We start from the raw sequence: 72,089 nt of genomic DNA, 5'->3' as shown, positions 1-72,089 counted from the left end.
CAGTTTTTATTGGATTTTTTTTGTCACTAGATTTTTTTGTCACTATATTTATATTGGTGATTTGATCTATCATCTCTTGCTACGAGACTATATTTGTCATTTATAGAGTGACACCTGTTTTTGTCTTGCACGTGGTTTATATTCCACTATTATTTGTGCACGTTAACATTTGCTTGATAATTTCATGGTTAGTACTTCATGTTGCTATCTGTTTGCCCTCAGTTGTTATGATATATGCACTTTGTGGCACTCCTGCACTTTATCACATGATTTATTTGTGATGTCACATAATTTGCTGTTTTAGATGTGTATATATTTTAAGTGAGTTTTATATCATATTTATCTATTTAATTGCTTATCATAAGGGTTTTAATTGAGCGCCGATTTTTCATGGTTTTTATCTTCTTATAGCCTAGGCCACCTTTATGTAGAGCAACAATTCTTTTTTTCAGATTCTCAGAGAGTTCTTTGCCATTTGGTGCCATGTTGATCTTTCAGTGACCAGTATGAGAGGGTGAGAGTGATAACACCAAATGTATCACACCTGCTCCCTATTCACACCTGAGGCCTTTTATCACTAACAAGTCAGAAGACATCGGAGAGGAAAAATGGATAATTGGGCCCAATTTGGACATTTTCACTTAGGGGTGTTCTCATTTTTGTTGCCAGCTGTTTAGACATCAATGGCTGTGTGTTGAGTTATTTTGAGGGGGCAGCAAATTTACACCATTATACAAGCTGTACACTCACTACTTTACATTGTAGCAAAGTGTCATTTCTTCAGTGTTGTCACACGAAAAGATATAATAAAATATTTACAAAAATGTGAGGGGTGTACTCACTTTTGTGAGATACTGTATATATGTGTGTGTTCTTAATTAAAATAAAAAGAATCAATAATAAAGTCCAAAAGAAAGTCCAAAATAAAAATCCACCCAGTTTGTGCTAATGAAATCCACCAAAGTGTTTCTACTGTTTAAATAACAGTGATTGGATCTTCCCTGGTTTTGATATCCTTAAATGAAAGCACCTCTTCACATGCACAGGTGATCCCTCTCCCCAACAGAAAAGAACTCACCAAATTCTTATGTCTCCCATTCTCATGGTTGGCAAAAGTGCTCTATTTTTCAATGCACTGACTCTTGCCTCATATGGGTGTTATTATATGCCTTTACAAGGTTGACGAATGGCCAGATATCATATAGGAGAATCTAGATACTTCCAATAGTACAGTAACCACGCCAAACTATTTATTTAAAAGTTGGAAAACCACTCACATATTAAAAACAATCAATGTGCTTTGTTATAAATGTAGCATCAGGTACTGTATCGTGTTCAGGGATAGACAGAATCATCTCACTACCTCTGGATACAGCTTTTTCTGATCCTGACGTCTTTTATGGTCGCCATGTAGCCACGCTCTAATGCGTTTCGTCACTTCCGACTTCATCATAGCGGTTGGCTGCATGGCGCGGCAGCTATACTTTAATATCCTCCCCCTTGCTGCAGGTTAAAACTGTGGCTGCCATTCATGTGCTCGGCACACGTCGAGTTATCACATTACTATTCAAATGCTTTAATGCAGCTCCTCATCCATCTATCCCATTAACCCTTGGGGTGCCAAATTAAAACTATGATCGCACGTAAATGTTGCAAACCCGCTGTGCAGTGTATTCATTATACAAAAACCACTTCTATCACCCCATGTCTTATATCTTGAGGGAGGATATTTACCACTATACATAATTAGCATGGATTTTGCACATTATTCTCACAATAGCAAAAATGTCATAAAATTACAAAACAGTAAATACATAAAAAAATCATATTTATAAACTCATATTTATATATATATATATATATATATATATATATATATTTCACAGCGCTACTTTATACTTTGAGATCCCGCACATTTTTGTAAATATTTCATTATACCTTTTCATGTGACAACACTGAAGAAATTACACTTTGCTACAATGTAAAGTAGTGAGTGTACAGCTTGTAGAACAGTGTAAATTTGCTGTCCCCTCAAAATAACTCAACACACAGCCATTAATGTCTAAACCACTGGCAACAAAAGTGAGTACACCCCTAAGTTAAAATGTCCAAACTGTGCCCAAAGTGTCAATACTTTGTGTGGACATCCTTTTTTTCCAGCACTGCCTTAACCCTCTTGGGCATGGAGTTCACCAGAGCTTCACAGGTTGCCACTGACGCCATCTTCCACTCTTGCATGACGACATCACGGAGCTGGTGGATGTTAGAGACCTTGAGCTCCTCCACCTTCCGTTTGAGGAAGCCCCACAGATGCTGAATAGGGTTTAGGTCTGGAGACATGCTTGGTCAGTCCATCACCTTTACCCTCAGCTTCTTTAGCAAGGCAGTGGTCGTCTTGGAGGTGTGTTTAGGGTCGTTATGTTGGAATACTGCCCTGCCACCCAGTCTCCAAAGGGAGGGGATCATGCTCTGCTTCAGTATGTCACAGTACATGTTGGCATTCATGGTTCCCTCAATGAACTGTAGCTCCCCAGTGCCAGCAGCACTTATGCAGCCCCAGACCATGACACTCCCACTGCCATGCTTCACTGTAGGTAAGACACACTTGTCTTTTTACTCCTCACCTTGTTGCTGCCACACACGCTTAACACCATCTGAACCAAATAGGTTTGTCTTGGTCTCTTTAGATCACAGGACATGATTCCAGTAATCCATGTCCTTAGTCTGCTTGTTTTCAGCAAACTGTTTGCAGGCTTTCTTGTGCATCTTTAGAAAAGGCTTCCTTCTGGGATGACAGCCATGACCAATTTGATGCAGTGTGCGGCATATGTTCTGAGCACTGACAGACTGACCCCCCCCCCACCCCTTCAGCTTCTGCAGCAATGCTGGCACCACTCAAACGTCTATTTCCCAAAGACAACCTCTCGATATGATGCTGAGCGCGTGCACTCAACTTCTTTGGTCGACCGAAGGGAAGCCTGTTCTGAGTGGAATCTGCCCTGTTAAACCACTGTATGGTCTTGGTCACTGTGCTACAGCTCAGTTTCAGGGTCTAGGCAATCTTCTTATACCTTAGGCCATCTTTATATAGAGCAACAATTCTTTTTTTCAGATCCTCAGAGAGTTCTTTGCTATGAGGTGCCATGTTGAACTTCCAGTGACCAGTATGAGAGAGTGAGAGTAATAAAATCAAATTTAACATACCTGCTCCCAATTCACACCAGAGACCTTGTAACATTAACAAGTCACATGACACTGTGGAAAATGGCTAATTGGCCCAATTTGCAGATTTTCACTTAGAGGTGTACTCACTTTTGTTGCTAGGGGTTTAGACATTAATGGCTGTGTGTTGAGTTATTTTGAGTGGACAGCAAATTTACACTGTTACACAAGGGGTTGTCATGTTGTCATATGAAAAGATAGAATAAAATATTTACAAAAATGTGGAGGGTTACTCACTTTTTTGAGATACTGTGTCGGTCTTATACTGATTATACATTTCTTGAGATATTATTACTAGTAAGGGTCACTTAGTGCTGCCCATTCTGTAGGTAACTTCTGAGTTGTTTTCTAGAAACATGTCAGCTGCTATTTAAGTTTTATTTGTTTAATATGTTTGGATTTAATTACTGTAAGTTCTAGTATATATATATATATATATATATATATATATATATATATATATATATATATATATATATATATATATATATATACACACACACACACACACACACACACTGCTTTTTTTCTCAGGAAAAAGGTGCAGGAACTCAACCACGACCCCCCCCCCCCCCCACACACACACACACACCTTCCAAATCACAATCAAAAAGTGGGTGTGGTCAAATTTCACTAACAGTGGGAGGATCTCAAACGGGCACTAAATACCAGAAGTGCATTAGGAATCAAGTGCAGAGTTTGGGTGGGGGCAGTGGGGGTTATACACAGAGTGCAGAGTTCAGGGGTGTGCTGCATACAGAGTGCAGAGTTCAGCCCTCCTTTACAGCTGCTTACCCCTGCATCGCCCATCCACGTCTCACTTTCACCCCTCTGCATGAAATTCCACCTCCAGTGTCCCTATCATCCCCCCTCCCCCCTTTAAAAACCCCACCACCTTCCACATGTCTTACTTTTGTTGCTTTATCAAGCTTTATTAAGCACCCAGCCAGCTCTAGTACCGCAATGTAAATTGTAGGTGGCTCCGTCTCTCCTACTTGCAGTGAGATCATCCAGTAGGGGTTTAGGCATTGCCACTGCACCCTGGGCACCTGCATCTTTCTTGTTCCCATCCTGCACTCAGTTGGAGCCACTCAGGAGATCAGATCTGTCGGTGTCGTTGTGAGACGAGCTGTGATAGTGGTGAGCAGAAGGCCTGAGTCAGAGGTTTACAAGTAATAGTGGTGAGCAGAAGGCCTGAGTCAGAGGTTTACAAGTAATAGTGGTGAGCAGAAGGCCTGAGTCAGAGGTGGTGGAACTGAGTTTTAAATATATATATATATATATATATATATATATATATATATATATATATATATATATATATATAGTGCAAAGGGATCTCGATGGAAATATTTATCATGATGCTATGCCACAACAGACAATAATGTTATACGCACATCTGACCTTGCTGTTGTCCATCCAGGGTCATTTTGTGATTGGCAACACCATACTTTTATAGCAGACAGAGGGGTAGATTTACTTAAACTGTTGCACACAGAATATGGTGCAGCTGTGCATAGTAACCCATCAGCTTCTAGGTTTTAGCCTAGGTTCACAATGAATGCAGGTTTGAAATCATGTGAGTTTGGCTTCGGGGGCGATTTGAGAGACATCTGTGCGGGTTCATCCATAAATGTCTATTGAAATCACCCCCAAAGTCACCAAAAGTAGTGCAGCAGCTACTTTTGGGAATTGCCGTTGCACCGTTTCAGATAGGGCTGTTGCCGGCAATAGGCTGCAATTTGGCATGTGATTTGACGTGTCAAATTGCATGTCAAATTGGCTTGATGTAAATGGGGGCTTATTGTCAAAGCTTAATTGAACACGCTGAAGTTAAAAGCTGATTGGTTACTACTATGCCCAGCTGCAGCAAATTCTGTGTGCACCAGTTTTAGTAAATCTACCCCACAGAGTCTCACTTACTGTATAATAGCTCCTTATTTGCCGCTGCAGGTAACCTTAATAGCATAACAGGATAAAACATACATGTATGGAGAGAATTAAGTGAACATACAAATAATGTTTCATCAGTCCCTGGGACATAAGAGCATGCATCAATGTTTGTTTTGCAACAGGGGACTTCTGGATCCGCACTCATATGGAAGGATTAGTTGAGCTCATGGAGGATACCACAGACATCCACAGTGCTGAAGACTACTGTGTAAGCAAGTATCTATCCCAGTCTTTCTGCATGGACCAGCCGACTGCTGATCTTAAAGCACTGTTCTCATACCTGGACCTCAGGGCTCCAGGGTCTTGGAACAGAACCTGACTTTTTACTTATGTCACCTATCACAACAACACAACTGTACATACTTCTTCATTCCACCTCTATACTAAGATTCACCTGGAGCCCAACTGGACCATCAGGTAGATGTGAGAAACACCCAGCAAAGTCCTTCCTTACCATTCACATATACATTATACTGTAAATAATCATACAAATCACAATTTTCAATACAGTAGTATACTTTTCATTTATGAGGAAACAACATTTTTCTTTTAAATAGATGAACTAATTATTACTTACAAAGTTATTAAGTTACAGGCTTACAAAGTATTAGTTACAGAGTACACCTTACATTAATAAATGACCTTTGCCATGAATAGATATAAAAACACATTGTGATAAAATGTTTGATAAGCAGTTTCTTAGGAAATGGCCAATTGCCATGATGCTGTAAATACCGGCCTCTTGATGGTGTAAAAAAAGTTATGTGATGCGTCATAGGTGGATTATGTTCTATGCCTTTTCACAACCTTTTTACAATCAGCAGCGTCCTACATACTCCCATCACTTTGTAGGGGGCCATGAAAACATGACTCACTGGCTTCTTCCATGCTCCTCAATATCAACATCATTAAGTTTGTTTCTGTAAATGGCATAGAATGAAAAAACATAAAATACTATTTCTACAAGTAACAACTCTACAATTCTTTCAAACACAGTAAAATGACATTAAAAATGTGGTAATAGAGATCATCACTAATCGTAGAATATCAACAATATTCAGTAAAGAAAAGTAGGAGTTTACAGCTCTCTGAGTGTGGGACCTGGTAACAATATGATAGAGTAAAGTGAGTTCTACATCAATAATTCAGGTGATAGATAAAACGGGGCTGGTGGTTCGCGCGATAGTTTTGTTTTCAGGGAAAGGCTAACTCTTGCCAGAACTTTATATTTGGTTCTGAATGGAGAGAGGAATAGTGTAAACTTCTTTCAGGTTTTTATTGTCGCCTTATTGTGCAAAGTTCTCCCCACTTCTTTTGTCTTTTATGGGCATCACAGGGGCTGGAAATGAAGATACGTTTCCCTAATAGGAGTCACACACATAACATAATCAAGCTTTGGTGCCGCTGGCCAATTTCTTTCCCAACTTTACCAGATGGCTGAAACTCAAATTTTTAGGAAGATACCTCCTTGGGCTTTGCTACTCTGCATTAAGGCCCATCAAACAACAAAACACAACACAAAGCATTCCACTGCCAAAAAAGTGATGCCACAATGTTGCAGATGTTGTTCCTGAAAAATACAGTAGTTTTGTAACAACCCATACAGCCGTAAAGTTGAATGTAACCCCATTCCTTAAAGCAAAACTCAACTTTTGTTGAGAAAAACCATTCCCCTCTGGGTCATCTCTGTACATTGCAAAGGCTATAACAACCTTTGTTGCAGATTCCTACCTTTTGTTATTCTGAAGAAATCACTGTTTGTTCCTCTGTGCTGAGTAGGTCTAATGGGAGTGGTTACAAAATGATCAAGCAGCTGAGCAACTGCAGAGCACTAATAAGGAAAGCTGCTGGGCCTGCATCCCTTTAGATGTGCTCCTATTGGGAGTATCTCACCAAAAATGACATTTTTGTTGTAGGGGATGCCTGAAATTTGACTTGCATCTTAGGCAGATCTCTGGGAAAATTGGTGAGCCAATCACACAAGCAGGAAATGATGTTTCTGGGGTGTGGTCAGTATTCATTCAGTGTACAGAACAGCTCCAGGTAGCCATATTGCATTGCCTTTTCAGAAAATTACAGCAGCTGAAGATTGAAAAGGAAAGGTACTTTTTAATAACATTCAATTACAATATGACTTGTGTCGCAATTGTATATATGCTATATTATTTTTTCTTTATTAGCTATTTTTCTTCCCCACAAAAGTGGAATTACCCTTTAAACATGCTAATAACATTTGAAAAAAAAAATCCTGTTTTTATTTTATACCTTATTTTTAACCCACTGATGTCATCACAGGTCTCTGTGTTTCTCTGTGCAATGCATGCAGATCAGAAGAGGGGAGAACAGGAGGATATTGGTAAATACTACTGTTAAATAATGGAAAAAATAATACTGAGCTCGAACTTGTCTACATAAAGGAAACCTGTCATGAGCAAAATATGTAGGCTGTCATTGTTGACCTCTCTCTAAAAATGATAGTCCCCTCTTGCCTGGCTGTGATGCTTGTACACTGAATTCCTTACTTTTTAAATTGCTGACCCAGATCAGGAATGTAGCTAATGAAAAGAATCTCTTTTGCGTTTAAAATGTCTGAACAAGTCATCTTTATAATAGTTATAAAAAAGGCAAACGTATTGTCTGAAACTTTTTATTGGCTATCTGAAAACATTTTTTTTTTTGGATGCCTTAAAGGTGCTTACCCCATTTCATTAACAATATAGCTAGCTCTAATTATCATCAACCACTACTATTGCCTCTACCCAGGTACAAGGGGTGGGCGGAAGGGATAGATTCCCAGGAGCAGAACAATTTATTGTAGGAAGGGGGGGGGGCGGAGCAGGTGAGGTGCTAACAATGTGCTAATATTTTTTTGCACAACAAGCGACTACCGCTAGTCGTGCTACAACACTGCAGAGCTGTAAGGATGTGCCGAGTGCACTCCTGCACTTGGCACAAGCCTAGGACCCAGCCTTCACTTCCCTGTCAGGCAGAGCCGCAGGGTAATCCCTGCCTGACAGATGCTTATGAGTCCCGGCGAGCAGAGATGTATAGTAACTAAGTAGAACTACATCACTGCTGTACTTAAGTACCGAAAGGCGGTATCTGTACTTTTTCTAGAGTAGAATTTTTTTCTCCTACTTCCACTTTTACTTCACTACATTTTTTCGATGATTTCAATACTTCTACTCCGATATATTTTTTTTTTGTGATGCATAGTTACTCGTTACTATTATAAAAATTACCACTGCCAGAACAGTAGATGGCAGGTTTCATGAAGCTCAAAACATGTGTATTATCAGCGCATACGAAAATAAATGCTACTATATGTATAAATAAAAGCTGCATTTCTGTTTTATTCTGCATATGATGTTCAAACTTTTGACTTCTTTCTTTAATAACTACATAACACAGTACTTGTACTTTTACTTTCAGTACTTGAGTAGCAATTTTTTTTCAAAACTACTGGTACTTTTACTTTCAGTACTTGAGTACTTGAGTAGCAAAATTAAAAAAAAACTACTTGCAATACTTAAGTACAAAAAATGTTGAATACTTTAGTACTTCTACTCAAGTCACTTTTTGATCGAGCACTTCCACTTCTACTCAAGTCACTTTTTGATTGAGCACTTGTACTTTTACTCAAGTATGGGTTTCGAGTACTTTATACAACTCTGCCGGCGACGCGCGACGTAACTGAGAGGCCGGCCAGGAGGCGGGATCGGAGAGGACCATAGAGAGCCGCCTGGAAGGAATCAGCCAGCCAGCACATCCAAAAAGTAAGCAGATTTGCACCTACAGTTGAATTGGCTTACTCTGGGGAGGGGGGGGGGGGCACAGGTTATTTAATTACCAATGGTAATATGCAGCATGAAGGGGGTTAATGTATTGCCACTGCTCACTAATGCATCAGTATCAGTGTTCATTAACCCCTTTATGCTGCAGCATGTAGGGGTTAATAAACACTGCCACTACTGCCACTAATGCAGCACAAAGGGGTTCATTTTCCGACACTGGTCACTAATGCATTAGTGAGCAGTGGCAATACATTAACCCCCTTTATTCTGCATATTACAAATACCATTGGTAATTAACCACTTATCCACCTGCCGCAGTACATATACTGCAACAGGGCTGTAATTACAGGCACTGCTGTGTACCCATACATCGCTGCCTGTTTCAGGCACATGCCCTCACCTGTCAACTCCCCTGGGAGGGATCTGTACAAAGGGAATGGTTGCTTTGTTTCTTCTCCCTACTAAGCAGGGAAAATAAACAAATCATTCTGCGTTAAAAATCAGCACACAATACATACATTGCACATTGTTAGGCACACAATTAACCCCTTGATTGCCCCTAGATGTTAACCCATTCCCAGACAGTGTCATTAGTACAGTGACAGTGTATAGCATTATCACTAATCACTGTATAAGTGTCACTGGTGAGGTCAGTGGCAGTTAGTCAGTTCCCACAAAGTGTCAGTTAGTGCCACTATCACAATCCCACTATAAGTCGTTGATCGCTCCCATTGCTAGTATATAAAACAAATTCCAGTATATATTCCATCATTTAGTAGACACTATATCTTTCACGCAAACCACTTAATATACGCTTAATACCACTTAATATATAATCAGACATATTGCCATCAAAGCTGGGGGTTATTACATAAGATAGCACTATTGCTGGGGATTATTGTTGCAGAAACTGATACGAATGCTGTGGGCTATTACTGCGTAAATTGGCTGCTGTTTCTTAAACTGGCATCAATGCTGGGGATCGAATAGTAGAAACTGGCACTGATGCTGGGGTTTACTATTGCTGCTGCTGACACCAATGCTGTGGGTTGTTATTTTGTAAATTTGCACTGATGCTGGTGGTTATTATTATGGAAACTACCATTTATACTGAGAGTTGTTATTTTCTAAACTGGTACCGATGCTGGGGGATATCATTTCAGAAACTGGGATTGATGCTGGTGGTCATTATTATCCACTTGCCGACCGTATCACATGTACGGTGGCTCTGCTACACTGGATCATGCACTAGGTACGTAATCCGGCACTCCTAGGTAGGGGGCACACACGCGTGCCACCGGCTACCTAGCTCTGCTGTGTTAATACACAGCAGATGCGGATCAGTGGGTGCCGGCCAATGGATGACCACTGGCACCCACTGATCATTGGGAAAACACACAGGACAGACCTCTGTCTATGTAAACAAAGCAGAGCTCTGTCCTGTCAGCGGGGAAGTAAAGCTGTATTATTATTTCAAAGCACTTTAAGTATCTGTAATAAAATACATATATTTAAAATGTGTGAGCGAACAATGTTACTATCGAATTAAACCTAATTTAATTTGTATTGTTTTAGGTATTTCCTTGTTTTGAAATGGCACTGACTCTTTCTTTAAACTTAAACAAAAAGGCTTTCATTTAGCACATAAAACAAAATAAGGCTTCCAGCAGCACACCAGCACAAAAATACAAAATAAAGTCCGCTTATCTTCAGCACAAAGGAAAAGTAAAGCACATACGGTTTGTAGATGAACCTTCGCCCCAAGGTTTAACAGTCCTTAATTAAGTCCTGTTTTCTACAGCCTCGAGCCAAGCTCACAACAGGTGCATACACCAACTCCTCCTTACCATCCCACCTATTACTACTTCCTGTCTTTTAGGAGCTGCTTCCTGGAGGTTCTTAACCCTGTGTGTACTGGAATCCTCGTAGTCAGAGGTGGAGACCCCTTCCCACCCGAATATCATTTCAGGGTCTCCGAAATCCCGGGTCCCAAATATCTCTCTATTAACCCAGAGAGAACTGCGAGTCAGTCCTCTCCTGTTTCAGGCTATTCCCGGGAATTCCTCAACCGTCCTGGGTGACCCCCTGAGTACTGCCACATTTCCTTTAAAGGGACCATAAGCCAAATATCGGGGCTATATAGCACCCGTCCAGGACCCAACCTTGGCATCCTGTACACCGTACGTTGCTTCACAGGAGCGCTCGTGCATGCCCATTTGCCAGAGGGGAAGCGGATCTGCAGGGCCGGCGGCCATGATTGCCGCCGGGCACCCGCAATCGCTCCCTGTGGAGACAGAATGATGGTCTGCCGTTGTAAACACAGCAGATCAATGTTCTGTCAGCAATGAACACAGGACTCCTGTGTTCCTCCTATTTGGGAACACAGGTTCTATGTTCATTCCATAAGTGAATCCCCCACACAGTTAGAAAGCACCTCCTAGGGACACGTTCTGCAGCCCCCCTGGAGATGTATGAACTGGCTCCATTGAGAGCCAGGCACACTCTCCTGTCATGCGAATTGTATGCAGGGAAACCCTCATCCAATCCGCATCAGTGTGAACCAGCCTGAAGGTCCAGCTCCCTTCTAGTCCATTCACATTGTTTTCAATCAAGCCCTGATAAAGGGAGTGTTTTTGACACCCAAAATGCGCTGACTACTATTTGGACTCTACAAAAAAAATGATAAATTAAATGGCAATAAATCGTAATATGAAAAGCAGTTCGCACACAATGTTGACATCCGATAAGGTATAAATTGTCAACAAAAAGTGCTGCATTATCCCTTTAAGCAAACAGATTGTAAATCAATATACCAAGAAAGAAAAAGATGGGGTTTTTTAGGCCAGTAGGGAGGATCACAATTATGACACACTGTATATTATTCTAAAAGAAACATGTTTATTAATCCAAAATAGATAAAATTACAACACGCACATACAATATAAAACATATGTAGATATATACTCCCATTGTGAGTGCCGATACATCTATACCAGTTGGTGACAATGGTCTATGTAACAGCGCGGTCTAGAGGTCCCCAGTAAATCAATTAAACTATACAATACAAATAAATACTAAAACAGGGTGTGATCCCAAACTGATTTAATCTGCAACAGCTGTGCAGTGCTGTAGATTAGTTAAAATGTTACTAAACCCACAACAGTAAAATCAGTCTGTATATGCAGTAAAGCATGCTTGTTATACTCACTGTGAAACCTAAGGGGTTAATTCTCTGCATTGCTTAAAAAGGCTGTTTGATCCTGTATGCACAGATCCTCCTCTTCTTGCATTGTCCCCATAACATGTTTGGATAAGACAGAGTTAGTGGAGTCAGGCTGCACATGCTCAGTTTGGTGTGTATTGCTGGAGAGTTGTTTTTTTTCTTGGTAGAGTGCATGTGATCAGCACAGGGCCAATCAGTACTGTCCGGACAGAGGGTCAGGGGTCCTGTATCCTGATAGGACAGCTCAGTGTAGTATAAAAACTCCTCCTACAAGCTTAACCAGACACTGACAGAAGTCACAAGACTGCTATATACTGCTGATGAGAGAAGGCATTTATCAGTTTATATTTACTAAAATAATTGCATTTCCATGTTCTGTGTACTGTGGAAGACCAGATATAGTGAATGCAGGGTCCTGGGTTTAGTAACACTTTATGTTTGGGATAACACCCTGTTTTATTATCTATTTGTACTGTACAGTTAGATTGCTTTGCGCATTATTTATGGTATGTGTTTGCTAAAGGGATAGTGCAGCACTTTTTGTTGACATACTCTTTGGATTGTCCCCAGGAGCCATAGGCTCCTGCTACTGTCGGTCAAATCATGTGAGCAGAAAGCAGGAGGCAGGGCCGAGTCGCACTGTGTGTGTCTATCGTCCAACACAGCCCATTTCGCACACGGCTTGCTAAAGCGGCACTAGGAGGAAGAAGGAGTGCCAATGGAATCTAGAGGAGAAGGTAAGGGGCTGCTTTGTGCAAAATCCTTGCACAGCACAGGTAAATATAATATCTTTATTTTAACAAAAGGAACATAAAATAATTACCTTTAAACTTTTAAAGAGTAACTCCACTTTCATGGGAAAAATAGCAAATAACAAAACAATTAATCTAGCATATAAAACTGCTACAAGTCATATTATAATTAAATTTTATTAAAAAGTTACCTTTCATTTTCAATCTACAGCCGCTGTAATTTTCTGTAAAATGCAATGCAATACGGCTACCTGGAGGTGTTCTGTTCACAGGTGTTGTACAGAGTGCCCCCTAGACATGTCATTTCCTGCTTGTGTGATTGGCCTACTGATTTTCCCAAAAGTCTGGTACAATTCAGATTTTGGGTATCCCCTGCATCAAAAAAATGTCATTTTTGGTGAGATATTCTCAAGGGAAAATCACGCCTACAGGGACGCAGACCAGCCACTTTCCTCATTAGAACCCTGCCACTGCAGCAGCTGATTCCTAATTGAGAAATCAATCCCCCTAGATTATTTTTCCACATGGACACAGAGACACAAACAGTTATTTCTTCAAGATAGCAAAAGGTAGAAATATGCAACGAAGTTCCTTAAAATTCTTTCAATGCACATTGATCACCCAGAGGGAAAAGTTTTTTTACAAAAGTGTAGTTACTCTTTAATATAATTTTAAAGTCCCAGTTTCTTTTTGCTGCCTTTCAAAATAAGTGGATGATGGATGGCAGCAGAGCTTCACGTTATTCACTAAGCTCTAGGTAAAATACCCTTGCAAAGTGAACAGTTTATTTGCCTTTAGTAAAACAACTCTCAGAGTTCCCTCTGGCAGCTAATTTGTTTATTGCAAATTTAGCAATATGCAAAGTGTGGAAGAATAAAAATGTAAAAGATCAAAATCCTATTCAAAATGTATTCTCGTAAACTTCAAAATAGGTGAAAATACTCTATAGTTTCTGTTTAAGTAGCAGATAACATGAATATATTTCTGATTCACCTAGCCTCTGCCCTCGTTAAGTACCTTTACATATGAATCATGCTGTCCATTCACTAAAATGTATTTACTCAAGCTACACTGCACAGCGCCACATGATTGGATATTGTTCAGCTATTTTCCTGCTGGATTGTCATTAGGAAAAAAAATGACATGCTCCTGGAATATAGAAACTGCACATTAATTAATCTTTGTATAAGCCAGTAGGATTCATGTAATGTAACCTTTATCTAATCACTAGACCTTTCTCTTCTTGTATTCTATCATTAAAATAACATGCTTCATGGGAAAAATTGGTGAGATCATAATTAGCCCCCAAGAAAGAATGAAAGCACAGTGACTAACAAGACTAACAAGCAAATATTTGCTGTTCATTACTAGCAAAGTTATACAGTTTATAGGGTCCTGTAATGTGAGTGAACAGTGCCACCATGTGGTGTATTGAGATCATGACTGTCTGTGAAGACTTCCATTGTGTCAGCCATATTCCTATCCTATTTATACCATTTTTTGACAGGCCAAATCTATATATATATTTTTAATTTGTAGACTCTTTCATTAGGTTTGACGATTGAAATGATATTTTCCTGTGCAAGCTAGAGATGGATTGTCAAACAAAATGTAATTCCCCTACCTTTAATTGCAGCACTCCATTAAAGTGCAAACATCCTTAGAGCAGGCGGTGTTCTCCCACTCCTCTTTTCAATATGATGCAGCAATCCACATCCACTAAAGGGTTCATCTCCAGGTGCTATGCAAGGAAAAGCGGGCTAAAGAATTAGCGCCCGCAGACATGGGGAAGGGGATGCGGCTAGCAATTCAGTTTAAAAAAAAGAAATTATAATAGGAAGGGTTAAATTTGCGTTTAAGAATTTGGGACGCTGCCCCTTTAAGAGATTAGCACACCTTTACAGGGCTCCACACTGCCGACTAATGTGGCTGAGTTACAACAGGGTAATATTTTAATTAATTTAATTGATTCTGGTGCGGTGTCCACTGAAGGGATGGTTTTCGTTCCACCCAGAGCTCTGAAGCGGAGAGCCAGGTAGCGCCACAGCTGTCCCAAGAAGCGAGGAGGAAGCAAGTGAGGCAGACACAGAGGAGCCAGCCTCCGGAGCGGCCGGCGCGTCACTCACAGCACAGCCACACATTAGGGGAAGAACCGGCAGAAGAAGGCGAGAAGCCGAGGCAGAGCCGAAGATGCACGAAGAGGAGGCGAGTCTCTTCTCCATCACCACCACCTAGTGGTGAAAGGCGGGAACGCTCCCGGCCACTCAATAGAAGAGCAGGGAAACCTGCACGAGTTCAGGTTGGTATACAACCTGAAACAGTCACCAACACTTCATTTCAAATTATGAATGAACCTGTTCAACCTGAGGTCCAAAGTACAACACCTTTACAGGGCTCCACACTGCCGACTAATGTGGCTGAGTTACAACAGGGTAATATTTTAATTAATTTAATTGATTCTTTATCAAAAATTGCAAATTCTTTGAATGTTACTAACAATTCTATTTCTAGTGGTGTTCCTTTACAATCTCCTTCCCCTGTCAGTGTGTGGTCCCCAATTCACACTCAAACAGCTGCGGTGGTAAGTAATGCCTCTCCTGTTATGCCTAGTGTACTGAATGTGGAAGGGTCTCATAGAACCAGTTCTATTCCTGAGACCTGTTTAAAAGAGGTCTTACCCTGTGATGTTTTGCCTTTGGGATATCATCTCGCACAATCGGTAAAAGAAAACATTTGGAGGGGCGAATTCATTGATTTATTGTCCCTATTGCCATCCTCAAAAGAATTTCTTTTTAAAAGTGATAAAAAACCGGATGAAGCCGGAGATGATAATCGTAGGCATCCTATTTACAGGTCTTTCCATAATTGGCTGCAGGCATACTGCATTTTTTCAACAGTGATGGGTGAAAAATGCCCAGAAAAATGCAGCGGCCTCTTTCAACACCTTGAGCATATTTTAGAGGCTTATAAAAGCTTTGGAGGTCTGGGATGGTACCATTACGACGAATCGTTTCGTCAGAAGCTAGCTGTCTCCAAATTTAAGATGGGGAATGAAGGATGTGGGCCTATGGCTCAATTTGATCATCCCTCAGAAATATACCCCTAACAAACAACCGATAGCTACTAGTAGTGTTAATGTGGCTTATCGTAAAGGAGTATGCTACGCTTTTAACGAAACGCAGTGTAAATGGGTGGCAGCTTGTAAATATAAGCATGAGTGCTCGTTTTGTGCCGGCACTCATCCAGCAGCAAAATGTTTTAGAAGAACGAATCAACAGACTCAGCCAACAAGGGATATTTTTATGAAAAGCCTGCACACCAGTGAGGCTGGAAAGAATGTTCCATTGGCTGGAGTTGCATCCAGACAGGGAGAAAGCTCTGCTGTTAATTGAGGGGTTCTCGGAAGGTTTTAAATTGCCAGTTTTTCAGGGGACGGGTTGTAAGATTGAAAAGAACCTATCCTCGTTAGATCAGCATATACATATAGCCAGAGAGAAGATCTTTAAGGAAGTTGAAGCAGGTAGAGTAGCTGGTCCCTTTTTCTCTCCACCTTTTGTTAATTTTCGTATTTCACCATTGGGCTTGGTTCCCAAAAAAGAACCTAACACTTTTCGTGTTATTCATCATTTCTCATTTCCACACGGGGATTCTTTGAACAACGAAATAGACCCGTCGTTGTCATTAGTATCTTATACAACTTTTGACGATGCAATCTGTCTCATTAGAAGTTTCGGCCCAGGAGCCCTGCTAGCGAAAGCGGATATCCAATCCACTTTCAGACCGATTTCTCCTGATTCATTTAATTACCTAGGTTTTTATTTTGAAGGTTTTTATTTTTTCGATCGTTGTTTACCTATGGGATGTTCCCTGTCATGTTCTTATTTTGAGACTTTCGCTACCTTTTTGCAGTGGGTCATGACACACGAATCAGGTTACAGGGGCATTCTACACTATTTAGATGACTTTCTTTTCGTTGGTCCTCAGGATTCTAACCTTTGTTCTTTAGTTTTAGATTTAATTTTTTTTAATTTGTAAATATTTAGGTATCCCGCTGGCTGATGACAAGACAGTCTTTCCTTGCACTTCCATTGTTTTTCTAGGTATTTCTATCAATACCGTTTTGAATGAATTTCAGCTGCCAGTTGACAAAATAGTTAAAGTTCAGGCTTTGATCAGTAGTTTTTTGAGAAGGAAAAAAGTTCTCTTAAAGGAGCTTCAATCCTTGCTGGGCTTATTGGCTTTTGCGTCACGGATCATGCCTATGGGCAGAGTTTTTTCAAGACATTTAGCCTTGGTCATGTCGGGTTTGAAGTCTCCTCACTCTCATATTAGGATAAATTCGGATTTAAAGGAAGATTTATTAGTGTGGTATCGTTTTTTAACAGATTACAACGGACGTTCCTTTTTTCAAAGCGACTGGATATCATCAGCTGACTTAGAGCTTTTTACAGATTCGGCAGGAGCTTTTGGTTTCGGTGCAGTATGGAATACCCACTGATGTTGTGGTTCTTGGCCAACATCGTGGGTGGAAAAAAAATTAACAAAAAACATAGTTTTATTGGAATTATTCCCAATTTTGGTCGCTTTGGAACTTTGGGGTTCCAGCTTCAGGGACAGAAAGATCTTGGTGCATTCGGACAATAAAGGTGTTCTTTATGCAGTAAATTGTTTATGTGTAATACGTCTTTTGCGCTACTTGGTCCTTCTGTGCCTGAGGCTTAATATTTGGTTGAAAGTGGTACATCAAATGGTATTGCTGACTCTTTATCTAGTTTCCAGATCAGTCAATTCAGAGAACTTCTCCCGAAAGCAGATTTGGAAGGATCTCTTTGTCCAGACCACTTATGGAATCTGATTTAGAGATGGTTTTTTCTTCAATAAAATTGTTGGTGGCCCCGCAGACATGGGCTGATTACTCAGCTGCATGGCATAAATGGGTTCTGTTCTGCCAAGGGCTAGGTTTACCCCCAACGCCACCTTCTGAACAAGTTGTGTTGGCGTTTATGGGATCTTTAATGAGAGCTAAGTTGTCCTATAATCATATTAATAAAATGTTAGCAGGGATTTCATTTTTTCAGAAAATTAATAACAGTTATAGTTGCAATAGTTTTTTCACAGTAAGACAGGCCCTGAAAGGTTATAAGAAGCTTACTTTTTCTAAGGACCCTCGGAGACCGATTTCATTTGAGTTGTTAAGGAAACTATGTCTGGCCACACAAATGGTTTGTTTTTCAGATTTTGAGTCTAGTCTTTTTTCTGTAGCATTCGTTACATGTTTTTTTGGGGCATTACGGATATCTGAACTGGTAGCCAGCAGTAGTACTAGTGATACGGGCCTTCTGATTAATGAAGTCATTTTGGATTCTAATAAGGTGTCTATCTTTATTAGGTGTTCAAAAACGGATCAATTGGGGAAAGGGCGTTGGTTACATCTGGCTGCTTGCGGGGATCCTGTGATATGCCCATGCATAGGGGTTTCTAGATATTTAGCCATTAGGCCTAGTGGTCAAGGAAAATTGTTAGTTCATCAGGACATGCATCCGTTGACGAAATTTAAATTTTCAGTGGTTTTAGACCGTTGTTTGAATCATTTAGGCCTTAGTCATCTAAACATTACTACCCATTCACTAAGGATAGGTGCGGCCTCGGAAGCAGCCAGATTAGGTCTTGAAGAAGCCATGATTAAGCGTTTATGTAGGTGGGAGAGTCAAAAAGATTCATCTCTTACATCAGGCCTAATCTATTTGTCTAATTTCAGGTTCCAAGGCCACAGTATGGATGGTCGGACATTCTTTTGTTTATTGGGCTCGTAAGAGAGCATCGCAGAGATGTAATTCAGAAAATTTATCGTTACCCGAGGAGCAATTTCATATTTTGTGGAAAGGAATTTGTGGTTTGCGATGGTCAAATTTGCCTTATTTTATTCACAGGTTATCGGATGCTTGGCCAACACCATCCATATTGATTGTACATCTGGGTGGGAATGATGTTGGAGTGTTAAAATCTTTAGAGCTATTATTTAGAATTAGTGTTGAGCGAACACGGACTGTATTATTCGTGTTCGTACCGAATAATTGGATTTTTGTTACCCGAACACGGACCCGAAAACTTTACTGTATGTTCGGGTTTAAAATCCGTGTTCGGTCATTTTACTTCCTGTTTTGTATGTAATCGCGAGCTTTTAATGGCGGGCTTTCAACAGCCAATCAACAAGCGTTAAACTGGTGTGCCTTAAGCCATCCCAGCCATGCCTACTTATGTATTAGTAGCTGTGATTGGCCATCTGAAGCATGTGACCATGTCTTTATAAGTTCGAGACCCAGCGCGCTGCGTCATTCTTCTGTAGTATTAGGGAGAGAGCACACATCATACGTGCTGGCTGCTGATTAGAGACAGACAGTGAAAAATTGTATTGTGTCCGAAAAGAATGCAGGGACAGGTCGGAGTGCAGGCAGGGGGAGTTATTAGGGCATTTTAGGGCGAGGCTGGAGAATAGGCAGGGTCAGTGTTCTACATCGATTTTGCTGTGTGGGGGGTTGGTTGTGCAGTGCCAGTGAACGATCTTATCGAGAATATTAGGGCGAGGCTGGAGAATAGGCAGGGTCAGTGTTCTACATCGATTTTGCTGTGTAGGGGTTGGTGCAGTGAACACAATCGTTTTGCCCTCAGTTAAGCCCGCTGAGGAGGAGGAGGAGGGAGAAAAAAATCTATTTTTATCAGTTAGTTGTGTGCAGCGTTTTTGCTTCAGTGCTGACTGTGATAAAACACTGCTGTGTTCACATGTGCTATTGAGTGATTTTAAATTTTATACACTTTTTTCTATTCCACTATTCAATATACACCCTTTTGGGTTAAAAAAATTAAATTGTGGCATAGTCTGTACTAATCTATTTAAAAATTACAAACTTAAAGGGGAATTTTCTTTTTTTTTTTCCTTCATAGCCTGCAGCAGAGCTGACTGACATAAGACACTGCTGTGTTCACATGTGCTATTGAAAAATCACCAATTTTATATCATATTTTCTATTCAATCTACACCCTTTGGGGTAAAAAGAATTAAATTGTGGCATAGTCAGTATCGGTACGTGTGAGATACACCTTTCCAATTTTTGGGGCTCATCTTGCACCGCCGAGTATTGCAGGGTGTTTCAGTTTGCCTCCTGCCTGTTCCGAACTCCTCCTACTCCTCATCCTGCCTTTGGGGTACAAAAAATAGTAATCGGGGCCTAGTCTGGGTCTGTACGTGTGAGATAGATACACCTTTTGATATCATATTTTCTATTCTGCTATTCAATCTACACCCTTGGGGTAAAAAGAATTAAATTGCGGCATAGTCAGTATCGATACGTGTGAGATACACCTTTCCAATTTTTGGGGCTCATCTTACACCGCCGAGGATTGCAGGGTGTTTCAGTTTGCCTCCTGCCTGTTCCGAACTCCTCCTACTCCTCATCCTGCCTTTGGGGTACAAAAAATAGTAATCGGGGCCTAGTCTGGGTCTGTACGTGTGAGATAGATACACCTTTTGATATCATATTTTCCATTCCGCTATTCAATCTACACCCTTGGGGTAAAAATAATTAAATTGCGGCATAGTCAGTATCGGTACGTGTGAGATACACCTTTCCAATTTTTGGGGCTCATCTTACACCGCCGAGGATTGCAGGGTGTTTCAGTTTGCCTCCTGCCTGTTCCGAACTCCTCCTACTCCTCATCCTGCCTTTGGGGTACAAAAAATAGTAATCGGGGCCTAGTCTGGGTCTGTACTTGTGAGATAGATACACCTTTTGATATCATATTTTCTATTCCGCTATTCAATCTACACCCTTGGGGTAAAAAGAATTAAATTGCGGCATAGTCAGTATCGGTATGTGTGAGATACACCTTTCCAATTTTTGGGGCTCATCTTACACCGCCGAGGATTGCAGGGTGTTTCAGTTTGCCTCCTGCCTGTTCAGAACTCCTCCTACTCCTCATCCTGCCTTTGGGGTACAAAAAATAGTAATCGGGGCCTAGTCTGGGTCTGTACGTGTGAGATAGATACACCTTTTGATATCATATTTTCTATTCCGCTATTCAATCTACACCCTTGGGGTAAAAATAATTAAATTGCGGCATAGTCAGTATCGGTACGTGTGAGATACACCTTTCCAATTTTTGGGGCTCATCTTACACCGCCGAGGATTGCAGGGTGTTTCAGTTTGCCTCCTGCCTGTTCCGAACTCCTCCTACTCCTCATCCTGCCTTTGGGGTACAAAAAATAGTAATCAGGGCCTAGTCTGGGTCTGTACGTGTGAGATAGATACACCTTTTGATATCATATTTTCTATTCCGCTATTCAATCTACACCCTTGGGGTAAAAATAATTAAATTGCGGCATAGTCAGTATCGGTACGTGTGAGATACACCTTTCCAATTTTTGGGGCTCATCTTACACCGCCGAGGATTGCAGGGTGTTTCAGTTTGCCTCCTGCCTGTTCCGAACTCCTCCTACTCCTCATCCTGCCTTTGGGGTACAAAAAATAGTAATCAGGGCCTAGTCTGGGTCTGTACGTGTGAGATAGATACACCTTTTGATATCATATTTTCTATTCCGCTATTCAATCTACACCCTTGGGGTAAAAATAATTAAATTGCGGCATAGTCAGTATCGGTACGTGTGAGATACACCTTTCCAATTTTTGGGGCTCATCTTACACCGCCGAGGATTGCAGGGTGCTTCAGTTTGCCTCCTGCCTGTTCAGAACTCCTCCTACTCCTCATCCTGCCTTTGGGGTACAAAAAATAGTAATCGGGGCCTAGTCTGGGTCTGTACGTGTGAGATAGATACACCTTTTGATATCATATTTTCTATTCCGCTATGCAATCTACACCCTTGGGGTAAAAAGAATGAAATTGCGGCATAGTCAATATCGGTACGTGTGAGATACACCTTTCCAATTTTTGGGGCTCATCTTACACCGCCGAGGATTGCAGGGTGTTTCAGTTTGCCTCCTGCCTGTTCCGAACTCCTCCTACTCCTCATCCTGCCTTTGGGGTACAAAAAATAGTAATCAGGGCCTAGTCTGGGTCTGTACGTGTGAGATAGATACACCTTTTGATATCATATTTTCTATTCCGCTATTCAATCTACACCCTTGGGGTAAAAATAATTAAATTGCGGCATAGTCAGTATCGGTACGTGTGAGATACACCTTTCCAATTTTTGGGGCTCATCTTACAACGCCGAGGATTGCAGGGTGTTTCAGTTTGCCTCCTGCCTGTTCCGAACTCCTCCTACTCCTCATCCTGCCTTTGGGGTACAAAAAATAGTAATCGGGGCCTAGTCTGGGTCTGTACGTGTGAGATAGATACACCTTTTGATATCATATTTTCTATTCTGCTATTCAATCTACACCCTTGGGGTAAAAAGAATTAAATTGCGGCATAGTCAGTATCGGTACGTGTGAGATACACCTTTCCAATTTTTGGGGCTCATCTTACACCGCCGAGGATTGCAGGGTGTTTCAGTTTGCCTCCTGCCTGTTCCGAACTCCTCCTACTCCTCATCCTGCCTTTGGGGTACAAAAAATAGTAATCGGGGCCTAGTCTGGGTCTGTACGTGTGAGATAGATACACCTTTTGATATCATATTTTCTATTCTGCTATTCAATCTACACCCTTGGGGTAAAAAGAATTAAATTGCGGCATAGTCAGTATCGGTACGTGTGAGATACACCTTTCCAATTTTTGGGGCTCATCTTACACCGCCGAGGATTGCAGGGTGTTTCAGTTTGCCTCCTGCCTGTTCCGAACTCCTCCTACTCCTCATCCTGCCTTTAGGGTACAAAAAATTGTAATCAGGGCCTAGTCTGTGTTTGTACGTGTGAGATACACCGTTTTATAAAAATTTTTCTATTCCGCTATTCAATCTACACCCTTTGGGGTAAAAAGAATTAAATTGCGGCATAGTCTGTATCGGTACGTGTGAGATACACCTTCCAATCTTTTGGGGCGCATCTTCCCCCGCCGAGGATTGCAGGGTGCTTCAGTTTGCCTCCTGTTCCGAACTCCTCCTACTCCTCATCCTCATCCTGCCTTTAGGGTACAAAAAATTGTAATTGGGGCCTAGTCTGTGTTTGTACATGTGAGATACACCGTTTTATAAAAAATTTTCTATTCCGCTATTCAATCTACACCCTTTGGGGTAAAAAGAATTAAATTGCGGCATAGTCTGTATCGGTACGTGTGAGATAACCTTCCAATCTTTTGGGGCCCATCTTTCACCGCCGAGGATTGCAGGGTGCTTCAGTTTGCCTCCTGTTCTGAACTCCTCCTACTCCTCATCCTCATCCTGCCTTTAGGGTACAAAAAATTGTAATCGGGGCCTAGTCTGTGTTTGTACATGTGAGATACACCGTTTTATAAAAATTTTTCTATTCCGCTATTCAATCTACACCCTTTGGGGTAAAAAGAATTAAATTGCGGCATAGTCTGTATCGGTACGTGTGAGATAACCTTCCAATCTTTTGGGGCCCATCTTCCACCGCCGAGGATTGCAGGGTGCTTCAGTTTGCCTCCTGTTCTGAACTCCTCCTACTCCTCATCCTCAGCCTGCCTTTAGGGTACAAAAAATTGTAATCGGGGCCTAGTCTGTGTTTGTACGTGTGAGATACACCGTTTTATAAAATTTTTTCTATTCCGCTATTCAATATACACCTGTTTGAGTGTAAAAAACTTAAATTACGGCATAGTCTGTATCGGTACATGTGAGATACAACTTTTTAAATTTGTTTGGCCCATCTCCTTCTACCGCCGAGGATTGCAGGGCGCTTCAGTTTGCCTCCTGTTCCGAACTCCTCCTACTCCTCTTCCTCGTCCTCATCCTGCCTTTAGGGTACAAAAAATTGTAATCGGGGCCTAGTCTGTGTTTATACGTGTGAGATACACCGTTTTATAAAAAATTTCCTATTCCGCTATTCAATATACACCCTTTTGGAGTGTAAAAAATTAAATTACGGCATAGTCTGTATCGGTACGTGTGAGATACACCTTTTAAATTTGTTTGGCGCATCTCCTTCCACCGCCAAGGATTGCAGGGCGCTTCAGTTTGCCTCCTGTTCCGAACTCCTGCTACTCCTCTTCCTCATCCTCCCTTTAGGATACAAAAAATTGTAATCGGGGCCTAGTCTGTGTTTGTACGTGTGAGATACACCGTTTTATATCCTTTTTTCTATTCCGCTATTCAATATACACCCTTTTGGGGTGAAAAAAATTAAATTTGCGTCATACTTTGCATATTTGACTGTGAGATACACCCGTGCGATACTGTTGTTGTTTTGTTCCGCTATTCAATAAACACCTTTCTAGGGCAAGATCATAAATTACAGAAATATGAGGAGACCGTCAAATAGGGGCCGTGGCCTGGGTCGTGGTGCTGCTGGTAGAGCTCCTGTTGCAAGGAGAGGACGTGGTCGATCTGTGCCAGCTACACGTACAAGTGAAACACCTTCCTCAAGTGTGAGTAGGCGACAGAACCTGCAGCAGTATTTGGTACAGGCAATAGTAGATTGGGTTGCTGACAGTGCCTCCAGTTCCTTCACATTGTCTCCCACCCAGTCTACTGCAGAAAGGTCAGAGTTGGCACCTGCAGCCAATGTCCAACCGTCTTTCACCTCACCCCCTTGCAAATCAGGCAAGCAGTCTTGCCCTGCCCCAGAAGTGGAAGAGATTGAGTGCAGAGATGCCCAACCACTTATTTCTCAAGATGAGTACACGGAAGGGCCATCGCAGCACGTCTCCGATGATGACGAAATGCAGGTGCCAACTGCTGCGGCACTCAGAATTGTGGAGACCGACAAGGAGGGCAGGGGTGAAGACTGGGTGGAAGATGATGTGGAGGACGATGAGGTCCTCGACCCCACATGGAATGAAGGTTATGCAGGTGACCTGAGTAGTTTGGAGGAAGAGGCGGTGGTCGCACAGAGCCACCAGCACAGCAGAAGAGGGAGCAGGGTGCAGAAGCGGAGCGGCCGTGCCCTAGACACTACGCCTGCTACTGCCCAACGCAGCAAGAGACCTAGCGCACCAAAGCCAGCTCAAAGGATTTCTCTAGCGTGGAAGTTCTTCAGAAAATGTGCTGCTGACAGGACACGAGTGGTTTGCACCCTGTGCAATCAGAGCCTGAAGCGAGGCATAAACCTTCTCAACCTGAGCACAACCTGCATGATCAGGCATCTAAGTGCAAAGCACGAGCTGCAGTGGAGTAGACACCTTCAAAACCAAGAAAGGTCTCTGGCTCCTCCTGCTTCCTCTTCTGCTGCAGTCTCAGCCTCTTCCTCCACCTCTGTAGTGATACCGGCACCTGCCACCCCACAAACAGACGATCTGTCAGCAACACCACCACCTGGGTCACCAACCATCTCCACAATGTCCCGTGGAAGCGTTCAGCTTTCCATCTCCCAAACACTTCAGAGGAAGAGGAAGTACCCCCCTACCCACCCGCGATCCCTGGCCCTGAATGCCAGCATTTCAAAATTCTTGGCCTTTGAAATGCTGTCATTCCGTCTGGTGGAGACGCACAGTTTTAAAAGCCTTATGTCGGTGGCTGTCCCACAGTACGTCGTGCCCAGCCGCCACTACTTTTCCAGGCAAGCCATCCCTTCCCTGCACAACCAAGTGGGGGAAAAAATCAGGTGTGCACTGCGCAACACCATCTGTGCCAAGGTCCACCTAACTACCGATACGTGGACCAGTAAGCACGGTCAGGGGCGTTATATCTCCCTAACGGCACACTGGGTAAATGCAGTGGTGGATGGGCCTGAGGCGGATAGCAATTTGGCGCATGTCCTTCCACCACTGAGGATTGCAGGGCGCTTCAGTTTGCCTCCTGTTCCTAACTCCTCCTACTCCGCTTCCTCATCCTCTACCGCCTCCTCATCCGGTCAGCGTAACACCTTCACCACCAAGCACAGCCAGGGGTAAACGACAGCAGGCAGTTTTAAAACTTGCCTGTTTGGGGGAAAAACCACACACCGCGCAGGAGTTGTGGAGGAGCATGGAACAGCAGACAAATGAGTGGTTGCTGCCAGCGAGCCTCAAGCCCGGCCTGGTGGTGTGCGATAACGGGCGAAATCTCATAGCAGCTCTGGGCCTAGCCGGTTTGACGCACATCCCTTGCCTGGCGCATGTGCTGAATTTGGTGGTGCAGAGGTTCCTTAAAAATTACCCCGTTACGTCAGAGCTGCTGCAGAAAGTGCGGGCCATCTGTGTGCACTTTCGGCGTTCTCACCCTGCTGCTGCTCGCCTGTCAGCGCTGCAGCGTAATTTCGGCCTTCCCGCTCACCGCCTCATATGTGACGTGCCCACAAGGTGGAACTCCACCTTGCACATGCTGGAAAGACTGTGCAAGAAGCAGCAGGCCATAGTGGAGTTTCAGCTGCAGCACGCACGCGTGAGTCGCTCTGCGGAACAGCACCACTTCACCACCAATAACTGGGCCTCCATGCAAGACCTGTGTGCCTTGTTGCGCTGTTTTGAGTACTCCACCAACATGGCCAGTGCCGATGACGCCGTTGTCAGCTTAACTATCCCACTTCTATGCCTCCTTCAAAAAACGATTCGGGCGATGATGGAAGAGGATGTGGCACAGGATGAGGAGGAGGATGAAGAGGTAACATTTCCAAGGCTTTCAGGGCAGTCATTCGCAAGTGGCTCCGAGGGTGGGTTCCTGCACCCACAAACGCCAGGGACACAATTGTCCAGCAGGGGCACAGTTCTGGAGGATGAGGAGGATGAGGAGGAGGAGATGGAACCATGTTCACAGCAGGGTGGCACCCAGGCCAGCTCATGGCCATCACTGGTGCGTGGCTGGGGGAATACAGAGGACACAGACGATACACCTCCCACAGAGGACAGCCTTTCGTTGCCTCTGGGCAGCCTGGCACACATGAGCGATTACATGCTGCAGTGTCTCAACAACGACCGCCGAGTTGCCCACATTCTAACTTGTGCTGATTACTGGGTGGCCACGCTGCTGGATCCCCGTTACAAGGACAACGTACCGTCCTTAATTCACTCACTGGAGCGCGATCGCAAGATGCGCGAGTACAAGCGCACGCTGGTAGACGCGATGCTGCTGGCATTCCCACCTGACAGCGGGGCCACAGTGGAAGCACAAGGCCAAGGCAGAGGAGGAGGAGGAAGAGGTCGCCAACGCAACCAGGGCACCGCCAGCACATCAGAAGGCAGGGTTAGCATGGCCGAAATGTGGAAAAGCTTTGTCAGCACGCCACAACAAACAGCAGCACCAGCAGCTCATATGGAACGTCTTAGCAGGAGGCAGCATTTCACCAACATGGTGGAGCAGTATGTGTGCACACGCCTACATGTAGTGAATGATGGGTCTGCCCCCTTCAACTTCTGGGTCTCCAAATTGGGCACATGGCCTGAGCTTGCCCTTTACGCCTTGGAGGTGCTGGCGTGCTCTGCAGCCAGTGTATTATCTGAACGTGTATTTAGCACGGCTGGGGGCGTTATCACAGACAAGCGCAGCCGCCTGTCCAGAGACAATGTGGACAAGCTCACGTTCATTAAAATGAACCAGGCATGGATCCCACAGGACTTTTCCATACCTTGTGCAGAATAGAGATGGATACCGACCTTACCCAGCCATTATTCTACTTTTGATCTTTCTCACTCTTTTGGGGTGTACCCTCATTTAAAATGACTGAAAAAAAGCAGTGTTGGCTACCTCGTCCTCCTCCACCACCGCTTCCACCTACACCGCCACATCCGCCACCACCTCAACCTCCCTCCTACTCCACATGGGCCTCGTCCTTCACAGATGAAGAAATGTTTTTTATTTTTCATTTTTTTTTGTTGTTTTAAGTTATTTCCCTATCCACATTTGTTTGCAGAGCACTTGCCATGCTCTTAACTACGTTTTGCTGCCATTTGCAGCACTCTAGCCCTTTCCATTGGTGTTTTAGAGCCATTTTAGTGCCTAAAAGTTCGGGTCCCCATTGACTTCAATGGGGTTCGGTGTCCGGGTAAAGTTCGGAAAAATTCCGGGACACGGACCCGGACTTTTTTTTCAAGTTCAGCCGAACCCGCCGAACATGGACATCCAGGTGTCCGCTCAACTCTATTTAGAATGAGAAAAGATTTGCATCAGCTTAAGCGGTCCTTTCCTAATTCTGTTATAATATTTTCAGAGATAGTGCCACGTCTGAAGTGGTCGGTTTTGCCCAAATTGAAGCCTTTGGAGAAAACAAGGAGAAGGATTAACCATGCGATGGCTAAGTTCATGCCATCGATAGGTGGTCTTTCTTTTCGCCATGTGGACCTTGAAAGTTTTTTTCCAGGTCTATATCGGCAAGATGGGGTGCATTTATCTGAAGTGGGTTTAGACATTTTTAATTTAGGCCTTCAGTCCTGCATAGAAATGGCCGCGGGTTTGGGTGGCCGGTGCTAGTTTTCAACTAGTCCCGGCGGTTGGGGACTTTTGGTTTGGTTAATACTTGAGGTATATATTTACCGCTTGAGTTCTGCGACTAAGCGAGATTTATTTATTTATTTAATATACAGATTGTATATTTTGGTTTGATTTAATATTGGATTGTTTGTTGAATAAATAATTTAAAGATTAAAAAAAAAATATATATATATATATATATATATATATATATATATATATATATATATAATAAATAAAAACCAATAAAGTGCCGCGGCCATTTCTATGCCAAAACAAAGTTCTTGATTTGAGTGTTTATTTATTAGAATAAGTTAAGGGTTGACTTTGCATCCTCCTTTCCCAGGAAAAGCGGGCGAAAGAATTAGCGCCAGCAGACATGGGGAAGGGGATGCGGCTAGCAATTCAGTTTAAAAAAATTATAATAGGAAGGGTTAAATGTGCGTTTAAGAATTTGGGACGCTGCCCCTTTAAGAGATTAGCGCAGTTCGGGCGGGAAAGTGCGGTCCGCGCGCCCGTTCTAGAAGTTTCAGTCACCCTCTATATAAGGGGGTCCGCACTGGGGGTCTCACACATTCCTGACAGGACGCTGCCAGACGAGCTCCCCTCCCCCCCTCCCGTCGCAGGCACTTTAGGTGGTATTGTCACCCTTGAATCAAGGGGGAACTTTTGGTTTGGTTAATACTTGAGTTATATATTTACCTCTTGAGTTCTGTGACTAAGCGAGATTTATTTATTTATTTATATTTTATATTCAGATTGTATATTTTGGTTTGATTTAGCCCCGGTTCACACTTATGCGATGCGGGAAGGCTGCGAATTTGCAGCCTGTTCCCGCATCGCAAACTCACCCCCGGCAGTTCACACTGCCATATGCGATACGCTGGGGGTGTCAATGTAATCTTAACGACACCCCCAGTTTGATCGCATATCGCAGTGCGATCTTGCAGTTCGCACAGGATCGGATCGCACAAGTGTGAACCGCTGTGCGATCCGATCCTGATGCGGCTGCAAAAAAGGGTCCTGTGCGTGTTTGCTGCGGGTGCAGTGCGAATTTAGCCATACAAAGTGTATGGCTAAACTCGCACCGCACAGCCGATCGCATGTAATGAAGGAGCAGTGCGCTCCGACATTACATGCGAACGCCGCAGCCGCATCAATGTGAACCGGCTCTTAATATTGGATTGTTTGTTGAATAAATAATTTAAAGATTTTTTTTAAAAAAAATAATATATATATAATAAATAAAAACCAATAAAGTGCCGCGGCCATTTCTATGCCAGAACAAAGTTCGTGATTTGAGTGTTTATTTATTAGAATAAGTTAAGGGTTGACTTTGCATCCTCCTTTCCCATGCTGCTGCCAGAGTACCTGGAGAATTTTCTGAACACTGCTTTGGAAAAATGGGTGGGGGATGTAGGTGATATAGATGAGGATCAGTGGTTGGAGGCCCAGGAATCTGTCTATGGCTGTTCTTTAAATGTAACGCAAAGACTGTCCCAACTATATATATTTTTGCAGGCTCATCATACCCCACTTAAATTGTTTACTCTTGGACCCTGCCCAGATCCATTGTGTATGAGATGCAAGGGAGCTAATGGGGACCTGATACATCTCCTTTGACAGTACCCAAAGTTGCACCATTTTTGGGCTGGCATAGTAAACACCATTAACAATACTTTTCAAGAAACCATCTCTCTTGACCCTAAAACTTGCTTTTTGGGTATACGGCATGAGGTTATAATGGAAATATATGTCAGAGAGGCGGTGTCCAGAGCACTGTCCCAAGCTCAAAAGTTGATCTTTCAACATTGGATCTGATCTCTCAAACCTCTCCAACTTTAGAGATGTGGTTAGCCAACATTGGATTAACTTTGAGATATGAGCGCTTGATATATAAGCATAGAGGCAGCCCAACCCGGTTCAATAAGATCTGGGGATGCTTTCTAACTACCCCTGACTTGGCTCCAAAATGTTTTTTCCTGAGTATTCAATATATTTAAAGCTAAAGTTTGGTCAAAAATAATTTTTTTCCCTATAGCTGCAGTCACATCACATGTTATGATTGTGGAGCAGGGGCGTTAACCCCCTGAAACCAACACCTATTCATTGGTCGAGCAGGCGTTAATTGTCTCGAGTGGAGCAATATGTTTTCTCTGTAGTTACATCACTTACCTGCTACTTTGTAAAGAAATCTTTTCTGCAGGGTGTCTGTCCAGTTCTCTCCCTAGTGCTAAACTTCCAACATGGCCAAAGGGTTTATAGCTTTAGGTGTTCGGGCTGAATTGCATTCAGGACAGTCCGACAGGGACCGACTCCCTCCTCCCCTCTCATCCACTGAGAAAAAACAGTGCTTTGTTTATACTGCATGTAACATGGTCTCTAAACTGTGGAGAGCATCCTGTCATTCATCCAGCTCTACACTTTTCACATATCGAATATTGTATCGCCTCCCCATGAATCCTGCACAAGCAATCCATTAACTTGGATGGATCATGATAGGCGGGCATAGAGAGTGTGTAATTCCTTCCACAGCTGGGAAGCAAGGCAGTAGACTAGTTATGTTTGGGTTAAAAGAATAGGGACTTAGCGATCGACTGATTATCGGCAAGGCCGATATATCGAGTGCCGATATGCACTTTCCCTGATATATCGGAATCGGCCCTGGAAGTTACCGATATTGCCGATATTGTGCGTGGCGCACACGTGACGTCATTGTGTGTGTTGCTTCACGTGTCTCCACGCACTTGGCCTATAATTTGACACGTTCTGCCTTTTAAGACTGCCTTCCACGCCTCAGACAGCCTTGGACAGTGTGTGCATTGGCAGTCCGGTCACAGTGCCAGCCAGCCACCCACAGGCCCTGGCCTCAGCCACCCACCACAGGGTGCTAGCCAGCCACGCCCCACAGGACGCCAGCCAGCCACAGTGGGGTGCCAGCCGCCAGCCATCAACCCACAACAGGGTGCCAGGTCAGCATCCAGCCACCCATCCCACAACAGGGTTCCAGCAAGCCAGCCACCCACAGGGTGACAGCAAGCCAGCCACCTACCACAGTGTTCCAGCAAGTCAGCCACCCACAACAGGCCAGGGTGAGTGACACCAAGCCAGTCACCCACAACAGGGTGACACCAAGCCAGCCACCCACAACAGGGTAACACCAAGCCAGCCACCCACCACAGTGTTCCAGCACACCAGCCATCCACAACAGGGTGACAGCAGCCAGCCACCCCACACCAGGGTGCCAGCAAGCCACCTACACTACCAGGCATCAGCCACCAACCCACAACAGGGTGCCAGTCAGCCACCTACACTGCCAGGTGTCAGCCACCGACCCACAACAGGGGGACAGCAGCCAGTCACCCCACAACAGGGTGCCAGCAAGCTACCCACACTGCCAGGCATCAGCCACCGACCCACAACAGGGTGACAGCAGCCAGCCACCCCACAACAGGGTGCCAGCAAGCCACCCACACTGCCAGGCGTCTGCCACCTACCCACAACCGGGTGCCAGCAAGCCACCCACACTGCCAGGTGTCAGCCACCGACCCACAACAGGGTGTCAGCCAGCCACCCCACTGACGAAGTCACATGACGTAACGCGTATAGGGGAGGAGCCTACTCAGTGAACGTCAGACCCAGGGAGGTTCTGCATCGCAGATACTATCAGCTGTTTGCAGCCCGCACTGTCTGAAGGGCCGGCAAATGTAAGTGCATTTCCTTTTGACTTTTGAATAAAGTATTTGAACTGAGAGCACTAGATCCTTCTCCCTTTGTCTTTTGAGTATCATCGCACTCTGATCACCGGCGAAGGAGAGGTGGAAGGTGTGAAGTGGAAGGAACAGGCTGTCCATTAAATTATCCCAATGCTTGCATGACTCTTTTGAGTCTAACCCTGAGGTGAGCTGCCAATCTAGCACCAATCACTTTGAGCACCTGGTTGAAGTGTTTGGAGCAGGATTGCACTTTTAATACACTGGATCACGGATGGAGATATTTCAATAACTCTCCCTTTGATTAAGATTGAGTTTGGGACTCTCTTTTTTGTTCACTTGATCATAGCACTTTTTGGACATTTTTTGCATTCGCACTTTCTTGTTGCATTTGCACTTTGTTATTTGTATCGGATCACTTTATTATATTTGCATATGGTGATTTATGTTTATATACATTTTTCATTGATTTATATGATTCATATTATTTTATTGATTTTCCTTTATTGAATTTAGTCACTTGGCCCAGCAATATTGATTTATTTGATCACCTCTGCCTTTTTATTTTTTGCGCTCTACACCCTGTTCCAAATTACTATGCAAATTCTATTTATGTGTCACAAAGATTAAATATTTTGTTTTGCAGTTTAACTCGTGGATAGCATTAATCTGTGTCTGTAGTGCGTGTTCAAACCTTATAATAACATATTATTAGATTTTTACTCCAGGAGTATACAATTCATTTGGAAATGCTAGATACATTTTTAAATAATGTATTACAATTAACCTAAACCTATTCGATTTGTAGTTGACTAAAATGTATGAGATTTTAGTCAACTAAAATGTACTGGAGATTTTAGTCGACTAAAATATGACTAAAACAGAAACAATTCAGATGACTAAAATACGACTAAAACTAAAATTGCATTTCAGTCAAAAGACTAAACTACGACTAAAACTAAAATGGCATTTTAGTTAAAAGACTTTAACTAAAACTAAATCGAAATTTGCTACCAAAATTAACACTGCTACACAGTCCAGCTTACTAAGCTCTCTGCATAGAAGTCTATGGGCTTGCTTGGCTTTAGCTCTCCCCTGCTGGCCGAAGAAGGATGGTGCAGCATAACATTAGTATCTCAGTAAAGGGAGAGAAGAATAAAGGGCACAGTCTCCATTTTTTATATTGCTCTAGTCCAGCACCTGCCTACACCAAAAATGTAGTAACTTGAAGGTTAATAATCCTTAGATGTGGTGGCTGCACTGTTTTGTTTTAGGCTGTTCCCTCTGTTTTCACTTGTTGATCTGGCTAGTATTACATCCACTCTGGATGAAGGAGCACGAGGGGCAGATTTGGACAGCAGCATTGTGAGTCTGGGGGAAGGAGAGTGTTAGATGTATTAACAGATTTAAATCCACTAACGCAATGAAGCCAAACTCCAGCTAGCACTTTATAAGCAGTTACAGTAAACAGTTTTCTTCCTCTTGGGGTAAAGGTTTTACATAGATAAATAAAACTGATCATTGTAGGCACCTCTAACTAATACCTCTGCAGGCGAGCTTGTTCTGTTGAAAAACAACAGACTTGGCTTGACTGGCAAGATCACCAGGTGAAAAACAACAAGAAAGAAAACTATGGCAGCCATGATATCCAAGAATTGCTAAGCTGTAATTTAACCCTCCTCTTATGTTACAATTCCGTTACTATCCATGATGTTAGGGTCAGTTTTGACCCGTGTTTTAAATCAGCCATAAAATACCCTCTGAATAATTATTTATCATCAAATTTGTTTCTTACCTCTTGGTTACCTTGTTAGGCTTCTTTATCCTTGAAAAGATTGGTTTTAATATTTTTGGTGTGACCCCTAGACCTTTCTTTTGATAGCATACCTCTCATTGTCAAATTTAAAAAATGGTAAAATAAAGTCAGCAACTCTGAAATGAATTTGTCCTATGTTTCTTCACTTTATTTAGAGAAGCAGACAAGCAGGAAAAGAGATAAGCCCCTCCCTAACTACAGCTCACAGGGTTGAGAGGGGATTGGCTGTCACTGTTACTAAGCAGAGAGAGTGTTTATGATTTCAGTTTTGGCACTTATTAGTGTCCTAAAATCCTATATTATAACTGGGTCAGAATTGACCCTAACACCATGAACGTCTTAATTTTCACCACAGTATTTTATAATTTAGTGAAAAGGATTATTTTTCTATTACATTGTTTAAATAGAGGTTCCTGACAAAGTAAAAAAATCTTGATGCAATAAACAAATTTATGTGATACTTATAGACATTCAAAACCTGAAAACTGGTCAGTTTTGACCCTAACACAAGAGGAGGGTTAAATGTTTTCTTTTGGGTTAAATACCACTTTAATTTCTCTAGTACATAACAAGCCCCCTAATGGAACTGAAGAGGTGATGTATCTGCTTCTTATATATGTGGAAGAAGCTGCATAAGCTTGGACAGTGGTAATAACTGAGGATTTTAACCACCATGAAATTGGCAGTTGTAAGGGCACAGCTGTTACTGCAAAAGGTCAAACATTTTCTTGACATACTAAAGGGTAATTTTATAGAAGCCCCAGCTTCAAGCAAGGCACAGTTTATTACAAATGTACATGTGAAAGGATATTTGAAAAAAAAATGACTGTGATTTGATTTAATTTAGTCCAAACTAGTGTTTCTCAACCAGGCTGTTGGCTGGATTTTCCTGGGTGCCGCAAATACAGGACCTCGTTTTCCATGGATATGCATCATGAGTTGCCATGGTGTGGGTATGCTGCTTGCCAGCGTTATAAGAAACATTGGCACTTTAGGATCAGGGCTCTCAGCTGTATTTGTTGCTACAATGGTGGTGACTGACTTGCCACACCATGGCAATGCATGACCATGATGCAGGACAGATGGTATGTAGGACCACCCCCAGCATTCAGGAGAAAACAGAAATGAGAAGGAGACTGTGTGATTGGGGGACTCTGTGATGGAGGGACTCTGTGGTTGGGGGGCTCTATGATGGGTGGGGTCTGTATAATAGGGGGATTCTGCGGTAATGGGGGGGCACTGAAGTGATAGGGAGGCTCTGATATGATGGGGGACTTATATATAGGGAGCCCTTAATTTATAGGAGCAACTCTTATGTGATCAGGGACTCTTATGTACTCTGATGTGATAGGGGGCATATGATGTGACGGGGTAACCTCTTATCTGAAGGGGGGCTTCTGAAGTTGAATTTATCAAGCTGGTTGTGTGAAGTGTTCTAGGCTTAGGCTTCCAACACTTATAAGTAAAATTGACTTTTTCTTTCTATTTTAAACAGGGGGAGCTCATGTTTTTTGAATACGTTCAAACGACCATAACTGAAAAAAGGTTGGGAAACACTGGTCTAAGTTATAAAAAAAATATATACACAGGAAAGACAAAGTGCTTTAAGGTCTGAGGAATGCACCGTGACACATAGAAAGGGAAGAAATATGGGAGTATTTGAGATAAATTTTAGGTAAATAATGCACAATTTATCCTTAAGGGTAAAAAGTAAAAATGGCCAAAAGCAAAATTTTATTGAGTTACTTAGCAAAAAAATAAATACTGAGAAATAATACATACTGGGGAAAAAAAGAATACAAATATACATCTGAAGGAACACTTCCCACCATGAAAGCTGGCAAAGGAAAATCAGGTTTGCAAGAAATTAAAATGAAAGGTGGATTGACAAAGAGAGTAAGAATAATCTTAAAAACATATCCAAATATGATAATAGCAAACCAGAAAGGTTAAGCTTGTCACTGAGAACAAGAAGAAAGCATATTTAACCTGTACTGAGAGAAATATGTTTGTTGCCATTGCTATCCTTCCTAAAATGATAGTTGGCTGTGATCAAACTTCAGCATCTTTCAGTCACTGATTTAGGATATTTATTCATCCAGTGACTCCTGATCTGTACACTAATTCCAGGTTAGTAAGTCACAAGGTATAGCCAAAATAAAATGGCAAGTCCACATTTCTGAAGTAGGTCAGTTGTGTTAGTGTTAGTTTTGCGCTTAGTACTGGTACAGAGGTGAATATGTGCAATGAGAATTGTTTAGGCACAAACTATAGCTAAGGCCTAGAGACAGCCATCTTTGAACCTTTTGGAGCTAAAGCAGCAGATCAGGGACACTATTATCCACAAAAACTTTTGATACTTAAGAACTAAACAACACATCCCAAAATTGGTACCGTGACTAGAATACAATCACAATCTAAACACAGATCACTCTTTGCTCTCACTTTGAAAAACGAATAGGCTTCATGAAATGGGAACTTCCAGCCAGGCCCCACCGCCTTTTCCCCTTCCTTATTCCTCCCCTTCTTACCTCTTCTTCCCCCTACCATGATCTAGATTCTATCTTGAGCGAGTGTAGCGTAAAACGAAATCTCAACAGGACTTTACTCTCTACAAATCTCCCCTTCTCAAATACAACTCCTACCCCCACTCCGCTGAACAAACCTACTACACTACTCTCATCAAAACCCTCTCATCCAAACCTTGTCAACTCATTTCTACCCTTAATTCCTTACTTCACCCCCACTGCCTCCACCACCCACCAACTTGCTTACTGCCCAGGAGATTGCCAATCACTTCAAAAACAAAATTGACACAATTTGTGATGAGATATCCAGCGTCCAGCTTCCTCCACCAACCAACACACCAGCTCCAACACTTTCCTCCTCCAACCCTATTACCACTAAGGAAGTTGCCAAACTCCTTTCCACAACCCACCTCACAACCTGTTCCCTCGCAACTACTGCGACCACCTTCCTGCTCTATCCTAAACTCTCTAACCCCCATCTTCAATCTCTCCCTTTTTTCTGGCACCTTTAGTTCCCTGCTCAAACATGCACTGGTTACCCCCATACTTAAAAAACCCTCACTGGACCCCCCTGTTTGAATAACTTAAGACCCATTTCCCAGCTCCCATTTTCCTCCAAGCTTCTTAAAACACCTTGTTCAGAACCGTATGGGTTGCTACCTCACTGACAACATTCTTCTTGATCCTTTACAGTCCGGCTTCCGTCCAGAACATTCCACTGAACTTGCCCTACTTAAACCCACCAACTACTAACTGCTTAAATCAATGGCCTGTACTCCAGTACTCTTAGACCTTTCTGCTGCCTTTGACACAGTTGACTACCCACTCCTCAATAAACTCCACTCCCTTGGCCTCCTCCGTGACTCTGCTCTTTCCTGGTTCACCTCCCGCCTATCTCAGCGCACTTTCAGTGTCACATACAACAACATCTTCTTCGCTCCTCTTCCTCTTTCTGTTGGGGTACCACAAGGCTCTCCCATTCTCCCTCTATACCTCTTAGTTGAGCAAGTTGATAACCTCCCACGGCTTCAAATACGACCTCTATGCTGACGACACCCAGATCTATCTCTCGTCTCCTCAAATCACTGCCTCAATCTCCTCACACATCACAAACTTACTATCAAACTATCAGTATGGATGTCACACCACTTCCTCAAACTCAATCATTCTAAAATGAAGCTTGTAATATTTCTTCCTCACTGACCCCCTCCCCAAGACTTTACCATTAAGCTCAATGGTACAACCATTGGTCCCTCAATACATGCCAGGGTGCTGGGTGTAATCCTAGACTCTGACCTTTCCTTAAGCCCCCATATCAAGTCACTGGCTAAATCTTGCTGCCTTAACCTCCGCAACATCTGCAGAATTTGCCCCTTTCTAACTAATGATACCACAAAATATTCACTCTTTGTTTTTTTTTCCCGCCTGGACTACTGCAACTCCCTCCTCACTGGCCTACCTTTACACAGGCTATCCCACCATCAGTCTATCATGAAAGCTGCTGCCAGCCTAATACACCTTACTAACCGATCTGTGACTGCTGTCCCTCTCTGCCAATCTCATCATTGGCTTCCGTACCCCATTGTAAAAAATTCAAAACACTAACCACAAAATACAAGGCCATCCACAACATCGCCCCAGCTACATTGCCAACCTCATCTGCAGATATCGCCCAAATCGTCCTCTCAGCTTCTCCCAGGGCCTCTTGCTCTCTAGCCCTCTTTTTACCTACAGGACTTCTCCAGAGCCTCTCCCATCCTCTGAAACTCCCTGCAACAGCATGCCCAGTCAGCTCCTACTCTGTCCGCCTTTAGGTGATCCTTGAAAGCTCACTTTTTCAGGGAAGCCTACCCCACCTCCACCTAAGAACTGTACTTGAGTCCCCTCCATCAGATCATTCCCTGCAGCCTTTACCTTTTGTACCTACTCCCTCTCCCTTTATATTGTAAGCTCCATGAGCAGGGCCCTCCTATTCCTTCTGTATTAAATGGTATTGTAATTATACTGTTCCCCCTCTTTCTTTTACAAAAGTTTTTATTGTATAACAAACATAAGAATACAATAATTCCATATGAATGAATACTTTGAAGATGGAACATATCAGCAAAAAAAACATAATGAAGAACAAGTTGGAAAATATAACAATACATAGGCTACAATCCATAGATGTGTAGTTGTAGAAAAAGCCATCTAGATGGAGACGGGCATTCTCCTATACTGTCCCCCTTTTAATAGTAAAGCACTGCGTAAACTGTTGGCGCCATATAAATCCTGTATAATAATAGTAATCAACTCTTACACACTGACTGGCATCACTTCTTTCTCTTCTTTACCCTTTTGCCCTTCTCCCTTTCAAATTCATGTAAATGTTGTTAGAATTTTCAGCAAAACCCCATATCTTGGGCAATTATATTACCAAATTATTACCTGTGCATCCTTTGGGCTACCAGCGCACTGACTGATACATAATCACACCCCTCCCTTCTATTATTCACTCAACTCATGAACAACCAAATCCTCAGATCCATTTGCAGGCTTTGGTCTATATCGTGTAATGTTGTATACAAACACTTACTATTTTAAATTATTCACCTCTATTCAGCATACTTGGGGTACTATAAGCCAATTTCAAAGACAATTGTATTGGCACAACTGCAAATGCATGAGAGCTCTAGGACAAGTGAAAAGTTGTAAATTGATTTGCTTAACTCGAACTTTACCCATAACATTTTGATAACATTTATTGTTCTTTAACAAAAGAAATGTTTTTGGCAGGTGTGAAAGAATACTGTAAATTAAGAATGCTTTCGGAAATTGAAGTGTTAATAGTTTATCTTTATCAATTAACAAAATGGGGGGCGTGGCCTGGCGTCTGATCGAGATGGCAGCCTAACTCCTGAACTCCCGGACCGAGGACGAGTAAGCCCCTGCTTGAGCACAGCCACCAGCCTCTTTACCTCCACAAGTGATGGGTAAATCCTCTGCACGCTCTTCCCCTTCACGATCCCGCTCCCCGCACGATCCAGCAATGCAGTCGAGCCGCAGCATCCCGGATCTCTTCCGGCAGCCGTCACGCGAGGTCCCGGCTTCATCCCGGGCCTACACGGAGGTGGTCCGAGGCGCTACTGCTGCACACTCTGCAGAAAAAGACAGCGTCCCTCCACAGTCCCATCCATCCAGCCCTGCACACTCACCACCCACTCCCAAGCCCCTCGATATACAGGATCTCAGGGCTATTGCTAATGAAATCAAGGAGGACATTAAACTCTCCCTAAACACGGCCATTGCAGAGATAAGAAGGGACATGCAGACCATAAATATGAGGGTAGATGAGGCAGAAGACAGAGCTGCTGTCCAAGAGGAGTCAATCCGAGCCCTCCACACCACCACTAATATACAATCCTCCCAAATGAGAGATCTACAAAGATACATGGAGGATCTTGATAACCGTGGCCGTCGTCACAACATAAGATTGAGAGGCCTACCAGAATCTGTAGAACATAACCAAATTGAAAAAGCGACCGTGCAAATTTTTAATGACATCCTGGGCAGGCCACCAGAAACACCAATTGAAATCGAACGCATACACAGAGCTCTAAGGCCCAGGGCCAGAGACACCGACCCTCCCAGGGACATTATATGTTGCATAGTGAGTTTCAAAATCAAAGAAGACATCCTTAGAAAAGCCAGAGATCGTCGAGACATCCTTTACCATGGCACAGAAGTTAAAATCTTCCAGGATTTGTCACCTATTACACTCCAACAGAGGAGAGATCTTCGCCCTCTTCTAGATTTACTACGCAGCAGAGATATTCAGTATAGGTGGAAATTTCCCTTTTGCTTATCGGCCTCCTCCCAAGGGCGCACCGCCAATTTGCGAGTCCCAGAGGACCTACCTTCGTTCTGCAACACTCTGAACATTCCACTTGTTGAAGTACCCGATTGGTATAGAAACTTCCGTCCACCCCAGCTGAGAAGAGCCACATCCATGGACACCATACCTGAGCGAGATGAATTCCATCTTGGACGTCGTAGATCCACTTCTCCCAGGAATGCTCCGTCCACTGAATCTAGGCATGCAGAAAACGACAGTCTGACTGCCTCACCTGCACATAGAAGAGCACGCCATGAATGACCAGATTAACTCCAGATTCATCAGGGGCTTGATTCTCTTCAGTAACGAAGACTCATGCCCCACTCTTTATGTCATCCCCCCCCGGTCTCCTCTCTCCCTTCTCTCCCTTCCCTCCTCTCTCCACTTTTGTCTTGTTGATCTTCTCCCCCTAACAGATGCAAGATCAAGAATAAGAACTCGGACCAGATATCCCTGACATGTGAGATGTGCATTCGCTTCTGCAAGACCCCTACAGATGTACGCCTGAGAAACTTCTTGGACATGAACAGTCTAACACTTCGCTTCACCTGGAGACACAACCCTCCTTGATCCATTCATCGGACTCAATAACGTTATCTTGCTCCAAACCCTTTTTCTTCTTTTTTTCTGACCCTGCGGGTGGTAACGTATGCACATTTTTGTTTCTTCTTTCACCACACACTGGGGCTTGCCTGGTCGGCATTGTACATGCCTATTATGCAATCCCCATCATTGCCCCAGGTTTTCCCTCACAACTAAAAGTAACGTTTTTTCACCTTTTGTTAACACCTATGTCTACCACCTATGTTTTATCGGTTGCCATGCAAACATCAGGATGACCTAGACCATTACGGTCCGAAAGAAAAATATCTTTTCATCCTATACTCCTGAAATAATCTATAGTCACCTCTCCCTTTGACAAGTATAACACAACTCCCCATTTCTACGAGAGGCACTCAGTTTGTCTTCACAGTCAGTAATCAGCTCTCACCCATATGAACAACCCAGTCTACATCCATTAGTGAAATTTTCAAGCACTTTCGAGATATACTTATGACTGATTTATCTATAGCGATAAGGAAGGACCGGCCTCCCGGGACCCCACCTACACACATAGGCTTGTATTTTTTGCACTTTCTCCCTTTTTCCTTTCTGCATTATCTTGCATGCAACCTACAGCTTAAAGATTCCAACATAAATGAATATATGTTCATATGAAATACCCTCGACTTTTATCGACCCCGAAAATGAGGGAAATAAAACTTAACATTATGAAGGTTGCCCTCACTCCCCCATGAATGTTGAAAGGGAACTGAGGGGTCTTATGGGGCCGGTTCTCCCCAAGAGGGGGGGGGAGGGGGGGGAAACTGTATTTTCTCTCTTCTTGTCTAAATTAATTTTTTTTTTTGTACCCATCAAAAGTACTAACTAGATTCCCTTCTTAAACCTGATTACCGCATGCATATATCCCTCCCTTCAGATTAGGCTTCACATCATATAATCCAATTACCACCGTCTATAATATTATACCCAAACACAACATCTAGTCAAATCTGGCCCTACTCTACATCCTCATAACACCTTGACATAAGCTCCACATCAGCTCAATATTCATAAAATGAACAGAACAGAACAGAGCTTCCCTTTTCCTGACTCCATCAAACTAACTTACATACTCCCACCTACGATCTCACCCACCCTAAATCATAACAAGACACTCTTCGAGGATACCTGAATTCGTGCACAATGCTCTACCCCATCTAGTAAGGCTATTCATATATGCAAAAACTGTACCCATCATGTCCACATTAAGTGGCTATTACTTTATGCCTGTTATTACATCGTTCCTCCATTCCGGAACTGACTACCCTCTTCTCTTTCTTTTTACTGTCTCATCCGGACGCCACCCTATCCTCCACAAGACAGGAACACCTTTAGTTGTTCCATTGTCAATCTCTACCTTACCTTGTACATTCTCCTAGGGAAGACACCCTTCTCTTCCCTAGTCTTGGTTTAAACCACTTTCCATATCCCACTTACCCGACTACTCCTCCCACTCCCCTTAAACTCCCCTCTCTCCTCATTGAGGATCCCCTCTCTCCTTCTCCCCTCCCCACACTCTTACTCTCCTGTACATCCCAGTCTCTGTCCCCCCCCATATATCAGACTAAGCTCAAGACTAATCTAGCTGACTATTTAGCTCAATCCGGATTCATCAGAATCTCCACTTCAGACCCAAACTCAAAATGTCACGGTCTACCCTCCAAAATGATTCCACCTCCCTTAAGTTAGTCTCATTAAATGTCAAAGGACTGAACATCCCGGAGAAACGTAGCCAAGTATTGGACTTAATGCACAAACTTAGGGCCGATATAATTTTCCTGCAGGAGACACATTTTCAAACACAAAAAATACCTAAATTCTCGAATCGTTTTTACACTTCAGCATACCATGCTACCAATCCACTAGCAAAAACGAAAGGAACCTCCATCCTCATATCAAAACGAGTCAATTGGACATTACAAGATTCTATCATCGACCCGGATGGAAGATTCATTTTTCTAAAAGGATTGGTGTCGAACAAACTAGTCACGTTTGCAAATATATACAGCCCCAACTCCGCTCAAGTCCCCTTTTTCAGGAAAATAACCCGTACACTGACACAATTCCAAGGAGGTATTACTATTCTAGGAGGAGACTTTAACGTAGCTCTTTACCCAATTCTTGACACTTCTACTGGTTCCACATCACTCCCATTTAAAGCACTGAAACAGATCAATCTCGAAATTAAAGATCTACTCCTACACGACACGTGGCGCACATTATACCCCTCCACTAAAGATTACACATTCTTCTCATCCCCCCATAATAGGTATTCGAGGATCGATTACCTGTTTCTATCCCAAAAAGACCTTCCTCTACTAAAGGCAGCCACGATAGAACCCATGCTGCTCTCAGACCATCACCCAATCTCACTAACATTATCCCTACCAACCGCTAACCCACATTCAAAATCCTGGAGACTAGACTCTTCCATTTTAGCTGCAGAACCGGACATCCTACTCATAAACAAAGAAATCAATGACTTCTTCCTCGATAATGATACCCCAGATATTTCACCCACTACACTTTGGGAAGCACATAAATGTGTTCTGAGAGGGAAATTGATCTCCCTCAAAGCGAACAAAAAGAAAGCCCAACAAAACAAAGTTAAGAAGCTTGTCGACAAAATAAAATCACTTGAGGCAGCTCACAAACGATCACAAGCAGAGCAAACCCTACAAGATCTCATACTCACTAGAAAACTTTTACTTGAAGAACTCAACATCAAAACAAGACGCAAATTCATTCTTCAACAAAAGCTATTTTTTGAATTCGGAAATAAGAGTAGTAGTTACCTTGCAAGAGCCATTCAAGCTAAAAGAGCAAATTTAGCTGTCCATACAATTAAAGATCAACAGGGTAAATCTCACACCTCAACGCCTGCGATTGCCTCACAATTCGAACATTACTATTCTTCCTTATATAATTTACCTGCTTCAAACATGAGTCTTAACAAATTAGATCTTATAAACAACTTCCTACAAAAACACTGCCCAACCCCTCTAACTGCTTCTACATCCCAATCTTTGGAAAACCCCATAACACAAGAAGAGCTTAAATTAGCTATTAAGCAACTTAAACCTGGTAAAAGCCCCGGCCCAGATGGTTTTACAGCCCCATACTACAAATCCTTCGAAGATTCCCTCACCACACCTTTATTGAAAATGTTTAATTCCAGATCCTTACCATCTATCCCCTCAAATAGACTTCTTGAAGCGCAAATTACAGTGATACCCAAAGAAGATAAGGACCCCACGTCTGTTACGAACTATAGGCCAATATCCCTGCTTAATGTGGACATAAAATTATTTGCAAAAACCCTAGCAAATAGGCTTCTCCCCCTACTTCCACACATAATCCACAAAGATCAAGTGGGGTTTGTCCCGGGAAGGGAGGCCCGAGACAACACCACAAAAGCACTCAATATCCATCATTGGCTGACCTCCTCCAAAGCCAAAGGATTTATGTTGTCTTTAGATGCGGAGAAGGCGTTTGACAGGCTGGACTGGCTGTATATGTCACAAGTCCTACGACACATGGGAGTTCAGGATAAGATGTATAATTACATAATGTCATTGTATTCCTCCCCATCGGCCAGTGTCCGTGTTAATGGCCACCTGTCAAACGCCTTCTCCATTGGCAATGGTACAAGACAGGGATGTCCGCTCTCCCCTATACTTTTTATTCTTACCCTGGAACCATTTCTAAGATCCCTAGCCCACAACCCAGACATACACGGTATTAAAATTCAATCGCATACTTACAAAATAGCCGCTTTCGCGGACGACATCCTACTCTTTCTACAAAGGCCTCACCTTTCTCTCCCGACATTGCTCCGTGAATTCCAACTTTTCCAAACTTTATCTAACTTTAAAATTAATTTCTCAAAATCCAATGCCCTAAATATATCCTTGGACCCCGACACAGTCACCCAATGCAAACAAAACTTCCCATTCAAGTGGAAACCTGATGCCATTAAATACCTCGGCATCTTTTTACCAATCAAACTATCAGACCTTTACAACATGAATTTCCTTCCTGTCCTTAAACTTATTAAAGACGATGTTAAAAGATGGTGCAAACCACATTTTTCATGGTTCGGCCGTGCGGCCATAATTAAAATGAACGTACTCCCACGTCTATTATATTTGCTCCAAAACGTCCCCATCAAGCTGCCACGTACATTTTTCCAAACGTTCAAAACCCTTTGCATACAATTTCTTTGGGAAAAGAAACGCCCTAGACTACCCTACGACCTCCTAACCAAACCCAAAAATTTGGGAGGCATCGGCCTCCCAGACCTAAAAAAATATTATTGGGCTTGCCACTTAACCCGAATTGTGGACTGGTCATTACACAAACCCACCAAGGACTGGATAACAATTGAAAACTCCTTCTCTACTACACCCATCCAAAGCACGCCATGGATAACCAGATCATACATACCACAAGCCCTGAAAAAACACCCATTAATTGGCACCACCCTACTATGCTTTAGAGACATATGTCGACAATCTGACATATCCTCAAATCCAGGCCCCCTAACTCCGATTGTGAGCAATCCCGAATTCTCCCCAGGTATGTCCTCTGATTTTCTTACAAATATTTGGCCCGACACCCAGGTGAAAGCCCTTTTCTTCTACGCAAATGAAACCCTACGTGACAGACTATCTTTCAAATCAAACCTTGATGGATCTCCTATCCCTTTGTGGCAATATTTCCAAATACGCCACTTTTTGCTTTCACTAAACAAAAAAGGAGCCCTCGCGAGATTGCTCACACCCTTCGAAAAACTATGTATGGAAACGTCTCCACAAAGACACTTGATATCTACCATATATAATATGATCTTCTCCAACCTGTCAGTTCTGACTAACAAAATTACTTCTACATGGGAATCGGACCTCAATCTATCCATTTCAGATACACAATGGGAGAACATCTGTACCATCGCCCACAAAAGCTCACTCAATGTCTCCATACAGGAAAATTGCTATAAAGTGCTGGCCAGATGGTACAAAACTCCAACCCTCCTACACAAAATCTATCCTGACATCCCGCCAGTTTGTTGGAGATGCAACAACAATCCAGGCACCCTCCTTCATATACTATGGTCTTGCCCCAAAATCCAACCGTTCTGGCAACAAATCCATGATATTACCCAGAGAATTTCCAATACACGTATAGAATACTCTCCAGCTGCGTACCTACTTCACCTCACAGATGTGCCACCACATAGATATAGAAAATCCCTAGTCCCCCACTTGATTAATGCAGCTAAATCCTGCATCCCAGTCCGATGGAAATCACAAACTCCTCCGACAATATCAGACTGGCTACGAAAAGTCAACAAAATTGCAAAAATGGAAGAACTGATATCAATTTCAAAAGATACCACTGACAAATACGCTCATACATGGGAACCATGGATAGCTTTTTGTAATTCAGACACTTTTCGGAGACTTAATAACTAACCATTCCATACATTCTATTTATAAATGGAAATAAATCATTACCCTACAGTGATGACAATATATAACCACACACTTTTGAAAGAGAAGGCTTAGGGTCTACTGACCCCAATTTTACTCAGAGTAGCAAATAAAATCTTTCCCACCCCTAACCAAGGGATGAAAGTGGGAAGATTATAGCCCCCTTCTCTTGCACCAATAACATACAGGCTCATGAAAAGCTGCTAGACATGTACAGAAAACCACCTTATAGACAAAAAAAATAAATAAATAAATAATAATAAAAATAGAAAAATAAAAACATTCTTTATGCCCTCGAGGGGACAGAGACTGGGACAGCAACTCATCCCCCCCCCCCCATCACCTGGTCTTCCCCTTCCACTTTGTTCTATTCCTTCCCCTCCCCTCCTCCCCCTTTCATACTTTCACTCTTTCTTTCTTTATCTCTTTTTTCTCTCACTCTCATATTCTACCCACTATAATCTACTCGCAGAGACCTGGACCTTCTACCCATGAGGTGAAGGAGACAGATCTTTCTTCCACTTACTCCTACCATACAGCGAAGCAACGTTTTCTAATCATCTAAAATACCACACAATAATGACATGATTGCACTCTCATCTTCTGTCACAATCGCTGAAGGCACTGACCCTCCCCACACAAGAGGTCGGGATAAGGGGACACAAATCCGTTTTAATGATTTGTACTCCTCTACATACGGTTTTTCTTTTGTTTTCTTCGTTAATTTTACATATTGTTCCTCCCTTATTTTACCACACCAAAATCTTGTGGCCTCGTTTATCTTACTATCAGTGGCGGCCGGCCCATAGGGGGCGCAGGGGCGCCGCCCCCCCCTCCCAAAAAAAGAAAAAGAAAAAAAAAAGATTTAAAAAAAAAAAAAAAATTTTGCCCACAAGGGGCGCCCGTCTCATTGGTGCCTATGGGGGTGGGGTTTTCCACCCGCAGAGGCGCCGATAGACGGCCTTCTGGGGCGTAACTGTAGCGCAGAGCTCTGCGCTCCACCACCCCTCTTTCGGCGTCCGCCGCATTGGTGCCGATGGGGGGTGGGGTTTTCCACCAGCAGAGGCGCCAATTGGCGGCCTTCTGGGGCGTAACTGTAGCGCAGAAAAATGCGCTACACCACCCCCTTTTGTGATGTCTTGGATCATGATTGGTCCAGACTCCAGCCTGGACCAATCATGATTCAGGACATCCATGGTGACCTCGTTGGGGGCGGTGCCGGTGCGTGCATCAGTCACTCACCGTCACCGCCCGGTCACTTTCCCGCCGCAGCCCGCGAAGAAGAGGAGTCGCGAGGAGGGGAGAAGCCGCCGCCAGGAGCCGAGCAGAAGAGGACGGACATCAGAGTCACGAGGAGGGGAGAAGCCGCCGCCGGGAGCCGAGCCGTCGCCAGGTAAGTGCCTATTCCACCACCTGCGCCATGCCTGTGCCATGCCTATTCCACCACCTGCGCCATGCCTGTGCCATGCCTATTCCCCCACCTGCGCCATGCCTGTGCCATGCCTATTCCACCACCTGCGCCATGCCTGTGCCATGCCTATTCCACCACCTGCGCCATGCCTGTGCCATCTGTGCCATGCCTATTCCACCACCTGTGCCATGACCTTACCACCACCTGTGCCATGACCTTACCATCACCTGTGCCATGCCTGTACCATCTGTGCCATGCCTATTCCACCACCTGTGCCATGCCTGTACCATCTGTGCCATGCCTATTCCACCACCTGTGCCATGCCTGTACCATCTGTGCCATGCCTATTCCACCACCTGCGCCATGCCTGTGCCATGCCTATTCCACCACCTGCGCCATGCCTGTGCCATCTGTGCCATGCCTATTCCACCACCTGTGCCATGACCTTACCACCACCTGTGCCATGACCTTACCATCACCTGTGCCATGCCTGTACCATCTGTGCCATGCCTATTCCACCACCTGTGCCATGCCTGTACCATCTGTGCCATGCCTATTCCACCACCTGTGCCATGCCTGTACCATCTGTGCCATGCCTATTCCACCACCTGCGCCATGCCTGTGCCATGCCCATTCCACCACCAGCGCCATGCCTGTGCCATGCCTATTCCACCACCTGCGCCATGCCTGTGCCATGCCTATTCCACCACCTGCGCCATGCCTGTACCATCTGTGCCATGCCTATTCCACCACCTGTGCCATGACCTTACCACCACCTGTGCCATGACCTTACCACCACCTGTGCCATGACCTTACCATCACCTGTGCCATGCCTGTACCATCTGTGCCATGCCTATTCCACCACCTGTGCCATGCCTGTACCATCTGTGCCATGCCTATTCCACCACCTGCGCCATGCCTGTGCCATGCCCATTCCACCACCAGCGCCATGCCTGTGCCATGCCTATTCCACCACCTGCGCCATGCCTGTGCCATGCCTATTCCACCACCTGCGCCATGCCTGTACCATCTGTGCCATGCCTATTCCACCACCTGTGCCATGACCTTACCACCACCTGTGCCATGACCTTACCACCACCTGTGCCATGACCTTACCATCACCTGTGCCATGCCTGTACCATCTGTGCCATGCCTATTCCACCACCTGTGCCATGCCTGTACCATCTGTGCCATGCCTATTCCACCACCTGCGCCATGCCTGTGCCATGCCCATTCCACCACCAGCGCCATGCCTGTGCCATGCCTATTCCACCACCTGCGCCATGCCTGTGCCATGCCTATTCCACCACCTGCGCCATGCCTGTACCATCTGTGCCATGCCTATTCCACCACCTGTGCCATGACCTTACCATCACCTGTGCCATGACCTTACCATCACCTGTGCCATGCCTATCCCACCACCTGCGCCATGCCTATTCCACCACCTGCGCCATGCCTGTGCCATGCCTATTCCACCACCTGCGCCATGCCTGTGCCATGCCTATTCCACCACCTGCGCCATGCCTGTGCCATGCCTATTCCACCACCTGCGCCATGCCTGTACCATCTGTGCCATGCCTATTCCACCACCTGTGCCATGACCTTACCACCACCTGTGCCATGACCTTACCATCACCTGTGCCATGCCTGTACCATCTGTGCCATGCCTATTTCACCACCTGTGCCATGCCTGTACCATCTGTGCCATGCCTATTCCACCACCTGCGCCATGCCTGTGCCATGCCCATTCCACCACCAGCGCCATGCCTGTGCCATGCCTATTCCACCACCTGCGCCATGCCTGTGCCATGCCTATTCCACCACCTGTGCCATGACCTTACCATCACCTGTGCCATGACCTTACCATCACCTGTGCCATGCCTGTACCATCTGTGCCATGCCTATTCCACCACCTGCGCCATGCCTGTGCCATGCCTATTCCACCACCTGCGCCATGCCTGTGCCATGCCTATTCCACCACCTGCGCCATGCCTGTGCCATGCCTATTCCACCACCTGCGCCATGCCTGTACCATCTGTGCCATGCCTATTCCACCACCTGTGCCATGACCTTACCACCACCTGTGCCATGACCTTACCATCACCTGTGCCATGACCTTACCATCACCTGTGCCATGCCTGTACCATCTGTGCCATGCCTATTCCACCACCTGTGCCATGCCTGTACCATCTGTGCCATGCCTTTTCCACCACCTGCGCCATGCCTGTGCCATGCCCATTCCACCACCAGTGCCATGCCTATTCCACCACCTGCGCCATGCCTGTGCCATGCCTATTCCACCACCTGTGCCATGACCTTACCATCACCTGTGCCATGCCTATTCCATCACCTGTGCCATGCCTGTACCATCTGTGCCATGCCTATTCCATCACCTGCGCCATGCCTGTACCATCTGCGCCATGCCTATTCCACCACCTGTGCCATGCCTGTACCATCTGTGCCATGCCTATTCCACCACCTGCGCCATGCCTGTGCCATGCCTATTCCACCACCTGCGCCATGCCTGTACCATCTGTGCCATGCCTATTCCATCACCTGTGCCAAGCCTGTGCCATGCCTATTCCACCACCTGTGCCATGCCTGTACCATCTGTGCCATGCCTATTCCACCACCTGCGCCATGCCTGTGCCATGCCTATTCCACCACCTGCGCCATGCCTGTACCATCTGTGCCATGCCTATTACATCACCTGTGCCATGCCTGTGCCATGCCTATTCCACCACCTGCGCCATGCCTGTGCCATGCCTATTCCACCACCTGCGCCATGCCTGTGCCATGCCTATTCCACCACCTGCGCCATGCCTGTGCCATCTGTGCCATGCCTATTCCACCACCTGTGCCATGACCTTACCACCACCTGTGCCATGACCTTACCATCACCTGTGCCATGCCTGTACCATCTGTGCCATGCCTATTCCACCACCTGTGCCATGCCTGTACCATCTGTGCCATGCCTATTCCACCACCTGTGCCATGCCTGTACCATCTGTGCCATGCCTATTCCACCACCTGCGCCATGCCTGTGCCATGCCCATTCCACCACCAGCGCCATGCCTGTGCCATGCCTATTCCACCACCTGCGCCATGCCTGTGCCATGCCTATTCCACCACCTGCGCCATGCCTGTACCATCTGTGCCATGCCTATTCCACCACCTGTGCCATGACCTTACCACCACCTGTGCCATGACCTTACCACCACCTGTGCCATGACCTTACCATCACCTTTGCCATGCCTGTACCATCTGTGCCATGCCTATTCCACCACCTGTGCCATGCCTGTACCATCTGTGCCATGCCTATTCCACCACCTGCGCCATGCCTGTGCCATGCCCATTCCACCACCAGCGCCATGCCTGTGCCATGCCTATTCCACCACCTGCGCCATGCCTGTGCCATGCCTATTCCACCACCTGCGCCATGCCTGTACCATCTGTGCCATGCCTATTCCACCACCTGTGCCATGACCTTACCACCACCTGTGCCATGACCTTACCACCACCTGTGCCATGACCTTACCATCACCTGTGCCATGCCTGTACCATCTGTGCCATGCCTATTCCACCACCTGTGCCATGCCTGTACCATCTGTGCCATGCCTATTCCACCACCTGCGCCATGCCTGTGCCATGCCCATTCCACCACCAGCGCCATGCCTGTGCCATGCCTATTCCACCACCTGCGCCATGCCTGTGCCATGCCTATTCCACCACCTGCGCCATGCCTGTACCATCTGTGCCATGCCTATTCCACCACCTGTGCCATGACCTTACCATCCCCTGTGCCATGACCTTAACATCACCTGTGCCATGCCTGTACCATCTGTGCCATGCCTATTCCACCACCTGCGCCATGCCTGTGCCATGCCTATTCCACCACCTGCGCCATGCCTGTGCCATGCCTATTCCACCACCTGCGCCATGCCTGTACCATCTGTGCCATGCCTATTCCACCACCTGTGCCATGACCGTACCACCACCTGTGCCATGACCTTACCATCACCTGTGCCATGCCTGTACCATCTGTGCCATGCCTATTTCACCACCTGTGCCATGCCTGTACCATCTGTGCCATGCCTATTCCACCACCTGCGCCATGCCTGTGCCATGCCCATTCCACCACCAGCGCCATGCCTGTGCCATGCCTATTCCACCACCTGCGCCATGCCTGTGCCATGCCTATTCCACCACCTGCGCCATGCCTGTACCATCTGTGCCATGCCTATTCCACCACCTGTGCCATGACCTTACCATCACCTGTGCCATGACCTTACCATCACCTGTGCCATGCCTGTACCATCTGTGCCATGCCTATTCCACCACCTGCGCCATGCCTGTGCCATGCCTATTCCACCACCTGCGCCATGCCTGTGCCATGCCTATTCCACCACCTGCGCCATGCCTGTGCCATGCCTATTCCACCACCTGCGCCATGCCTGTACCATCTGTGCCATGCCTATTCCACCACCTGTGCCATGACCTTACCACCACCTGTGCCATGACCTTACCATCACCTGTGCCATGACCTTACCATCACCTGTGCCATGCCTGTACCATCTGTGCCATGCCTATTCCACCACCTGTGCCATGCCTGTACCATCTGTGCCATGCCTATTCCACCACCTGCGCCATGCCTGTGCCATGCCCATTCCACCACCAGTGCCATGCCTATTCCACCACCTGCGCCATGCCTGTGCCATGCCTATTCCACCACCTGTGCCATGACCTTACCATCACCTGTGCCATGCCTATTCCATCACCTGTGCCATGCCTGTACCATCTGTGCCATGCCTATTCCATCACCTGCGCCATGCCTGTACCATCTGCGCCATGCCTATTCCACCACCTGTGCCATGCCTGTACCATCTGTGCCATGCCTATTCCACCACCTGCGCCATGCCTGTGCCATGCCTATTCCACCACCTGCGCCATGCCTGTACCATCTGTGCCATGCCTATTCCATCACCTGTGCCAAGCCTGTGCCATGCCTATTCCACCACCTGTGCCATGCCTGTACCATCTGTGCCATGCCTATTCCACCACCTGCGCCATGCCTGTGCCATGCCTATTCCACCACCTGCGCCATGCCTGTACCATCTGTGCCATGCCTATTACATCACCTGTGCCATGCCTGTGCCATGCCTATTCCACCACCTGCGCCATGCCTGTACCATCTGTGCCATGCCTATTCCACCACCTGTGCCATGACCTTACCATCACCTGTGCCATGACCTTACCATCACCTGTGCCATGCCTGTACCATCTGTGCCATGCCTATTCCATCACCTGCGCCATGCCTGTACCATCTGCGGCATGCCTATTCCATCACCTGTGCCATGCCTATTCCATCACCTGTGCCATGCCTATTCAATCACCTGCGCCATGCCTGTACCATCTGTGCCATGCCTATTCCACCACCTGTGCCATGACCTTACCATCACCTGTGCCATGCCTATTCCATCACCTGTGCCATGCCTGTAACATCTGTGCCATGCCTATTCCATCACCTGCGCCATGCCTGTACCATCTGCGGCATGCCTATTCCACCACCTGTGCCATGCCTGTACCATCTGTGCCATGCCTATTCCACCACCTGCGCCATGCCTGTGCCATGCCTATTCCACCACCTGCGCCATGCCTGTACCATCTGTGCCATGCCTATTCCATCACCTGTCCCATGCCTATTCCACCACCTGCGCCATGCCTGTACCATCTGTGCCATGCCTATTCCATCACCTGTGCCATGCCTATTCCACCACCTGCGCCATGCCTGTACCATCTGTGCCATGCCTATTCCACCACCTGTGCCATGACCTTACCATCACCTGTGCCATGCCTGTACCATCTGTGCCATGCCTATTCCACCACCTGCGCCATGCCTATTCCACCACCTGTGCCATGGCCTTACCATCACCTGTGCCATGCCTATTCCATCACCTGCCCCATGCCTGTACCATCTGTGCCATGCCTATTCCACCACCTGTGCCATGACCTTACCATCACCTGTGCCATGCCTGTACCATCTGTGCCATGCCTATTCCACCACCTGCGCCATGCCTATTCCACCACCTGTGCCATGACCTTACCATCACCTGTGCCATGCCTATTCCATCACCTGCGCCATGCCTGTACCATCTGTGCCATGCCTATTCCACCACCTGTGCCATGACCTTACCATCACCTGTGCCATGCCTATTCCATCACCTGTGCCATGCCTATTCCACCACCTGTGCCATGACCTTACCATCACCTGTGCCATGCCTATTCCATCACCTGTGCCATGCCTATTCCATCACCTGCGCCATGCCTGTACCATCTGTGCCATGCCAATTCCACCACCTGTGCCATGACCTTACCATCACCTGTGCCATGCCTATTCCATCACCTGTGCCATGCCTGTACCATCTGTTCCATGCCTATTCCATCACCTGCGCCATGCCTGTACCATCTGTGCCATGCCTATTCCACCACCTGTGCCATGACCTTACCATCACCTGTGCCATGCCTATTCCATCACCTGTGCCATGCCTGTACCATCTGTTCCATGCCTATTCCATCACCTGCGCCATGCCTGTACCACCTGTGCCATGCCTATTCCACCACCTGTGCCATGCCTGTACCATCTGTGCCATGCCTATTCCATCACCTGTGCCATGCCTATACCATCTGTGCCATGCCTATTCCACCACCTGCGCCATGCCTGTGCCATGCCTATTCCACCACCTGCGCCATGCCTGTACCATCTGTGCCATGCCTATTCCACCACCTGTGCCATGCCTGTACCATCTGTGCCATGCCTATTCCATCACCTGTGCCATGCCTATACCATCTGTGCCATGCCTATTCCATCACCTGTGCCATGCCTGTACCATCTGTGCCCTGCCTGTACCATCACCTGTGCCATGCCTGTACCATCACCTGTGCCATGCCTGTACCATCTGTGCCATGCCTATTCCATCACCTGTGCCATGCCTATACCATCTGTGCCATGCCTATTCCATCACCTGTGCCATGCCTGTACCATCACCTGTGCAATGCCTGTACCATCACCTGTGCAATGCCTATTTCATCACCTGTGCCATGCCTGTACCATCACCTGTGCCATGCCTGTACCATCTGTGCCATGCCTATTCCATCACCTGTGCCATGCCTATACCATCTGTGCCATGCCTATTCCATCACCTGTGCCATGCCTGTACCATCACCTGTGCAATGCCTATTCCATCACCTGTGCCATGCCTATACCATCACCTGTGCCATGCCTATTCCATCACCTGTGCCATGCCTATACCATCACCTGTGCCATGCCTATTCTACCACCTGTTCCATGCCTATACCATCTGTGCCATGCCTATTCCATCACCTGTGCCATGCCTGTACCATCTGTGCCATGCCTATACCATCACATGTGCCATGCCTGTACCATGACCTCAAAGTCATGCAATTTTTTTACCTCGTTTTTTGCCGCGAAGCAATACCTATTACATTTTTGTTTTTGCGCCCCCCCAAAAATTTTGAGCACCAGCCGCCACTGCTTACTATACCATCCAATTAATAACAAAGACAACATGAGTAGAAAAGAATGAATCGCATACGGTATTACAATACCACCACTGAGTCGGTTACATTAACGCTCTCTCTTGTTGTAACAGGATTGACAGTTATTTTCTATGTCAGTTAAAAGACATGTGCTATATTTCTCTATGTCTCGATTATTGGTTGTTACCAATTGTTTGAATTCAGCATTGTAAAAGCTGTATGTTATTTCTTTGATATTTAACCACTTGCCTACTTTGCACTTAAACCCCCTTCCCATCCAGACCAATTTTTAGCTTTCAGTGCTCTCACACTTTGAATGACAATTGCGCGGTCATGCAACACTCAACCCATATAAATTTTTCGTCCTTTTTTTCATAGAAATAGAGCTTTCTTTTGATGGTATTTATTCACCGCTGGGCTTTTTATTTTGTGCGCTATAAATGAAAAAAGACCGCAAATTTAAAAAAAAAAACGTTTTTTTTTTTAGTTTCTGTTATAAAATTTTGCAAATTAGTAATTTTTCTTCATAAATTTTGGCCAAAATGTATACTTCTACATATCTTTGGTAAAAATAACCCAAATAAGTGTACATTATTTGGTCTGCGTGAAAGTTAGAGAGTCTACAAGTTATGGTGCTAATCATTGAAAATTGATCACACCTAATGTACTGACAGCCTATCTCACTTCTTGAGACCCTAACAAGCCAGGAAAGTACAAATGACCCCCAAATGACCCCTTTTTGGAAAGTAGACATTCCAAGGTATTTAATAAGAGGCATGGTGAGTTTTTTGAAGTTGTCATTTTTTCCCACAATTCTTTGCAAAATTAATTTTTTTTTTTTTTTTTTACAAAATTGTCATATTCAACAGGTTATTTCTCTCACATGGCATATGAATACTTACAACTACACCCCAAAACACATTCTGCTACTCCTCCTGAGTATGGCGATACCACATGTGTGAGACTTTTTTACAGCCTGGCCACATACAGAGGTCCAACATTGAAGTAGCACCTCCAGGCGTTCTCGGAGCATAAAATACACTTTTCATTTCTCAACCACCTATTACACTTTTGAAGGCCCTGGAGCACCAGCACAATGAAAAAGCCCACTAAATGACCCCATTTTGGAAAGCAAACACCCCAACGTATAATCTATGAGGCATAATGAGTCTTTTGAACATGTCATTTTTTTCCAGAATCTTTCGGAAAATGTGGAAAAAAAATGAAAACGCATTTTTTTTACACAAAGTTGTCCATTTATAAGATATTTCCAACACATAGCATGTACATAGCAAAAATGACACCCCAAAATACATTCTGCTACTCCTCCTGAGTATGGCGATACCACATGTGTGAGACTTTTTTACAGCCAGGCCACATACAGAAGTCCAACATTGAAGTAGCACCTCCAGGCGTTCTCGGAGCATAAAATACACTTTTCATTTCTCAACCACCTATTACACTTTTGAAGGCCCTGGAGCACCAGCACAATGAAAAAGCCCACTAAATGACCCCATTTTGGAAAGCAAACACCCCAACGTATAATCTATGAGGCATAATGAGTCTTTTGAACATGTCATTTTTTTCCAGAATCTTTCGGAAAATGTGGAAAAAAAATGAAAACGCATTTTTTTTACACAAAGTTGTCCATTTATAAGATATTTCCAACACATAGCATGTACATAGCAAAAATGACAAGACCAAAATACATTCTGCTACTCCTCCTGAGTATGGCGATACCACATGTGTGAGACTTTTTTACAGCCAGGCCACATACAGAAGTCCAACATTGAAGTAGCACCTCCAGGCGTTCTCGGAGCATAAAATACACTTTTCATTTCTCAACCACCTATTACACTTTTGAAGGCCCTGGAGCACCAGCACAATGAAAAAGCCCACTAAATGACCCCATTTTGGAAAGCAAACACCCCAACGTATAATCTATGAGGCATAATGAGTCTTTTGAACATGTCATTTTTTTCCAGAATCTTTCGGAAAATGTGGAAAAAAAATGAAAACGCATTTTTTTTACACAAAGTTGTCCATTTATAAGATATTTCCAACACATAGCATGTACATAGCAAAAATGACACCCCAAAATACATTCTGCTACTCCTCCTGAGTATGGCGATACCACATGTGTGAGACTTTTTTACAGCCAGGCCACATACAGAAGTCCAACATTGAAGTAGCACCTCCAGGCGTTCTCGGAGCATAAAATACACTTTTCATTTCTCAACCACCTATTACACTTTTGAAGGCCCTGGAGCACCAGCACAATGAAAAAGCCCACTAAATGACCCCATTTTGGAAAGCAAACACCCCAACGTATAATCTATGAGGCATAATGAGTCTTTTGAACATGTCATTTTTTTCCAGAATCTTTCGGAAAATGTGGAAAAAAAATGAAAACGCATTTTTTTTACACAAAGTTGTCAATTTATAAGATATTTCCAACACATAGCATGTACATAGCAAAAATGACCCCCCAAAATACATTCTGCTACTCCTCCTGAGTATGGCGATACCACATGTGTGAGACTTTTTTACAGCCAGGCCACATACAGAGGTCCAACATTGAAGTAGCACCTCCAGGCGTTCTCGGAGCATAAAATACACTTTTCATTTCTCAACCACCTATTACACTTTTGAAGGCCCTGGAGCACCAGCACAATGAAAAAGCCCACTAAATGACCCCATTTTGGAAAGCAAACACCCCAACGTATATTCTATGAGGCATAATGAGTCTTTTGAACATGTCATTTTTTTCCAGAATCTTTCGGAAAATGTGGAAAAAAAATGAAAACGCATTTTTTTTACACAAAGTTGTCCATTTATAAGATATTTCCAACACATAGCATGTACATAGCAAAAATGACACCCCAAAATACATTCTGCTACTCCTCCTGAGTATGGCGATACCACATGTGTGAGACTTTTACGCAGTCAGGTCACATACAGAGGCCCAACATGCAAAGACACATAGCATGCACATACCATGAATTACCATGAATTACACCCCACAATACATTCTGCTGAGCAAAGGGTAAACAAAAGCTTACCTGTAGTTTTAGAAGCGCAGTTGTCCACAGGAGTTGAGTCCAGGCAGCAGGCAGGGACTTGATCAGCAACAGTGCATGCAATTCTCCAGGCAAGGATACCAGTCCAGTGTCAGTGCATGCGGCAGGCAGAGGCATGATGGCAGTAAGTCCTGCAGGCAGAAGTAGGGCCTCTGTCGGGATAGAATGGGGACAGGGGTAGAGGCTTCTCCCACCCAAATCGCTTTGAAGCCTCCGGGATCCAGACCCTAATCTGAGAAGAAGAAAAACAAAAAAAATTGTTTTCTTCATCCAGAAAAACATTTCTGGTCCCCTCACATATGCGAGACCCCTGTGGTATGAATCCCACTACTTCCAGAGGCAGGCAAAAATCGTGGTCAAACAGTCCAGGGTCAGTTCCAGAGCAGGCAGAGGTAGGTACAAAATCGGCAGGCAAAGGCGTGGTCAAATAACAGTCCAGGGTCAGTTCCAGATCAGGCAGAGGTATGAACAGAATCAGCAGGCAGAAGCATGGTCAAAAAACAGGCCAGGGTCAGTTCCGGAGCAGGCAGACATAGGTACAAAATCAGCAGGCAAAGGCGTCGTTGTATAACAGTCCAGGGTCATTTCAGGAGTATACAGTGGCATAAGGGGTGAAAGCGGAGGACTACGTTTACCATACTAATAATTTAGACAAGTATGGTAACGGCGGAAACAGTCGTCTACACAGAGGCCTGGTTGGGAAGGACACTGGGGACAGTAATAGCGGGTGTCTTTTCGAATTCCTGCCTTGGTACACACCCTACATTTTTTCTGCCGTTTTTGGTCTCTTTGTGTGGGAGGGATTTTACTTGGAAAATGGCGTTCAGACAGTCTGCTTATTACGTCAGATCTAATGTTTTCTGGTGGGCCGTTTGGAAATATGAGGGTTGTGAAGATTTCCTCCAGGTAATAAAGGAAGGGTTGGGGGCTTTCGGTGGATTTGCGGTATAAAATGTAGGAATTGTATATGGCCAAATGAAAAATATAAATTGCTACTTTTTTGTACCAATGATAGGTACGTCTTGTGGGTAGATAGGGTTCCATCATTTGGTCGTTGAAATCCACTCCCCCCATGAATAAGTTGTACTCATGTACACATGTTGGCTTTCGGACTGGGCCATTCCTTCGTCGGGATTCCACGTAGTTGTCATTGTGGATCGAAGACAACATGTACACGTCTCTTCTGTCCCTCCACTTCACAGCCAGAACTTCCTCATTTCTCAGACTCGCTGTCTCCCCTCTTCTCAGCTTGGTGTTTACTAGCCTTTGAGGAAAGCCTTTCCGGTTTTTTCGGACCGTGCCACATGCAGGAGTCTTCTTTCTGTGAAGGTTTCGGAACAGGGGCAAACTGGTGTAGAAATTGTCTACGTACAGGTGGTAGCCTTTTTCAAGGAGGGGGTAAATGAGGTCCCAAACGACTTTCCCGCTTGATCCCATGTAGTCCGGACATTCAGGGGGATGCAGCTGGGTGTCCTTCCCTTCGTACACCCTGAAGGCATAGGTGTACCCTGTGGCTCGGTCACATAGTTTGTAAAGCTTCACCCCATAGCGGGCCCGTTTGCTGGGAATGAATTGTTTGATGCCCAGCCTGCCAGTAAATTTCACAAGGGACTCATCCACACATATATTTTGGTCTGGGGTAAATAATTGAGGGAATATTTCTGAAAAATAATTTAGAAGTGGCCGAATTTTGAACAGCTTGTCAAATGCTGGGGAATTTCGGGGAGGGCACTGGGTATTGTCGTTGAAATGTAGGAACCTCATGATCATCAGATACCTGGCCCTGGGCATTACTGCAGAGTAGATGGGCATATGGTAGATTGGTTTGGTTGACCAATATGCTTGCAGTTCGTTTTTTTTATTGAGTCCCATGTTGAGGGTGAGGCCTAAAAATATGTTGAACTCCTCCACCGTTAGGTCTCTCCACTCAAAGGGACGGGAATAAAATGATGTAGGGTTACTCTCGATAAATTGATGTGCATACAGGTTGCACTGGGCCACAATGGACGTCAGCAGGTCCTCCGTAAAAATTAAACGGAAGTAGTCAATTGGGGCAAAGTTGTCAGTGTTGACCTGGACTCCTGGCTGGGCAGTGAAAGGGGGGATGATGGCTTCTCCTGAGTTGGGAGGAAGCCACAGGGGGTTCAGAAGGGCATAGGGAAGGCTGGCGTTGGTCCTAACCCTTTGGGGGCGAGGTGACACCCCACTTGAGCTTGGCCTTTCTTGCCGAGGCACTGTGGTGCTGGTGGATGGCACTGCGGAGCTGGTGGATGGCACTGCGGAGCTGGTGGATGGCACTGCGAAGCTGGTGGATGGCACCGCGGAGCTGGTGGATGGCACTGCCTCCTCCTCACCAGAACGCCTTCGTTTGGCAGGCGGGCAGTATTCCTCCTCGTCGGAGTCGGTCTGCGTCCCGCTGCTAATGACCGGCTCGTAATTTACTTCGGAGTCAGACTCTGACTCCGAAGATTCCGAAGCAGAAAGCTCCCTGTCCATGTCCTCACTGATTATATTGAAGGCCTCCTCGGCTGAGAAAAAATTTTTTGCCATCGTTGGTAAAACTGATGGGCACGGTGACACTGATGAGCACTGGGCGGCACTGATGGGCACACTGGTGGGCACTGGGCACACTTATGAGCACTGGGCGGCACTGATGAGCACTGGGCGGCACTGATGAGCACTGGACGGCACTGATGAGCACTGGGCGGCACTGATGAGCACTGGGCGGCACTGATGGGCACACTGGTGGGCACTGGGCACACTTATGAGCACTGGGCGGCACTGATGAGCACTGGGCGGCACTGATGAGCACTGGACGGCACTGATGAGCACTGGGCGGCACTGATGAGCACTGGACGGCACTGATGAGCACTGGGCGGCACTGATGAGCACTGGACGGCACTAATGAGCACTGGGCGACACTGATGAGCACTGGGCGGGCACTGATGGGCACTGGGCGGCACTGATGAGCACTGGGCGGCACTGATGGGCACACTGGTGGGCACTAGGCACACTTATGAGCACTGGGCAGCACTGATGAGCACTGGGCGGCACTGATGAGCACTGGACAGCACTGATGAGCACTGGGCGGCACTGATGAGCACTGGGCGGCACTGATGAGCACTGGGCGGCACTGATGGGCACACTGGTGGGCACTAGGCACACTTATGAGCACTGGGCGGCACTGATGAGCACTGGACGGCACTGATGAGCACTGGGCGGCACTGATGAGCACTGGGTGGGCACTGATGGGCACACTGGTGGGCACTGGGCGGCAGTGATGAGCACTGGGCGGCAGTGATGAGCACTGGGCGGCACTGATGAGCACTGGGCAGGCACTGATGGGCACAGGTGGGCACACTGGTGGGCACACTGGTGGGCACTGGTGGGCACACTGGTGGGCACTGATGAGACTGGGCACACTGATGGCACACTGGTGGGAACACTGGTGGGCACACTGGTGGGCACTGGTGGGCACTGGTGATCACTGGTGGGCAATGGTGGGCACTTTTTTTACACTTACGATCTCTCCTCTCCTCACACTGCAGTCTGTGTGTGAGGAGGGAGAGCTGGCAATGAGTGATGATCTCAAATGTTTACATTTGAGATCATCTCTCATTGGATGCCTCGATCGTGACGAATGGCCGCTGTGATTGGCCATTCGTCACGATCTGTGATTGGCTGTGTCCAAGGGACACGGCCAACACAGATTATCCCCGGTGCGCGCTCGCGGGAGCGCGCGGGGAGTCTGTTACTACCGAGGCAATGACAGATGATCTCATATGTTTACATATGAGATCATCTCTCATTGGATGCCTCGATCGTGACGAATGGCCGCTGTGATTGGCCATTCGTCTCGATCTGTGATTGGCTGTGTCCAAGGGACACGGCCAACACAGCTTCTGCCCGATGCGCGCTCGCGGGAGCGCGCGGCGGGCGTGTTTATGGGAGGCCGTTTAAAAACGGCCTCCCGAAAATTCAAGTCCGCGCTGCAGCCGTATATAGGCTGTAGCGCGGATGTGAGAAGGTTAATAAAAATATTTTGGAAAAAAAAAAAAAACAAAACAAAATGGAAATTAAATTAACAGAAGGAAAATCCAAATCTGATCAAAAAAATGGCATGACCACCCTTTGCCCTCAAAACAGCATCAATTCTTCTAGGTACACGCAGTGCTTTTGCACACAGTTTTTGAAGGAACTTGGCAGGTAGGTTGTTCCAAACATCTTGGAGAACAAGCCACAGATCTTCTGTGGATGTAGGCTGCCTCAAATCCTTCTGTCAACTCATGTAATTGCAGGTAGACTCAATGATGTTGAGATCAGTGCTCTGCAGGGGCCATGCAATAACTAGGGCTCCTTGTTCTCCTTTACGCAGAAGATATTTCTTCATTACTCCATTTGTAGAAATGCAGCCTCATACTGCTCTTCAGACCTTTGGCCAGCAAACTGCCTTCTGCTACAGCTAAATATTTTAAATTTTGACTCATTAATCCAGAGCACCTGCTGCCATTTTTCAGCACTCCAGTTCCTAGGTTTTTGTGCATAGTTGAGCCACTGAGCCTTATTTCCACATGGGAGGTATGGCTTTTTGGCCACAATTCTTAGGGCCTTTTTTTGGTGTGGTTTTAAAGGATTTAATGGGCTTTAAGAATAAAGGAGCTTTTTCCAACAATCTTGCTAATGGCCCCTCATTAGCTGGGAACATGACACCAATGGCAGACTGGTATCCCATTGACAGATGAAAAGACTGACAGATACCCTACTCACATTAGGTTTTGTACATAAATACCCCAGGGGGCACAGGACAGGACTGGAAGATAATGGTAAAAGGCAGGTCATGTAGCATCAGCTCCATCTGATAGTATCCCAGAGACATGACTGATGACAAGGCAGGTCATGTAGCATCAGCTCCATCTGATAGTATCCCAGAGACATGACTGATGACATGATTCCAAAAGTAATGGACAGGATTAGTGTGACATTAGCTAAGTGACTGGGACACACTGGCATTTGCATGGGGCCTGTTTTTTTCTGTGGACTGTTAAAAAAAAAGATGCCCCTTATATGGAAGCACAAAGCAGGATAACACATAAATCCAGGGTAAACTTTCAACACACACACTAATTTATCACTAATAAAAGCAAAATTTATCAACAGGTTTTGAGACAGGTTGTCATTTCCTCAAGATAGGCACTCACATAAGGGCATATTCACATCATCTGAACTAAAGTTGCAAAAATATCTCAGTTTGTAAACAAGCACTCATATCAATTACTCCAGCTATAAAGATATATTGTGTAGTATCTATGCATATATACACAGTATACAGTATATACAGTACCAGTGTTGCTACCCATAGGTATTTTTACTAGCAGCCAGCGAAAAATGGGCACTTTTCTTCTACCAGTTAATGCCAGTGACAGGAAAAGGTTGGCAGTTAAAAATATGGCTGTGGCATTTGGCTCGGAACTGCGTATGCATAGTTCTGGGACAGAGTCTGCCAAGGCTATCCAAGTGCCTGCTACAGTATGTACGAGCGGCGCCGGCAGGAGGCGGGTCTTGCGGAGGCAGGTCTGGAAGAGGCGGTGCCTGAGCGTGTTATGTGATGTTAATGAGTTCATGTGCAGGTCTACAGGAGGGGAGCAAGGCAAGCCAGGAACAGAACTGTCAATGCTGTTTGGACTGGAGTGGACGCCACACCTGGTATAGAGAGAGACTGTAACTGTGACTCAGTAGGGGACATGTCGTGTCGATGAGGTGTCATCATTATCATCTGTGCTGCTGCACACTGCTGTCAGTGTTACTGTGAGAGTCAATTTCATGTGTGTGTACCTTCCCATTCTAATTTCTTGCCCTCCTGAGTCCTGTTCTTGAGCTACTTACTTACTATATAAAAAAAATAGGAAACATGTTTTTTTCCTTAATATCTACCCTAAATCACATTGCTAATTGCTTATTGTACTTGGCCATAGCCTAAATACTGACATTTGCACTAAAAAAATGTATTTTGTAACTTTTGTAAAAGCCAATAAAACTTGGTTGTGCCAGTAAATTTCAATCTGGTAGGTTGGCAAAACTGGGTTAGACCAACACTGTGGGTTTTTCTAGTTCCCCTACTGATAAAAAAAAGTCTACATATCTAGATATGGTATCCAGATACTGATAGGAATATTGCAATATGGTCTGCACAGTGTAATGACTAAATAGGTTTAGGGCTCCTCTCAGCCAAGCAAGCCTCCTGCTGGGAATGGCAGCAGAACCTTTATTTTTGTTAAACACTTTTTGACTTTTAGAGATTACAGTTATTTGAACACCTTATTTTATTTTAGGAATTTGACCACATACTTGTAATATCTCAGCACTTCTGCATTTCATAGAGGACTAAAACAGTGTTCATGCAATATGCTATCAGGGTGGCTATTTCCTCCTTACTCTCTCCTTTGTGTCTTGAACATAACTGAACTGGTATCCACCAGAGATCCTCACCAGAACCCTGAATGTATGAGAAGTGGCACCAGTCTTAGTGGTTTGAGACGTGCCACACTTTCTGGACTGTTACTACCCTAGGGGCAAGGCAGAGGTCTGATGAACCTAAGCTAGCTTAGGCAGGTGGATATTTGCATGGCACAATGATCCAAGATCCCAATTGTCTTATTCCATGATTATTTCAACTAATTGCACTTCCTTGTTTTGTGAAAAAGTGTGGAGTCTCCACAGAAGCACATTATCATTTCTGAGTGCCTAAGGCACACTTTTGTCTAAATACAGCCTTGTCTTATATGACTAGTATTTAAGTTGAGGATGCATAAAGTGAACATTGTTTTAAAGCTGAAAACCAAAATCTATTTGGTTGCAATGGGGTTGTTGCATTTTACAATTGAAAACTGCACTTGCACTACAAGTATGTTTTCATTGCCTCATCTCTTTTCAACACTAATACACACATACAGGTATATATACAGTATATATCACCAGCACTGCCTTAACCCTCTCGGCATGGAGTTCACCAGAACTTCACAGGTTGCCCTGGAGGCCTCTTCCACTCCTCCATGAAGTGCTGGTGGATGTTAGAGACCTTGCGCTCCTCCACCTTCCATTTGACGATGCCCCACAGATCCTCAATAGGGTTTAGTTCTGGAGACATTGGCCAGTCCATCACCTTTACTCTCAGCTTCTTTAGCAAGGCAGTGGTAGTCTTGGAAATGTGTTTGGGGTCATTATCATGTTGGAATACTGCCCTGCAGCCCAGTCTCCGAACGGAGGGGATCATGCTCTGCTTCAGTATGTCACAGTAGATGTTGGCATTCATGGTTCCCACAATGAACTTTAGCTCCCCAGGGCCGGCAGCATTTATGAAGCCCCAGACCATGACACTTCCACCACCGTGCTTGGCTGTAGGCAAGACACATTTGTCTTTGTACTCCTCACCCGGTTGCCGCCACACATGCTTGACACCATCTGAACCAAATACATTTATCTTGGTCTCATCAGACCACAGGATATGGTTCCAGTAATCCATGTCCTTAGTCTGCTTGTCTTCAGCAAACTGTTTGCAGGCTTTCTTGTGAATCATCTTTAGAAGAGGCTTCCTTCTTGGTGACAGCCATGCAGACCAATCTGATGCAGTGTGTGGTGTATGGTCTGAGCACTGACAGGCTGACCCCCCACCCCTTCAACCTCTGCAGCAATGCTGGCAGCACTCATACATCTATTTCCCAAACACAACCTCTGGAAATGACAATGACCGAGCTGCAGCTCAGTTACAAGGTCTTGGCAATCTTCTTATAGCCTAGGCCATCTTTATGTAGAGCAGCAATTATTTTTTTCAGATCCTCACAGAGTTCTTTGCCATGAGGTGCCATGTTGAACTTCCAGTGACCAGTATGAGAGAGTGAGAAAGATAACACCAAATTTAACACACCTGTTTCCCATTCACACCTGAGGCCTAGACATATGTTCAGGGCTCTGCAAGGGAGTGCCTGCTAACTATCTGGAGGCATGAAGGAAAGGATGGAGACCTGGGATGAAGTAGCAGAGGTTACTCTGCCATGGACCAGAAAACCATGGAGAGCCTGGGAAAGCGTCAAGATGAAATCATCTAGAGAGTTCCTGCACCAGTTGAACATTATTGCTATATGAGACCGCTTATGCTACAAAGTACAGATTGCTGGTTCTAGCCTAAAGGCTCTTTCTCTGTACTGCTGTCTACCTTTTCTATATTTTTGTCTAAGGAGTCTGCCAATCTGCTGTTTCGACTAAGGGTGTCCTGTGCCCTACCCCTCTCTCTCCCCTCTCTCCCACATTGTTCCTGTTGTTATAAAAAAAATTATTTTTGTTCAAGTATAAACTCTACCTTGTACACCACCCACTATGCCTAGTGACTTGCACCAGGGCTGCTGTTAGAAACCATGGGGCCCCATACAGCCTACCTGGCAGGACCCCAACCCCCCCCCCCCAAATTTATCAAGACAATATTTTCACTAAAAATATACTAAAATCATTAATAGTGGATGTGACAGGAGTCACTTTGGGCATGGGGGTTGTGGACCCCAGATTCCTTTAAAGAGGTTGGCAGGCACCATGTCCAGCCTTGTGTGGCTTTCTTATGTTTAAGTCACCCTGCATCTTTTATGGATGCAGGGTGACCGGGAGGGTGGTTTACACTGAGAATATGGTTTGGACTATTTCAAATGGGACAGTATATGCATTACCGATATCTCTCAGGAAATATGTAGATCTACCTTATTCCTGTAAACTGTAAGGCACAGGAAGTGCAACGCCTAATTTGGGCGTCCAGGAACTATGAGAGACAGCGTGTCTGCAAATTCAATGTGTATTAGCTGCAGAGAGGGGGGGGGGGATTGTTTCCAGCTACCCCTCCTAAAGAATGTCTACTGATTAACTAAGTGCTTTTGTCTAAAATAGGACAGTATGTTAATTGGGTCTGAGACTATTGATAAGTATGTTAATGAGCTCACCTGGCTGTAATTACACAGTCATTGTTCATGTGGTATTCTCAAAGTATATATAAGTGTTGTGTTTCTTTCAATAAAAGGAGAAGAGAGTTACTCTTGATCAAACCTCACTACAGAGCCTTGTCTCGTACTTGGGGGGGAATTAATGATGGGCTTCATGTATGGCGGATTGGAGTGGTCGATAGCTGTCCTGGTGTTCGGGAGCGGATTATCCTAGATGACTGTAACCCCTTTCATACTTGGGGTGTCGTTACAATTGGTGGCAAGCGGCGGGATGATTTCCACAGCCCAGAAGGACAGCTACAAGAGGACACAAGCCATGGAAGCGGAATTCGAAAGGAGGTTGCGAGAGATACCAGTAGATCGCAGGGAACCAGGGTCAGCGCAGGTCCTACTACGTTTGGGTAATTCAATTCGCCGGGAACTCTGGAAAGAAGCGCTTGCCCGTGAGCAGCGACGCCAGGGAAAAATACTCCCCTCCTACCAGGAAAGGTACTGGTCACAGTATGAAGTGCGAATGGCGTTTTTGGGGAGACAACCGCATGAGGAATGGAAAGCCGAGTTAAGCAGGCTGGTCCAGGAGGAGATGCGGTTGGATGAGGATTACAGAGCCCTCCATTGGTATGTGACCCAAGTGTGCCCATGGAAAGACAGCCCAACGGAAGACTTTGGCTACGGCGGCCTGGGGCTGTTATTAGAGAGGCTGTCCAAGGACCCTGACTTTGGGAACGATTCGGAGTGGCGCTTTGAGGAAATTGCAGATTATAGAGAAGAGATGATGGATGTCATGGATATAGACTGGGCACTGGAAGATTTGGAGTTTCTAGCCAATCAGGAATGGGAGCTGGAGATGGCCTACAGACGGCTGCTTGACTCTGTTCAGCGCCAGGGCTGGGCTCCCCTTGCCTGGGAAAATCCAGAAGTACCAGCTGACAGTCTGGAAATCCTGGCTGAAGATTCGGCAATGTGGCACAGTAAGAGTGTGCTTTGCTCACCTGCAACCCCAGCTTTAAATACAGAGGTTTTATGGCAGATGCAGCAAGTGTTGGCTCACCTGGATGAACCTGTTTCTGCACAGGATGAGATTGGATGGAGGAATGCATCTGTCCAGCAGCAGGATAAAGGTATGGGAGAAGAGGAAGCCATCTTCATACCCCAACCACGGATTACAAATCTAATGGACTTTCCATCGGAAGATGATTTGGATTATAAATCACCTGCAAAAGTGTTGGCACTGGGCCCAAGTGCCACCAGTCTGTGTCCTGGACTTTCAGCAATTCCAGAGACTGGAGATTTATTAGAATTTTCTGCTCAGGAGGAACCTCCCAGTGAGCCCACAGCAGATGAGCAGCCATCCAGGCATAGCGCTGCTGACCTCTGGAGGCAACAATTGGTGACCCAGGAAGGTGTGTGCCAGGCCACTGGCATTGCAGTTTACTTGCCAGCAGAACCACTGACATCAGGGCCTTATGTCACTGAGCTCTGTCCAACACCAAGAGCAGCATCTGTGGAGTTACAAGAAACTTCTACAGCAGAAGCGCTGACAACTGGACAGAGGGTCCAAGACCTCTGCCCTACACCTGTGGTAGTTCTGGAGGCCCAGGGTGAAAAGGTGGCGGTCCCTTCCCAACAGCAGAGTGTGTCCCAGAATGATGACACCAACCCAGCAGAAGGGCTGGCAACAGAGCAGAGTGCTGCTGGCCTCTGCCCTCAACTTACTAAGGATGGATTTCCTGAGAAGGTGGATGAGAGTACAATCTCCACCTGTATACCCCAGGGAGGCTGGGCAGTCGGCCCAGATCCCCAACAGCATAAGGAAGTGAGCCCAGCAACCCTGTCTTCTCTCCAGCAGCTGAAAGGAATCCTGGGAGAAGGGCCAGTTCATGCTTCTTCCCCACAGAGGAGATGTTCTACAAGAGAGGCAGAGGTTGGCTGGGTGAGTGACTTTCTGTCCCGGACAATTTGTTTGGGGTACTTTGTGGGTGCAGACATTGGAGGACAGGAACTACGGACTAACTTCGAAGTAAACCCGTTTTGGGTCTCCTTCTGTGTTAGTGTAAGATTCTGGTACCTCTGGTACCCTTATTTTCCATTTTCTTTCAATATGCGTCCCACCTTTCTAATTAGGTGGTATGCATACACCTTTAAGACGGATGACGTCATCGCCGAGCGCCGCAGAGCGGCTATTTCAACCGCCGGCGTTCTCTCTCACATTGTTCGTTCAACCTGCCTGTGTGTCCACATGCTTACAAGCTTGTCTTGCTGCCGGAACCTCCAGCTATTCTCTTTTACTTGGAACAGACCGGAACCTCGCTACTGATCCCTGTATCTCGCTACTGGATCACTCCCTCGCTACTGGACCCTTCTACTACTAACCTTACTAGTGATAAGTACCCCACAGGGGAATCCTCCATAACCTTACTTACACTATCTACCTCTGCACATTAAGGACTGTTACTATCTATGCATACTAATTCTATCATCTGCACTGTTACATAGATTGCTAGCTCTTGAGTCTACTACCATCTATCCTTGCACTGGGTTAGTCTATCCTGTATTTATCATCTGCTGTCCTTACCACCTGTTACCATACTTGATTACTAACCTATCTGCATTCTACCTAATACCATCTAATACTCTCCTGAACATTTCTATCAAGTGCTTACCATCTCTGTCACTGTTCACACCTGTCCCTTCAGCACATCATCTTCATACTATCATATACATCCTATCACTCCAGGAACATCTTATTGAGTGTGTATATCTGTATGCTGAAGCTGACAGGCCCACAGTGATGAGTCTGGAGAGTTGGATCTGGTTATTCAACACATCTCTACATGACTACTGAGTGGAGATTCTGCAGCTGCAAATCCAGCCTACTACAAAAACGCAGGAGCGTTACAGATTGAACGAACCTAAAAAATGGATTCAGCAGAATTACCCACTCAAGTGACACAATTACCACAACAAGTAAATGCATTACTACTTGCTCTTACTGAAGTAAAAGAAGAAAATCAGACTCTGACACAGCAGGTAACCCGTCTTTCACGGCTTACTGCTGCTCAACCCCCTGAACCTAAAATAAACCCTCCTCTAGTGTTTACAGGTGATCGGAAAAAAATTTCGTGAATTCAAAAAACGCATGTCAATTGCTTTTTTTGTTAAAACCTCGTACATACCCTACTGATCAAATTAAAGTCTGTACCGTTATCTCATACTTAACGGGTGATCCACGGGCCTGGGCAGACTCTCTCTTTGAGAAAAATGATCAGCTTCTCAACTCCTATTCTTTATTCCTAGCGGAACTCGCTAGTTTATATGATGACCCCAACAGGCAGAGTACTGCTGATATTCAATTGAGGGCTTTAAAACAAGGAAGGAGACCTGTAGAAGACTTTGTAGCTGAGTTCAAAAGATGGACCCTTGATTCAGGGTGGAATGATACATCTCTGCGAACTTAATTCAGACTCGGGTTGTCAGAAGCTGTTAAAGACGAGCTCGCCCGAGCGGATTTACCTGGCACCTTGGATGCCTTAATACAATTCAGTATCAACATCGACAGGCGACTGCGTGAAAGAAAGGCTGAGAAAATGGGAATGCCATTGTCTAGTCCTTCTCGGATTTCGGCCGTTGACCCTACTCCCATGGAGGTAGGAACCATACGCCCACCTTTATCAACTACTGAACGAGCCAGAAGAAGATCCAGAAACCTCTGCATGTACTGCGCATCCCCGGATCATTTGATAATCATTTGATGAGTGTTCACATGTCTTGCTAGGAGGATTAACGACTTCCTTTTCTAACCCCTATCTCTTTGTTCATTTGACATTGCAGTGGGACCAGACTAGGATTACCACCAAGGCTATGATCGACACCGGATCTTGTGGAAACTATATTGATACATGTTTTGTTACCTTAAATAAAATACCTATTATTTCAAAACCTAAACCTGTTTCTGTTAGTTTCATTAACGGTATTCCACTATCTTCCGGTCCAATCACCAACCAGACACAAGCACTCCTTGTCACTGCCAACGAGTCTCATATGGAGACCATCACTTTTGATATACTATCTTCACCCCATTTTTCTATTATTTTGGGACTCCCCTGGTTACACACACATCAACCAATCATAGATTGGAAAAGACGGACTTTGTCTTTCCCTTCTCACTATTGTGAGATTACGTGTAACCTCCCATCTTATGGAAAGATCCTGTCTGTGGTGTCAGATGAGATTGCACCACTATGCTATCAGGATCTGTCCGAAGTATTCCTTGAAAAAAATGCTCAAGTGTTGCCTCCCCATAGGGATTATGATTGCACTATCTATCTACTCCCTAACAGCAAATTGCCTTTCGGTCATGTTTATCCTCTTTCACAGGATGAACTTTCTCATCTCAAGGAATACTTGGATGAGAATTTGACAAAAGGGTTCATCAGACCCTCTACTTCTTCCACAGCTGCAGGACTTTTCTTTGTCCGCAATAAGGATTCAAGTCTTAGGCCTATTATCGATTATAGGCAATTAAATACGATTACAATAAAGGATCGCTATCCTTTACCGCTCATCCCTGAACTCATTGAACAAGTGCGTGGGGCTACTTACTTCTCTAAATTAGACCTGAAAGGGGCATACAACCTAA

Source organism: Pelophylax lessonae, assembly GCF_965119305.1.
Source record: "Pelophylax lessonae genome assembly, chromosome: 7".
NCBI classification, from domain to species: Eukaryota; Metazoa; Chordata; class Amphibia; order Anura; family Ranidae; genus Pelophylax; species Pelophylax lessonae.
The sequence above is the reverse complement of the archived record's forward strand: the minus strand, read 5'-3'. Positions refer to the sequence as shown.